This window comes from Vicia villosa, linkage group LG1 (assembly GCF_029867415.1).
Source record: "Vicia villosa cultivar HV-30 ecotype Madison, WI linkage group LG1, Vvil1.0, whole genome shotgun sequence".
Taxonomy (NCBI): domain Eukaryota; kingdom Viridiplantae; phylum Streptophyta; class Magnoliopsida; order Fabales; family Fabaceae; genus Vicia; species Vicia villosa.
The window spans coordinates 16,696,697-16,768,785 of NC_081180.1; the positions used below are offsets into that span (position 1 = coordinate 16,696,697).

Genomic DNA, 72,089 nt, shown 5'->3' on the forward strand with positions numbered 1-72,089 from the left:
AAAGTTCTAACCCGAACTTTTGTGAGTAACTTGAGATAGGAGGTGGTAAGACCAATAGTCGCATGTCAGGAGCAATCCTTAACATGAGCGTCATATGGTGGAACCCCAATCAGTGGAGGCCTCATGGAAGGTAGTAGAGGTTGTTACGAATCATCGTAAGGACGCTATTACTTTCAATAGTGAGTGTCCGTAGAAGCTGAATGACCTAGAACCCTTTTAACCCATCTAAGCCTTTTTAGGATGTAGTGCAGAAACAAGATCAAGTACCAATTTGAGCTTGTTGTCATGCGATACTACGCTCAGACGAGGTCTTTTTAGGCATATTATTGGCGCCTATGAGCAATTGTGCGTGCCGGTAGTATCCAATAGAAGATTGAAAACTCTGGGAACCTTTGTAGAACCCGTTCGGCAGGTACAAAATTCCCTAGTTCATACCTTTGTGGGTGGTTCTTAACTTTGACTCCATGCTCGTGACGTCGAACCTTTGAACCCTGTTTGTGCGACCATGTTTGATCTTGATTGTGATTGATGCATAAACCATGCATCCATGCATTCATTTGATTTCCAAGGAACTCATAGGTCTTTCTTTGTAAACATCATAAGTTTCATCAAACTCAATGGATCTTGGGTGTCGATAGGGTGAAAACCTTAATCCACCAAAATGGATGATTGATCTTGATGATAACTTGATCAAAGTTTTGATCCAATATAGGATTTACCTCCTTCATGTTTTGATGTTTACAAAGTAATAACTTGAATTCTTTGAAAATCAAATAAATAAAAAACAAAAAAACAACAATTGCATCATTTGCATACATACATCCAGGTTGTCCAGAAAACTTATCCTTGTCTGTCTCCATCTTCAGAGTGGTTTGCTTATCTGTCAAGCTGATTCCTCGACACATTGAACTAGAAGCATGTATCTGAAAAGTATGGAAGAACTTCAACAAGACCAAGAGTTGGTAAGATCAAAGATGCTATCTTTCAGGGATATGGGTCCTAATGTTGTCACTAATCTTTTGCCAGATCAAAGTGGCTGAAGACAAGTGAAAGCCAGATGGTCTCCTAAAGCCAAGTGTTTCAGACAGGATAGCTCATCTTTGTTGCTGATTAGTCACTAGGCCTTGATTCTGTGCTGTTTGTATTTCCTTTATTGTGCTGTTTACTTTTAGACTTTATTTGTTTCTGAATGGTGATTTTAATGAAATGAGCATCGCATATTTTGAATTCATTCACATATACTATGTATGTGCTTTCTTTTACAAAACTTTTTCTTCCATTTGCTTTCTCTATCAAACTTGTGTTTTATGCAAAGATTGGAGGGAGGATGATGACAACGAAATACCCAAGTTGTTGAACTGTATGCTTTCGAATAAAACTTCGCTGATGATGTACAGGCATTGTTTCAATTCCCAAACACTGGAGAAATAAGGAAGTTAATCCCTTGTCAACCCCTCTGAGCTTTCGAAGTAGGATTTTCTTTCTGTACGAAAAAACCCGCATTTTAAACCTGGGGCAGGGTAGTTCTCAGTTAATTTGGCTGTGTATTCTATTTTAAGAGAATCATTCAATACACCTTTCAACAAGTGTTTCAATCGCAAGCTTTGCTCCGCATACATCAAAGAACTGTTGGAGATGTCAATCAAAAGCCAATGATGGTTCATCAATCATTAAGCAAGGCAGTCATTATCTTTAAATGTATACAAAGAAAAGCCTGCTAAGTCAAAACCAAAAATGATGACTTAGGCAAAAATAAAGGCATCCCGCTGACTGTAAGTTCAAAATAAACAGTTCAGGCAAAAGTTAGGGATATATAAAAAGAAAAGATGAAAAAAGAGAAGTCAATAAATTCCCAAACAACAAAATGTTGTGACTACCAAAAGGAAGAAGTGACTGCCATCTCAAAAGTTCTCTTTGCTTGTGAACTATCATCATTATCAAAGGTGCAATTCCAGAAGTCTCTTGGAACCTGAATGCATAAGTTGAATTAACTGAGTTTTAGGACTGGAGATCATCACGAAGATGGGGTGGGTTACAAAATTTTGAGCCTTATATCCTTTGTTTCTTAAACCGTGAACCAGGCCACATTACAACCTTTAAAAGACCTAATTGAAGCAAGGTTTGTTTGAAAGCATACTACAACAAGGTTGCGTAAGCTGGCTCCCATGAGATTTTCCAATAATTTGCTTTGATATCATATCTTTGCTTTATCTTTCACTTTGAATGTCTTAACCCTTATGTTTTGACCAGTGATTCCATTTGCTTTACATCAATAACATCTTTCCAAAAATGATTTTGATTTCAAAAATGTTCTTTGAGCATTGCATTAAAATTACCATTCTTGAATGAACATTTTATTTGCAAGTAAGCACTCACCTTTCAGGAAGTTCAAACAGTCGAGAAACTTGACCAGTGATCCTATCAGGGGCACGTTACTTCAAGATCTTGTTGTTCAGATGTTCATTCAAGATTTGTTGATCAGAATATCATTTCAATACTTGTACTGGGGCAAGCCATCCCAACATGCATTTCAAGAACTGAAGCCATGATCAGTTAACTTGCAACAATTAGTGAATAAGGGGCAATCTTCTTCAGTAATCCCCAAGCAACTTTATCAGTCCTTCTCAAAGGATCATCGTTTTGATACAGTTACCGGTGTAATAGAAGTGTGTTTAAGCATCTTCTTCCCAAGCAGAGTGGGCAGAGTTCCCGTGTTGAGGAATCGAGTTCCTTTCGTGCCTCACAAAAGAGTCTCCCTCAGTTGTAACAAACAATTGCATTGCATTGATCATATATCATGCATAGAAAAATTCAACATCATGCATTGAAACAAATTTCATACTCATTTGCATTTTCCAAGGTCCTGTTGCTATCAACATCTTCACCTTGAGATCAAAGTCCAACTTACTTGGCACCTATCCAAAACAGATACTTGTTTGTCTTGTCCGTCTAGTGTTGTTCCTAGATGTATCTTTTCTTCTTTTAGTGTCATTCCTGAAAGATTTACACCATGCTTTATCTTGGCTCCCTTCAATCATGTCTTATCTTGATTGTCTTTGATCATGCTTTGTCCTGATCACTTACACCATGTTTTATCTTGATTGTCTCTAATCATGCTTTATCCTGATCACTTTCGACCATGTTTTATCTTGATTATCTAATCATGTTTTACCTTGATGGACCTGTGATGATTATCCAATCATGTTTTACCTTGATTGTCCGTTGATGATTATCCAATCATGTTTTACCTTGATTATCCTTTGACGATATCCAATCATGTTTTACCTTGGTTGTCATTTGATGTTGTCCAATCATGTTTTACCTTGATATTCATTTTGATGTAGCCACATTCATGTAGGCCTCAGATATTCTCTTCTCGAAGTGCAATCATGTTTTATCTTGAAAGCTTCTGTTGACTGTCTCTTTCTCCTGTGGAATCCAAGTTTTATCCCTGGATGACACATACTTTTTCCCCCAGTGGAATCCTTTCTTATCTCCCCAGTGGTGTTATACTCCTCTCTATTCCATAATCATACTTGATGCATCCATTAGCATCACATTATACCTTAGGTTCAAAAATTGTGTGTTTTATATTTAAGTCTCTTCAATTACGTCCCTCACATCTCCGGAAAGAAGAAACTTAAATAGGGGCATCTGTCATACCCCAATTTTTGACCCTAAGATCATACATCATTTGCATTCAAGAGCACCATTGTGAAGCTTTATCTTTGATACTGTGATTATCTCTGACGGGAATTATCGAGCATTTATAGTTTTTTATTTGTTTATACTAACCAAAAATCAAAAAATATATGTTTTGTCTCTTTTGTTTATATTTTACAGGTGAAAGATCGGGCAAAAATCAAAACAGTGCAAGAAAACAGTTTTTTGAAAATTTGAAGATGGAAATCGATTTACCCCTGTGGGAAATCGATTTCCTGTGCGCAAAATTCAAAAAAAATAAGGAGGGAAGCTTGACATCATTTTGGCACCTTTTTATTTAATCATTTTATCAATTTTCCACCTCATCAAAATTAACTCATTCATTAAACCCTCTTTAACCTCATTTTACCATTTTTACCATTTAATTGCCACTTTAATCACCAATTAAACACAAGTTAATCACCAAACACAAAAAGACCAATTTGCCACTACTCTTGCTCCAATTCTATAAATAGAGCCCTCTACTCTCTCATTTCTCAAGCTTTTGATAGCCAAAAAAGTTCTTGCAAATTCATTTCTCAAGCTTGGAGAGCCAAAAAATTGCTTGCAAATTCATTTCTCACCCTTTCCAAAACCCTCACCCAAAGTTCATTTTCATAAGATTAGTGAGATTCACCTTGAATCTTGCTAATTTTGAACTAAGCCTCCTACATTTCTCTCTTTTCTTTGATTGTTCATCTCCATATTTGAAGGATCTACACTTTGTGCTTGTTCTTGAAGCTACTTCACCACTTTAATTCAAGAATTGGTAAATTTCTCAATTCTAAGATGTAGATCTTTGTTGCTTGTGTTCAATGCATCTTTGATGCTATATTGGTGCTATTTGATGGTGATTTGATGGAAAATTCGTGCTCCTATGGATATGTGATCATAAGGTGTTTGTATGTTTGCTTAAGTCAAGTTTTATGCCTCCTAATGCTGTTTTTTGAATGCTGCGTGCAGGAAATCGATTTCCACCTTATTTTTTTTCAAAATTTGAACTCTGCACTCAGGAAATCGATTTCCTACAGAGGTAAATCGATTTCCTGCTGGCAGAATGTGTTTTTTTGCCTTTTTTATGCTTGTTTTGGCTTCCTACTTCCTACATTTCATTAATATCATTGGATCTAGGATGTTGATAGGTTTGAAATGACCTAATCCATAATATTAGATGAATGATATTAATGATAGTGTGAGTTGATTATCTTTTGTGAATCTTATTCTTCTTCCTCCATTTCATTAATATCATTGGATCTAGGATGTTGATAGGTTTGAAAGAACCAAATCCATAATATTAGATGAATGATATTAATGATAGTGTGAGTTGATTATCTTTATGCATTTTATCTTCTCCTTCTCCTTTTTTTCTTTTGATCGATGAAAGTCTTAATACTTTGAGAATTCTTATGGATTCTTAGTAAAGACTAGATCGTTACCTATTTTCTTTTCGTGCGGTATTGCTTTCGGAAGGCGATCTACATATCGTTCTTCTCGCATGCATTAGCACATAAAGTTTTGACCGGCCTCGTTGTAGGGTGATTTCTACATAAATCACTTGGCGATCTGCTTAACATAGCGCAATATTTCGTGTCCCGAATAAAAAGATCAAACATGGAAGAGAATTGTATGCGGTTGATTTAAGACTTGTGGAGGTTTTTATCGTGTAGTCGCTATGATTCTATCAAGCTTCTGATAAACCCCATTGAATTTAAATCCGAGTACATCATTCACTCACCATAGATCTTCCTACTAACTTTGATAACATACTTGACAAGTTTCAAGATGGTTATCTTTAACACTTAACAACTAACTTTAATTTCCGCACCTTTACTATACCGCTCTTTATATTACCGCTCTTTATATTACCGCTCTTTATATTTTTCGCTTTATCGCTTTACTTTATCATTTCATCATATTTACCTTCCGTCATTTTCTCTTTGTCCACTTGGACCATACTTTACTTTTTCGCTAAAACACTAATAAATAACCAAAATCTAAAAAATACATAAGGTTCTCTTTGGACTATCGGTTACTATCCCTAGCACTTTGGAGATTCAGACTTATGGACCTAGTACCTCTGGACTCATTCTATTACTATCCTGTGATTGTTCTGTCTGTCTGGCATTGTTCTGTTGTATGTTTATGTGTGCAGGTATTTCCTTGAAAGCCCTTGATGGTTAATTCCAAGGCATTGATATAAGGATTTTACCCGAAAACAGCCGTTACTCTGCCCAATTTTCGTCAGAATCTTAATGTGCTTAATGCAAAGTGGTTCTAAGACAATAAGTTCATCTGGATCCCCAAGTGTAATGTGTTGGTATTGATAAATCCAAAGGATGGGAAAACTACCTTGGCTCTTAATGTCAAGTGTTGGCTTCTTATTCGGTTAGACCGTTTCTTTCCTTAGCTTTTATTTTATGTACTAGGTTAGCCTCTTCATCTCCTCCCATTCTTAAATTTTCAAAATCTTCTCCCTTTTTCCAAAATATTCTTATGTTTGCAATCTTTTCAAAACCTTTTTCTTAAAAATATCTTTCGCCCTTAGTGGCTGTTCTTCAAAAGTTTAGACACCGTTAATTGTCGAAACGAGTGGTTATACCCCACGATTTTGAAATTGATTGATAATAACGAGATCTTTTCCGCGTGAGAGAGCTAGTGGCATACTCGTTGATTTTATCCGAGTTGGCGCCCTTCTTTCATTTGCGATGCGAAGAACTTGTTTGTTCTCATGCTCAAGATCAATGGCTGAGTATTTCTCTCTAACGACAACAAAGTGTTTATTCGTTTTAAAACGTTTTTCCCAAAAGCGGAACTACATTAGCTCTGACTTCTCCATTGCACCGAGGAGGTATGTAGGCCCAAAGCTTAACGCTTTGCCGAGCTTATTTTAAAAATAAAACAAACCCTTTTTAGCACACACAACACAGATTTTCAAAAAGGTTCCCGTGGAGTACCACGGATATGAGGGGTGCTTAAAACCTTCCCCTCATATAATCAACACCCGTACCTGAGACCTCTTTCTTGTTTTAAAAACAAAACTTTGGGTTTTTCGTTCTTTTCCCTTTTCCTTTGAAAAAATAAAGCGCGGTGGCGATTTCAAAACGGAATATTGATTCGAGTCAATCCCATGGCTTCGATGTCAGATTTTCCCCGCTACACTCATATATATATATATATATATATATATATATATATATATTAATACATACATATTTTAAATGATGTGTCAATGAAAATAAATAAGAAGGGACAAGTCTTAGTGGGTCAAATTTGGGGTATGACAACAGGTGATAACTTTAAGATGGGTGTCATGTTATTTTGCACAATCAATTGCTTTCCTGCATACAATAATTTGTCTGGGTACAACGTTAAGGGACATAAATCGTGTCCTATATGTGAATTTGATACATGCCACCACCAATTACAAAATGGAAAAAATATTGTTTATCTTGTGCATCAAAAAAATTTAAGAGGTAATCATACATACTGTAGATTGTGGAAAGCTTTTAATGGAGAGTGGGAGTTTGATATCGCTCCAAAGTACTTAATCGGGAATGAAGTTTATAAAAGATAATAGCACATTAATAGAAACAAAAAAGGCCCGTAGAAAAAATATTTGGAAAAAGAGGTTGATGTTCTTTGATCTTTAATACTGGTCTAGTATTGATGTAAGACAGTGTCTTAATGTGATGCATGTGGAGAAAAATGTATGTGATAGTTTGATTGGAACATTTCTCAACATTAAATGAAAGACAAAAGATACTAAGAAATCCCGTGAAGATATGGTTGTGATGGGTATACGACAAGAGTTAGCCCCAAAAGAAATAAGAAATATAACATATTTCCCCTCAGCATGTCACACTCTATCTAAAATAAAAAAAAGTTTTTGCAATTATTTACAGGATATCAAAGTTCCCCAAGGATACTCATCAAATGTGAAGAAACTTGTGTCAGAGAAGTGTCACAAATTAGTTAGTTTAAATTCTAATGATAGTCGTGACTTAATGCAACAACTTCTACCAATGACTATCTGTGGCATTTTACCAAGAAATATAAGAGTAACTATAACCAGATTGTGCTTATTATTCAATGTTATATGTATTAAAGTCATTGATCTTGTATATTTAGATGACTTGGGTCATGAGGTTGCAATTATCTTCTGTCAATTACAGATGTTTTTCCCTCCATCATTCTTTGACATTATAGTTCACTTAGTTGTTTATCTAGTAATGGATATTAGAATTTGTGGTTCACTTTATTTAGGATGGATTTATCCAGCAGCGTGATACATGATTTTTAAAGGGTACATAAAGAATCATCACCGTTAGAAAGCTTCGATCATTGAACAGTACATCATAGAAGAAATTATTGAGTTTTTTACAAACTATTTGTCAGAAGCGAACTCTATAAAAATTTCTATTTCTCGTCATGATGGTAGAGTTACTCAAGGTTTAAATGTTAAGATTTTTGGTCGAAATGTTGTTCTTCAAGCACATTTGTATATATTGAATAACATTCATGAAGTTCAACCTTACTTGATCACTAACAAAAGTCTTATAAAGGAAAACTTCTCCAGGATGAATGAAAGATGGTTGTTGATAGAGCATAACAAAACTTTCATAAATTGGTTTAACGATAATGCTTCTAAAGAGACTAGTGCATGAAAGATAATTAAACGGTTGTCACGTATGCCTAAGTTTAATGTAATTACTTGCAGTGCATACAACATTACTAAATTTTTATTCTATACAATATCAAAGGATGATCGTAGTACTGTGCAAAATAGTGGGGTTATGATTGAAGTTAGATTCATGTACTTTTCTAGTTCCAAAGATAACAATCATGTACTAGCATCTAAAGCATACTTTGGGATTATTGAGGAGATTTTAGAGATTGAATATTTTGCTTTTAAAGTGCCTTTATTTAAGTACAAATGGATTGATAATAACACTCGTGTAGGAACTGATGAATTAGGATTCACATGGGTTGATCTTCGAAAGACAACTAATAAGAACGAACCATTCATCATGGCAACCCAAACAAAAAGAATTTTATGTCACTGATCCTTCAAACACTAGATGGTCAATTGTTCTTCACGAAAAATATCTTCCGGATAATACTGATAAAAATCAAGATTTTAATTATGAGACTCGTTGTTTCGCAACACATGTACATCGTTCATCTTAAGAAAATTATTCCGATGATGTTCATGCTATTCGTCGTGATCATAAAGAAGGGATATGGGAAACTCGTAAGTAAATGTTTTATATCACTTAGTAATTTATAATTATGCATTTTACTCTTTTTTATTCCTTTTACTAAAGATTTAAAGTTGCTGTTGATTATCCTAATTGGTTTCTAATGTTGTTCAAATTATAGGTGTTTAACGACCAGTGACCAATCTTAGCATAGAACTTTTGGACAACCTACAAAACTTTCCATTTTGGTTGTTGCTTTTGTTGTTTAATCATTTATTTATGTTTTATTGTAAAATTATAAGATGTGTGTCATTTTGACTTTGCGTTTGGTGTAAACAATGAATATTTTTGGTATAATATTTTTGTTTGAGAAATTGGAAAAAAGTACAATGCTTTTGTTTCATAAATTTACAAAATGTATAATATTTCTATTTTAAAGATCTATAAATTATAGTTCTATATTCTGTGATATGGTTCTGTAATACATGTACAAACAGAAGTATTAAAAAAAATAATGTTATCCCCTCAATTTTTACTAATAACTGAGGTAACAACAATGAGTTATTACCTCGGTTTTACACAACACCAAGAGTTAATATTGAACACACCATTCAATTATGAAAATAATAAAAATGTAGATGTTGGAGTTCAAGCCCATGTGCAGATAACTTTACCCCTCGATTTTTTTAATAATCGAGGGGTAAAGTGAAAGTTTTTCATGACATCCTTTGTTACCTCGCTTCTGTAGTCGGGGATTAATACATTTTGCGTCTGAAGTTAAATGTATTTTTGTAGTAGTGCGTGAACATCAAGTATACAAGCTTATGAAGGCCTTTTACGGCCTTAAGAAGGCTCCTAGAGCCTAATACAACAAATCGGAATCTTATCTTGCACCAAATGATTTTTTGAAATGTCCATATGAACACATATTATTTATAAAGAAGAAAGAGAAATTTGACATTTTAATTGTGTGTGTTTATGTAGATGATCTTATATATGCTAGTAATGATAAGTCGATGTTTCAAGAGTTCAAAACTATGATGGTGAAAGAATTTGCAATGACTGGCCTAGGCAATATGAAATGTTTTTCGGGCATTGAATTTTTGCAAGGTTGCAATGGTATCTTCTGTAACAATCCAAATCTACCCCGCAATTAACAGGAAAATCAGAGTGCAAAACCTTAAAATAATCTGAACGAAATGATTCGAGGTGTCACATTTAAACAACTAATATCACATTCACATATCATGCTCATTAACATGGATACATAACATGCATATAGGAGGGTAATATCTCATGCATTAATCATCAATTATCCGGGAAGTACTCACATCGCAGCGGAAATCAAATATTAACAAGAAATCTAAGTCATAAACATCAAGGCCAACATGGCACAATATATCCAACAAATCTCAACATAACATAATGACGAAATCCAACAAGGAATAAACAACAAGAAACAAGACATAAGCAAGTAATCCGACATCCCCCCAAGTGCTACGTATCAGAGCATCGACACACCGACTCGAGCTATAAGGCACAAGACTACTCCTCGTCATTACCTGCACGTTACCAACGGTGGGTAACATTCAAACAGAAGGAGTGAGATATCATTCATTATAAAGAAACGTATGATAATATTCAAAGCGGAGAATAAATCGTACATTGGTCACCACTTTTCGACGTATATCACTTACTACAATTCACATCATTCAACGTCTTACCAACAACAATAATGTCAATCTCAATTAAGGCACACATAGTCAATTATCACATATGATCAACGAACGCAACCATCACCTCAACACAGGTTAACATTCATGTTATGCACACACAAATATCCAATTATGACTCATCATACGACTTCACTTATGCAACTCGAACAATGCAAATGCATGTGGTACCATTGGAGTAAATTCCGTCTCAAACAGTTGCCATTGGGTCATCTCAAACAATTGCCACAAGGGTTGTCTCAAACATTTACCACAAGGGCCGTCTCAAACAATACAATGAATGTGACTCAATGATGCACATTCACAATCACGCTTAAAAGACATAATCGACTCGAACAACATATTCCACTTAAACAACATGATCAACTTAAACGACATAGTCAATTCCGAACATCCAACGTCAACAACAATTCAATTCAAGAATGAGAGTCCAAAAGAAATTCTAAGTATATTCCTAACATATACCAAGGAAAGACAGCAATTAAAGCTTCACGAAGGTTCAAACGACATATAGAAAAAAGTTACGGTTCAAAAGATACATCATTTCAAAGTTTGAACAAGTTTTGTAACACAGGGTCCGCTTAGCGGCCTACTAGCGCGCTTATGCCCCTAAAGTTCCATCGCCCCTCTTCACGCGACGCGTGGCATAAACTTTTGCGAAACAGGTTCCGCTTAGCGAACTTTCATAACCCCGCTTAAAGCGAAGGGGTCCAGAGGCGAATCACTAAACAAGGTCCGCTTAGCGGACTAGCTCTGCTTAGCGGAGGCGCGATTGTGCAGAAAAACAAATAGCAGTAACAGACCTGCACAACCTCACTTCCAACTCTCAAAATCACCACTAAACAACAATTGAACAGGTATAAACACGAAATCTATCATTATTCATCAGCAAACATCAATTACAACACATTTCCAAATCAAGATTCATGCATTTGGTCACAAACCCTAAGTTCTAAACACAAATTCCATGGATACAATCATACAATCAAATCCCACCGATAATATTATCATACATCCCTTTAGCATAAAAGAGTCCCACCCTTACCTTAGGTTTTGGATTGAAGCCAACTCTATCTTCAACCTTGAGATTCTCCTCTTCTCTCCTCTCTTTTCTTCTATTCCTAATTTTGTGAAAATGAACTTCTAACCTCTAATCCTCTAAAACCCTTGTTTTGGTTAAACATTACTACCTTTTTAATTACTAATGGGCCTTAAATAACACCCTACACTTACTAATGTTAACTCAAGCGCAATAACTAAAAGCTTCTCTAACTTATATTATTTATTACTAAAACCCAACAATTAGCACACACACACACACACACACACACACACACACACACACACACACACACATCTCATAAGCATACAATTAACACATAATTAATTAAATAAAACACATAACACAATATGGCATAATTAAATAAAACACACAAACTAAAAATGGGCGTTACATCTTCATTGGGCAAAAAATATATATTAAGGATATGTTAAACACATTTAACATATCTGATTGTATTCCTGTGAAGAGTCTTATAGTTCCAGACAACAAGTTACTAAAAGAAGATAAGAGAGTGAAGGTTGATATGACTCTATTTAAGCAACTTGTGAGAAGTCTTATGTACCTTACAACTACAAGACCAGATATTGCATATTCTATCAGTTTGATAAGTCGCTTTATGGAAGAGCCAAAAGAGAGTTACTTCTTGGCAACAAAGCGTATTTTAAGATAACTACAAGGCACCTAAAATTTGGGAATCGTCTATGAGGCTGGAGGAAACAAAGAATTAATTTCTTATACTGGCAGTGATTACGCAGGAGACCTTGATGATAGGATAAGCACTTTAGGTTATGCTTTCTTGTTGGGAGGTGGTGTGATTTCTTAGGTGTCAAAGAAACAGTCGGTTGTTGGCTTATCTACAACAGAAGTAGAGTCTATTGCAGTCACGTTATGTGCATGTCAATGTGTTTGGTTGAGAAGAGTGTTAGAACATCTAAGTCATTGTCTAAAAGTAGCTACAATGGTGTTTTGTGATAATGTCTCAACAATTAAATTATTCAAAAATCTAATTTTACATGGAAGAAATAAACATATTGATGTTCAAATTCTTTTTTGAGAAATTTATGTAATGATGGTGTTATTGAGTTGAATTATTGCATAACAAGAGATCATTTGGCAAACATCATGATAAAACCACTTAAAATTGAAGAATTTTATCATTTGTTAAGTGCTCTAGAAACGCTTGATGAGTTTGAGATAAACTGTTGCAAGGAAATGCAATTTAAGTGAGAAATTGTTGAATAAATCAATTGAGTTTAGAATTATTTATATTGTTTTCTTTTTTAATTAATTGTTGTTGCTTTCAATTCTTATTCTCTAGCACGCATTTATGTTAGTGTGGAGTCAATTTTCTATTTTTTTTCCAGGTAGTCAGTTGTTTTGTTAAGTCTATAAACTTAGTCCTTTTAATTTTGGGTCATGCTAACGAGTGCCCCAGGGGCACTCTTTAAGCATTCTAAATAAAGAAAATATTCTTTCAAAAGTTCACCATTTCAATTTTCGATGCATTAGTTACGTATATTTCCAAGAAAAACTTACTTTTTAAAGCTATTAAAGAGTGCCCCTGGGGCACTCGTTAGCATTTCCCTTTAATTTTTAATAAGGATCGCATAACATAACCGTTCGTCTGTGTTAACACTCCCCGGCCGAAACAAAACTATCATTAATCTGATTCTTCAAATAGGCATCTAACATCACTAATTTAGAATTCTTTCAAAAATCCAAAGAAAATTATATGTTGTGCCAAATACCAAAATGCCGTTATTGCTCTACTATTGTGCCACATGGATGGTTTCTCCATCCAACTTCTCTTTCTTTCTTACATTTTCTTGTTTGTTTCAAATTCACAAATAAATATATTTAATAAAATAAATTTATTTCACTTTATCAATGCATATACCTACTTTTACTATACATTGTCAACTTATTCATCGATACATGTATAATATATTATTAAAATATTTTATTTCAATTTTCTCTTTCTTCATAAATTTCAAATTCAAATTATATTCCTCTACTCTTAACGAATTAATATATCTTCCTATCTTTTATTCTTATTTTTAAATATTATTTTCTTTTTTATATTAATAAGATTTTTCTTTAATTTTTCTCATACTTTTTTCATTCAAATTTTTTTAGCTTCTATTTTTCACATATTTTATAACAAAATTATATTTTTTTTTTATTAAAAAATCTTATTGATATAAGTGTTTTTACCGGTACCAGACATTTTTTTATACATTCAATTTTTTTCCGGGTACCGAAATTTTTTCTATACATTCAATTATTATTTCTTCACGGGTACCAGATATTTTTCAATATATCTTCCTCTACTCCTAATGAATTAATATATCTTCCTATCTTTTATTCTTATTTTCAAATATTATTTTCTTTTTTACATTAATAAGATTTCTCTTTAATTTTTCTCATACTTTTTTCATTCATAACTTTTTTAGCTTCTATTTTTTATTACATTTTTTTTAGCTTCTATTTTTTATTACATTTTTTTTAGCTTCTATTATTCACATATTTTATAACAAAATTATATTTTGTATTAAGAAATCTTATTGATCTAAGTGTTTTTACGGGTACCAGACATTTTTTTATACATTCAATTTTTTTTACGGGTACAAAAATTTTTTTATACATTCAATTACTATTTTTTCACGGGTACAAGACATTTTTCAATATATCTTCCTCTACTCCTAATGAATTAATTTATATTTCTATCTTTTATTCTTATTTTCAAATATTATTTTCTTTTTTATATTAATAAGATTTCTCTTTAATTTTTCTCCTATTTTTTTCATTCATAATTTTTTTAGCTTCTATTTTTTATTACATTTTTTTAGCTTCTATTATTCACATATTTTATAACAAAATTATATTTTGTATTAAAAAAATCTTATTGATCTAAATGTTTTTACGGGTACCAGACATTTTTCTATACATTTAATTATTTTTTTTACGGGTATCGGACATTTTTCTATACATTCAATTATTATTTTTTCACAGGTACCAGACATTTTTCTATACATTCAATTACTATTTTTTTATGGGTACCAGACATTTTTCTATATATACATTCAATTATTATTATTTTTAACGGGTACCAGACATTTTTCTATTAAAAAATATACATCTAAAACAAATGCGCGTCCCGTACCAGAACCCGTGCGAACGCACGGGTTTGTTCCTAGTTAGCGAAAAAAAAACCGAATCAACAAACACTCGAGTCCCAATGTCTACATCAATGGCTTGATCAACCAACCACATAGTAAGAAATATCAACATCAAAAGAAAAAAGCGATGACTCCTCCGGCCGTATTGGGTATCATGAAGAGAGAAAGTGAAAATAAGAGCAGATGCGACTAGGATTTTGGGTTCAAATTGCGATGGTACATCGTGTGAGAATATGAATTCAATTGATGATAAACGGGAAGAAAATGAGAATATGGATGGAGAAGACAAATTTGATGGATGGTGAATTGAAGAAAATGATAATATGGAATTTGAGAAGGTTGAGGAGAAAAAAAACATTTTTTGTTTTTAATGTATTGAAAGTTCTCTAGAAGAAATCTTTGTTTTCTGAGTCCATTTTCACACTTGGTTCAAATGGATAGGGTCTGTTTGGTTCAACGGAAGGGAGGGAAGGGATTTTAATAAAGGGGAGGGGAGGTGAAGTGATGTATTTTAATTAAATGTATGTTTGGTTCAAAAGAGGGGGAGGGGAAGGAGACATTTTAATCAAATATATGTTTGGTTCACAAGGGGGAGGGGAGGGGTTTTAAAACTACTTTACATTTTTATCCTTAAAATATTATAACACTCTTACTAAATAAAATAAAAACAAAATAATATTCACCAAAAAAAATTTTATCAACTCATGAACAACATAGATAATCACAAATAAAATATTTAATATTTCAAATACTCAAAAATATATTAAAATGTAAATAAAATATTGATAAATGCCATAAAATCATTATGTTATCAATCTTCAAATGAATCATTTTCTCATCTTGATGATCCATCTAATCTCATAAAATATTTATAAAATTCACATGAAAAAAAAAGTTGAGTCATAGTAATTAAATAATAGAATTGTCGTTAAAAAATATGAAAATTTTAATAAAATAATAAATTAACATATAATATTTACTAAGGACAATTTATTTACTAAGGACAATTTATGATTATAATAAAAAAATGAGGATAATTTTGTCAATATAACAAAAATAGATTTTAACATAACTCCTCTCCCTCCCCTCCCCTCCAAATCCCTCCAATTCGGAGGGAACAAAAAACTCCTCTCATAGCGATTCAGATTACCTCCCCTCCCCTCCCCTCATAAAAAATTGAACCAAACACAATTGGTTTAAAATATTCCCTCCCCTCCAAAACCCCCCAACCAAACAGACCCTTAACATTGGTTCAAATTCAATAATGTGAAATTTCAAATCAACAGTAAGATCCTTCATAATTGAAACAATATCACATGCTTGAGAAAAATGGCTTATCTGAATAGAATCAATGTATGATATGAATAAGTATTAAAATATGGTATGTTAGTTTTTGTTACATCAAGTTCTGTCTCCCAAGGAGGTTTTCCATTGACTTGTTAGATGTAGCTGGAGTAAACCATGGATAACTTAGAGACAGTAGGCTTTTAGCCGCATTCACATGGTCAAAATGTTATAAATCGTTCGATCATGATCGAACCGTTCAAATAAATAGATTTATTTTTTAATTTATAGTTTTTAAATTAAAACTGTCCAATCTTAATAGGATAGCTACCGACACATGAATGTGTGACTGCAGTTGATTTTGACTGCAGTAAAACGCCATCCATGTTTTAACCAAATAAACAGGACACATAGGTTTAATTCTTTCAGACAAATTTTAGTTGGTTATAACTTATAACGGCATGTTTCTAAATTGGTCCTAACTAACTGACATATATGTTGCCATTTACTTAACTGGTCCAAAGTACTTAACTTCTTAACTGCACTGACTGCACTGATGCAATTAACTGGGTCAATGCAGCAGCATACTGAACAGCTGTGTGTTGAAAACTGTAACTGTCTGAGAGCCCATATTCCGCAAATATTGGTTCTGCTCGCACGAATTGACCGGGCAATGATTTTTTTAACAGCACTTGTCGCCATATTTCAATGAACTCTTCAAGAATTGGCTTCGCGTTTTCAATTGAAGAAATAGGCAGATACTCAACCTGCAGAGAAAATAAAACCAAACTTAAAAACAAGTATCTAAGGAAGCACGGTTACTCTCAGTTTAACATCTATGAAGATGTCATGCATAATAAGAGCATTGAATATTTTAAATTCAGAGTGAAAGTATAACCAACAAAAGCAAAACTAAATAAGCTTGCTCCATCTTCTCCTACAAATAGTGAATATCAAGTTGAGTTGAGGTTCCAACCTGAAATTGATAGTGAATATCAAGAGTATCTAAGTATAAAGCAGCTCAACAGGCATTGTCCTCATCAGCTATTGTTGCTCACACGGGTAATTCTACTGTTTGTTTCTCTCACTCAACGTCTATTGGACTATGGATTTTAGATTCTACTGCATCTGATCACTTAGCTTAGTTGGTAATCCATCTCTCTTTTCTAAATTATCTCCTCCTAAAACACCTCACACCATTACTCTTGCTAACAAGTCTAAGGCGCATGCATCTGGTGTTGGTCACACTTCACCTCTTCCATCTTTATCCTTAAACTCAGTATTATTTGTACCTATTAGTCCCTTCAATTTAATTTCAATCAGGTCATCTTACTCGTAGTTTGAACTGCTTTATAATCTCATGGCATCATACAACAATCTAGTTGTCCACATAAACCGCAACAAAATGGTGTGGCTAAACGTAGTATTGTCAAATTGTTGATACCACCTGGACACCGTTGATAAATGTTAAGGCATCTTTAAAAGTTGGGGTGACGTTGTTCTTACGACATGTTATTTAATTAATGGCATGTCATCTTCTATTACGGGTAATAAAATTCCCAATTTGTTTTGTTTCCACGGGAACCCCCTTTATATTGACCCCCCTCGGGTATTTGGTTCCACCTGTTTTGTACATGATCTTATAAGTTGTCTGCATGGGCGGTCAAATGTGTTTTTCTTGAGTATTCTCAAGTTCAAAAGGGATATCGGTGTTATTGTCCTAAGTCCTAACACACATTGTATCATTGTGTCTGCAGATGTCACATTCTTTGAGGATACTATGTTCTTCGTGCCAACAGGTAGTTCAGATTTAATACCACCTCCGGCATTCGCAATTCATCTCTTGATGTTCCTCAGGTTTTAGAACAAGTGTCTTCCTCACAGGTTGATCACAGGTATGGTGTTATTTATGAGCCTCATAGAGCTTCAGAGGTTCTCCTTCCACCTAATCCTCGTGAATCAACTCCTACACTACTCTCTTCTCCTACTACAGTCCCACCTATCATTTGGCTGACTAAGCCACTGCACTTCGTAATAGGCTGACTAAGCCACTGCACTTCGTAATAGGCTGACTAAGCCACTGCACTTCGTAAAGGTAAACGATCCACTATCAATCCATATCATATTTATAATTTTGTAAGTTACCATAGGTTACCTTCCTGTCATCCTGTCATTCTGTCGTTGTTTCTGCCTTCTGCCTTGTCTTCTATTACCATTCATATCCAGGAGGCATTATCTCATCCAGGATAGAGATAGGCAATGATCGATGAAATGACAGCTTTGGAATTCAATAGTATATGGACTCTTGTTCCTCGTCCTACTGGAAAGTCTTACTAGAAAATCTACAGTGGGTTGTCGATAGGTTTTCACTGTCAAAGTTGGGCCCGAGGAGCATATGGATAGATTGAAGGCCCGATTGGTGGCAAAAGAATATACTCAGATTTATGGCTTGAATTATGGTGATGATTTTTCTCCAATTGCTAAAATGGCATCAGTTCGTTTGTTCTTGTCTATGGCTGCCATTTGCTGTTGGCCTCTATACCTACTCGATAACAAGAATGTCTTTCTACATGGTGATTTAGAATAAGAGATTTATATGAAACAACCCACCTTTATTCAACAATTTAGTATGATTTGGTATGAAGCAAATCACTTGGTTTTCTTTAAATCCTCGTTTTTGAATGAGATGATTTACCCTGTAGTGTATGTAAATGATATTGTCATTACAGGTGATGATGAAGAGGGCATTAAACAACCAAAGCAACAGTTGTTTACACATTTTTAAACCAAAGATTTTGGTCGGCTGCGGTACTTTCTTGGAATTGAATTTGCTCAATCAAAAACAAGTGTTGTTATTTCTCAGAGAAAATATGTTCTTCTGTAAAAGAAATGAGCCCCTATTTTACTTGAGAATCAAAGAATCATTCATGAGTGTGAGTTTTAATGGAAACAAAGCATTACTGTATTATACCCTTCTATCCATCAGATTTAGAGTTAAGGTTTTTAGAAATAATTAATAATAATAATAATAATAATAATGGCATTGGGTACGCCAAGATATTAAGGCTCTGTTTGGTAAAACTAGTTGATAGCTGGTAGCTGATGACTTATAGCTGATAGCTGATGACTGATAGTTGATAAATTAACTTGAGTGTTTGGTAAATTAGTTGTTACATGTTGGACTTCTTCTAAGGGAAGTTATAGGCAGCTATGAAGAAGTTATTATGGTAATTATCTTATGGGTCATGCTAACATGTGCCCTAAGGGCACAGGTTAAGGATACTATAATTAGAAAAAGTTAAATGTAATTAAATATAATAACGTCAAATTTAAAGTTTCGATACATTGAATGCACGCGTTCCAATAAAATATTTCTATAAATATTTCATTAACTTGTGCCCTTGGGGCACATGTTAGCTTTTCCTTAGGAATAAATAGGGAAAGGATAGGAGAAACAGATGATGATGGCATAGTTATTGAATGGTTTTGTGTGGGAAAGACCAAGCTCTCTAATTCTTGGAGGGAGAGACCAAGACTCTCAAATCTCTAGGGTTAGGTTATGTGTGTATTATGCATTATTTTTATTGTTTGTAATTAAAAGTCAATTTCTACCATTAATTTGTATGTTGCTACCAGTTTCTATCAGACATCTGAGGGGAGTAACTTGAGAATGAAATAGTCTAAGGAAGAAACTATGGTGGGTTTACCTTATAAGTAATGATTTCAAATATCAATATACTTAAAGTCTAAAGGTATATTATTCAAGAGAAACATAAAATACTCTTGACGATGTATACGCCTATTGAGATCAGACTATTGTGATCAAAAGAGGGCTAAAGATAAAAATCAGAGTTATTAATCCTAGAAAACGAAGCAGAGTGGCCCACCCTAAAACTGGGATAGCGGATAACAGGATAACCGCTATTTGACTAATTTTTGGACTAATTATATGAATAATAACTATAAAACGTAAAACTAAATTAACAAAATACTCATAAGAGACTTGATCAAATTTCAAAGCACAAAGCTTAATCAAAAACACTTGATCAAATTTCAAAGCACAAAGCTTAATCAAAAACACTTGATCAAATTCAACATCTCTTAATCAAAAACATTTATGAACAATAACTATTAACTTGTTATTACTCTTAATCAATTTCAACAACTCTTAATCAAAAACATCTACGAATAATAACTTTAAATGTTGTTACCTCCATTAAAATGCCCCTTAGATTTTCAGTTTGATTAGGAATAACTTTAATCAATCTCAACTGAAAATCACCCAGTTTATACTGCAAACCCTGCACCATCATCACAAGTCACAACAACAATCAAGTTACGTATATAGTAAAATTGGAACAAAATAACTGCAAAATTGGAAGAAGAAAAAATAAACCTCAAAATTAAGGACAACTTTAGATTTGTAAGATTGGAGTTTCTCCATGATAGTTAAGATTGAAGAATCGGCCTCAACAACAAGCTTATGGCCGCGAATAATGAAGTAATATTTATCAGGCTGTTCCATGAGCGAAATTCCGAGAAAATCGCGAGGGAATTCGGCACTCATTGATTGGTCTCGTACATTAGGTCTGTAAAAAGTGAGGGTGGATTTCCATCTTCCTTCTTTGACGCCGCTGAAAGTGTCGACGCATTGGGAGATTTCGTTCAGTATGTGGCTGTTTGTTACCGATCCTTGGCTTGGTTGCCAGTGAAGAATCCTGAAACACCGTTTTCATTTTAGTTTAAGCAGAAAATGAGAGAGAATAAATGGGATTGGGATCAGTGATCATACCATCTGACGGGCATGTTGAGGTTCTGGTTAGAGCCGGTGACGGTGCTGGAATCCAATTTCGACCCACCTTGAAGGCAGTTGTTTTACAATGGCTGATTTAACAAACAAGAGTTACTTATGGAAAAATCTACGTGGCACTCGACACCTGTAAATGGCAACACCCCCACTTATTTTCCTTTTAATAATGTCAAAAGTATTCCTTTTATGGTCTATAATTTAATGTTTTATTATGAATGAGATTTTGCTTAAATTTATTTTCTTTTATCAGCTAATTGTATCAGATCTTACTCCCTAATAGGTAGGGGTATAAATGGATTCAATTTACACTGGTTTTTGATTAAAAAAATTGTCTAAATCGATTCAGTCTGGATTACTTTTTAATTAAAAAAATTAATAACAAACTTGTGCATTCTTACGGGTTCTAGTTTGGTAGGCGCATTAGTTTATCTAATATATTTATTTTAAATAAAAACAAAATTTGAATCAAATTTTTTTTATCATAAATACCATTTTTCGTATATAAAAATATTTAAATCAATAATAATTTTTTTCTGTATAAAAATATTATTTATGTTTAGGTATCATTTAGAAAAATATCTAGATCAATAGTAAATTTTCGTATATAAAAATATTTAAATTAATAATATTTTCGTATACAAAATTTTGTGGATCACAAATATCATTTTTCATATATAAATATATATAGATCATTAATAGATTTTCCCCATATATACAAATATTATTTATGTTTAAGTATCGTTTATAATAATATCTTAATCAATTATAAATTTTCGTATATAAAAATATTTAGATCAATAATAGTTTTTTTCCCGTATACTTTTTTTGAATAAAAGTTTTTTGGATCATAAATACCATTTTTCATATATAAAAATATTTAGATCATTCATAGATTTTTTTTCATATATTAATATTATTTATGTTTAGATATCGTTTACATAAAAATATTTAGATCAATAATAGTTTTTTTCCCGTATACCTTTTTAGAATAAAATTTTTTTAGATCATAAATATCATTTTTTTTCGTATATAAAAATATTTAGATCAATAGTAGATTTTTTTTTCCGATATACAAATATTATTTTTGTTAAATTACAATCGAATAAGTAATACAATTTTTTCTCTTATATATATATATATATATATATATATATATATATATATATATATATATATATATATATATATATATATATATATATATTTCTCCTATTTACATTGATAGCATATATTTGTGAAATGACATCAATAATAAATAATTTTTCTAATATTTAATTGTACAAACATTATTTTAATTGTATAAATTTCATTAATGACATATATTAATATAATAATATTCTGAATCATATAAATTAAAGTTAATGATAAGTGACACACATTTTTGTATTTTATTCAATAACACACCTTTTTAAGTATATTTTTAAATTCATTTTAATTGAAATATTTTTTAAAACTAAAATTATTATTATTTTCTTAAAAAATATTTTATCTTAAAATAAAAATTATTTCAAATTATATTTCTTCGTTATTAATATTCAATTACTAAAGTTAATTTTTATAATTAAATACTATTTTAAATGTACATTAACAATCATTTAAAATGGTCATAAATTTTTTTTATTAAAAAGATAATGTATTGGAATATTTTAATTAATAATTTATTAGAAATAATAATAATAATAATAATAAAGTAATAAAAAGTGAAAAGTGAGTTGGAAAGTGAAAAAGTAGAAAGTGAAAAGTGACTTAGAAAGTGAAAAGTGACTTAGAAAGTGAAAGTGAGTTGGAAAAACCAACAAAAGACATTGTTTGCCACCAAATTATTATTTTAGACTAAGATAACAAAAGAGTATTTTTGTGATTTCCAGAACATCAACTTTTTTTATATTATAGATAGATTTCTAAATTGATAATATCTTTATTGTTTTGTTTTGATTCAGTTTGTTTTGGTTTGATTGATCGGTTTCAATCACTCTTTTTTTTTTCAAATATTTTAATAATTTGTGTATCTCCGCTATCATATTTTTCAATGTATTTTATGCTATTATCTTAAAGAGAAATGCTAACGAGTGTCCCCATGGCACTAGTTAAGAGATTAAAAAGATAAATTGGACATTCTTTAAGAAATTAAAAAAAAGATTAAAAAATAAGTTTTTTTTTTTAAATATGGGTATTCAATGCATTGAAAAACAGAAATAATTAATTTTTCTAAAATGTATAATGATTTAATAGCGATATATTTTTAAAAAAAATGTAGAATCATGCATTTTTATATAATAATATAAATGACATTATAAAAATATGTAGTGTGGGTATGGGGCGGGTTGGGTAGTAAGGTACTCGTGCCCGCACCCATACCCGCATATTTTAATGGGTAATTACCCGTGCCCGTGCCCATACCAATTTTTATGGGTACTTACCCTACCCGATATGGGGTTTTTTGTGGGTACCCACTGGGGATGGGCCAAATTGCCATCCCTAGATAGCCTTATTCGCATAGTTAGTGATTCTAAGAGTGATGTTTCTTTCGTTGCACAAACAATGGTATCTATTGATTCACAATCCCTCCCCTTTCTCATGATTACATCGGCCACAAAGTTGTGTCGTTGACCGATGATTCTGATAGGAAAAAAAGTATCTTGAATTTTTCTTGATGAGAAAGCTTATTCCGTAGATTCTTTCGCTGTCGTCTTATTAGATAATGACGTTGATGAGGGTCACATTGAGGTTCATATGCCCCCCGCTTGTTTTATCTAATGTAGTAATACTAGTTGCTAAGTTGATGAGAGAATGTGTTGGGGATTTCGTCTAAGTTTACCAGCGAACCCGTTGACGTTGAAATTAAGACCCACCTGGAGTATCGAGGTAGGCTGGACGTAGCTTCTTGGGTGAAGCTCGGAGAGCATTTTAAAGTTGATGAGTTGTCTCGGAGTATCATAATGTTGGTGGAGTTGTCTGATGCAAGCAAGTAGGGTTAGGTGGGTGCATAAGTTGGGGGGACCCCGTTTATTCTAAATTCCGAAATGACCATTGATGATGTCAGGATCAGGGTCAAAGACCCTTTGGATTGGTCGATTTTTCCCATGGGTTTGGAAAAAAGAATATGTATCTTGTAATTTGTATGAGGTGACTTTTACACCTTGTGTCATGTGGAGTGGGTTTGCATTGATTTGGGCCTCACTAATTTGCCCTTTGGTTGGCCCAGAACAATTTCAATGATCGTACCATCTGACGGGCATCTTGAGGTTCTGGTTCGAGCCGGTAACGGTGCTGGAATCCAATTTCTCCCCACCTTATCTACCCTACCACCTTGAAGGCATTCGTTTAACTATGGCTGATTTAACAAAAAAGAGTCGCTTAAGAAAAATCTATGTGGCACCTGACACATGTAAATGGCAGCACCCCACTTATTTTAATAATGTTAAAAATATTCCTTTCATTATCTATAATTTAATATTTTATTGTGAATGAGTTCTTGCTTAAATTTATTTTCTTTTATAAGTTAATTGCATTAGATCTCTACTCCTAATAGGTGGGAGTATAATCGATTCAGTTTCGACTAATTTTTTATTTAGAAAAATTTTAATTGATAATATCTTTATCTTTCCAGTTTGGTTGATTGGTTTCAATCACTCTTTTTTTTAGATATTATATTAATTTGTATGCTTTATGCTATTATAATTTTTAATGTATTTTATGCTATTATTTTTTTAAAGGAAAATGCTAACGAGTCAGGTTGAGAGATTAAAAAGGCAAGTTGGATATTTTTTAAGAGATTAAAAAAATAAGTTTTTTAAAAATATATGTGTATTCAATGCATTGAAAACAGAAATAATTAATTTTTCTAAAGAATATTGTGTGTATTCAATTCATTTAACATAAAATATTTTTTTATTTGGAATTTTTAATCAGTGCCTCGGGGGCACCGATTTGCATGGCCCTTTTTTAAATAATACATTTTTGCTATGTTCTGAAATAGAATAGGATGTAGTCGGTTAGTTCAAAGTCCTGAACCAGTGGTGTTAATCTCCAATATGGTGGCGCAGAGGTGGATCTACAAAGTTAACACTCCAACACTCAAGTCAGTTCAAGATTCAAAATGAATATGGTGAAAGTGGAAATCAGAAAGTGTATCTTGTATTTCATATGAGATGACTTTTATACCTTAGGTCAAGTGGAGTGAATTTACATTGATTTGGGCCTCGGCGATTTGAGCCTTTGGTCGGTGCAGAATAGTTACCCCAAAGGCTTGTCAAGGTCCTTAACATTTGTGGTTGGCCTCCAAGGAAGTTGTCTGATTCGAACCAAAAACAAAATGTACGAATTCAATTCAAAAAGTGGTGGGGAACAAGCTCATTAAATGCATTTCCATCATTTAAACGTTTCACTACTTCTTTTTGACCCGTGGGTCAAAATGACTAGTAAGGGCAAGGCGCCCCTTAGAGTGCACTTGAGTTTGTTTACGTTTTCAAGGGAAAAAGTTTGGTCGTTGATTTTGTAATTTCTTTTTACAACTGATTTGGTTCGTTTAATTATTTTCGCCTATATACATGAGTGGTTAAGCAACGAGGAAAGTTTTCACAATCCTTGACATTCAATTTCATTCATAAGTGTTTCTTATTAACAAGTGTTTTCTTCTCTTCCTTCCTAAAAGCACCTATCACAGCAGTTGTAGCTCTTAACTCAAAGCATCTATCTTTCTTTATTTATTTGCTTCCTCAACCTCGCCTATCTAGGTACCCTTCTCAACTCACATATTTATCTTCAGCATTTTTTATTCTTTGGTCAAATGAGTGATAGTCATATTCGCATAGTTAGTGATTCATAGTTTACTGGTATGTTAGTTTAAGTTACAAAGTTTATTAGACTCTGAAAAATGATATAGTTTATTGGTATGTTAGTTTATGTTACAAAGTTTATTGGGTGAAATCTATGTACACCATACCACTTTATGTGAAATCCATTTCTAAACTAAATCGATTTGAGTTTCTCTCCCACATAGCTATGTAGTTAAAGGAAACTATGGATAATTTGGAGAGAAAAATATAATAATAAACTTAGGATCTATTTATTTTGTAAATAAACACATTTCCAATAAGATTTGACATTTGTGTATTAGATGTGTATATAGGAGTGTGCATAGTAGATTATTTTTAGAAACTAAAGCATAACTATTTTCAAATCATTTAAATAATTTTGACTTATACCATAATCACATTTTAATCAAAATTGGATATATAACCGATTATAAATTTAGTTATGTTATATAACTATTTTTTTTAAATCCAATTTGAAAATATTTTTTATTTTGAAAATTAAAAGAGTTATAATTGAATTAAAATATTTGGATTAACTTTAAATTTTGAATAATAACCGAATTATAACCGAGTCTAAAAATAATTTAACCGATTAATAACCATTTAATTATATTTGGATTACATGGATGGATAACCAACCATTAATAACTAAACTGTTTAATAACTATTTAATTATAGGGAATTTCTCATTGCACCCATATAGGGTGGAAAACACTCCTGAAAACCCCAAAATACCCTTCGGATATGCATTTCCGAAGGCATCATTTTCTCATTTTCAAATATTTCGGATATGCATATCCGAAAACACCCATATTTAAACTACAAATAAATATTTCGGATATGCATGTCCGAAAATGCCATGAAGTAGTTTCGGATATGCATATTAGAAATATTCTCTGATTCTTCATTTTTAAAAACAACAACATTACATTGTTACAATAGGATCATTGTAGTTTCTAAAATTAATACCTTCTATTATCCGACAAATATTTAATGAAAATAAAAAAGACGTAGATTATAGTAAAAAAATGATATCATAATATATAAAAAGTTGTTCGGATAAGTTCAAAATGCCAAAATAACACCGTAAAAAAGTCATAAACAATACATAAATAGGCTAATACTACAGAGTATGCCTAATACGAACTCCCTGTGACCTCCTCTGCCTCTTATACGCCGCCACATCGAACGCCTCACTAACCATCCTTTGTACTATGGCAACCGCCTCAGAACCGCCCTGCTCAATGATCCCTCTCTCCAATGCCTCCTGCATAATCGAGTGTATCCGCTGGCATATCGGCAGGAGATCAGTGGCATGGTGATCCTCAGCCTGCTGGTTCTCCAATAGCTCCCCGTGCGCTGGCCTAGGTGGACATCCTAGAGCATCAGGTGTCATAATAGGATGTGACACCTGATAAAACCATGTCACGTACCCATCTATGCAGTGCCAGCTCTGGGTGATCCGCATACGCCGATACTCCTCAGGTACTAGATGATGCGTCCAATCCTCAAATATAGCAATGAGATCTTGACGGGTAACATTTTCTGGAGCAGCCTCAAATTGAGATCTCGATATCATCAACACACACCCAAACTGTCTCATGTACCGCTCCGGCAGATATCTGACCATGGTGTTGACCCCACATGCCAACCATCCGGAATATAACGCGATGCGTTCGAATGGGACATCACCGTAATCACTGGAGGACATCCACTAGATGTCATCGTGAGCAGTATGATCGAGATATACACGATAATGCCCAACTTTCTAATTCCCCCTTTGGAGGAATTATCATGCAGCCCTGGGGATGACGTCAGTGTAAAAGGGATCAGAATCGTAGTCGTGGATGCGATGGAAGTAAGAGATGATCCAACTCTGAAACACAAATACGATAATATGTTAAAAAGAAATGTGATATAATCAAATGTGATATAATTAAAAAGAAATGTACTGTGAGGAGTGTGCAAGAGTTAGTCAATTGTCTGGTCCTCCAGTTCGATGCTTCATTCAGCTTCTGGTATAGGTATACCAGAATGGCGGCCTCCTAGTTCCACTCGTGAACTGTAGTCAGATCAATAAAGTACCGGAAATAAGTCATGTCCATGTAGGTTGCACTTTTGTGCACAAAGAGGGTGGTGCCTACCAATAACATGAACCAACACCGCAAAGCGCAACCACGGTGATACTCAATAAAAAGCCCATCACCCTCCTCCTCAGACTCCGCTGCCACCACCAAGTGGTTCTCATAAAGCTCTTTCAGGCTGGAGAACCGGATATGTGCCCCATTAGTTGCTCGACACTCATAATCTGCCATATTTAGGTCCATACCCAAGTAATACACCATCCACTATATGGCCTCAACCCTCTGTATCCGAGAATGGTCCAATAACCTCCCTCTGATCGGCAGGTGGAGCAGACAGGCAACATCGTAGCGGGTGATCGTCAACTCCCCAACAGGAACGTGGAAAGACGAGGTCTCCTTGTACCACCTTTCAGTAAATGCCCCCTGCATGCCGTGACTTATAGTACTATATCCGGTCATGCATAACCCGCCAAGTCCAGAACCACCTACAACATCATTAAACCACTGAGCCTGCAGTTTAAACAAATCAAATATTTTCCGCGAATGGTTCACGAATTTTATGGTAGGTCGTTTTTGTCGCTACAAAAAAACAACAATGTTAGTTAAACTGTATAAATTCATTTGAACAATTTGAAATTAAAACGATTAAATTAGATAGTGCAAAAAAAAACAACCTCGTTGTCCCAAATACGTCGAGCAACATGGTTATGGTAGTAAATCAAGAGGGGTGTGTCAGAAGGCCCTCCCGGGAAGCTGCCCGCCTCTGCGTCCTGAGCATCGTTGTGCTCAGGGTGAACCTTAGGTACCTCCTCCTCCTCGCAACCTCCTACTCCTCCTCCCGACTAACCTCACGAGAGGAAGACGCCCGAGACAGCCGACTCCTCGGTGCAGATGATGATCCTTCAGGCGGCTAATCCATTTGGACTCGGACTCGACCCTGTCCCTGTCCCATAGTCACTCCTTGTTGCACGATACTCTCGCGCCGAGCCGATACTGTCTGTGTTTGCCTCCCCTTTCTAAGTCGTGCGGTCGGTACCTGATTATCTATCATTTTCCTGAAAAAATGTCACTCATAAGAGTATGAAGAAAACAAAATTGAAACTTAAAAAAAAATAACTCAGACCAAATTTCGGAAGTGCATATTCGAAACTGGTCAGAGGTGATTTCAAAAATGCACTTCTGAAATTACATGCGAACAACCATTTTTGGCTGAGTTCCATTTCTTGCCCTAACTCAACCAAAATCTCATTTTTCTAAATCTAAAATATATCATTGAACTACAACATCATTCAACCTATAGTAATATCTTAATTTCTAATAACAAAAACAACATTTTGAATCTATAGTTGGAGATTGTTGAAACTTACAGTTTATTGAAGCTTTTAGTGTAAAGATAATGGAGCTTTGAGACTTGAATGGAAGTTGAGTTGAAGTTATAGGCTATGATATGCGTCAAATGGAACACTTGAAAATGGGTTTGAAGTTGATTTTTGTGTATTATAAAAACTGAAGGGGTGGATGTTTGCGTTTGCTGATAAACTCCAAAATATTTCGGAGATGCATCTCCAAAAACACCCCTTATAATTAAAAATAGGTGTCTTCGGATATGCATCTCCAAAATATAGGGGTAATTTGGAGTTTCAACCGCGGATCTGAGAATATATATATGGATGCAATGAAAAATTTCTTAATTATATCCAGATATTTAAAATGGATTTGAATTTTGTTATAAATTTGGGCCTCTAAACTGCATATTTTATACAGCCCCTGTGTGTATGGTTCCAACTTCCAAGCTGTTAGAACTCATTTAACTTATTTTGTATTCTGAAAGTTTAATTGTTTGGGAATTACTCTTAAACACCATAAATGACATTTAAACACTTAAAATTGATATTCAAAAGTATCCTTTTGTAATTTTAAGATGTATTTCTGAAATTCAAAAAAAGTGTATAAGATTAAAAAATAATCAAGATCTCCTCTGAATTGTACGACTCAGAAATAAATAACAACACTTCAGGAGACATGCAACAACAAAACCACTGAGTCTGATTTACACTCTTGGTGTTGGCGTTAAGCAGAAGAACTTTATTGCATTTTGATGAGAGGAAAAGCTTCAATGGTCCTAACTAACTAATTAACTCCTTAACTGCCCTCCTGACTGAACTGATGCAATTAATTGGGCCAATGCAGCAGCATACTGAACAGCTGTGTGTTGAAAACTGTAAGTGTCTGAGAGCCCATATTCCGCAAATACTGGTTCTGCTCGCATGAATTGACCGGGTAATGATTTTTTCGACAGCACTTGTCGCCATATGTCAATGAACTCTTCAAGAATTGGCTTGGCTATTTCAATTGAAGAAATAGGAAGATACTCAATCTGCAGACAAAAATTAACAAAACTTAAAAAAATGCATTATAGCAGTATAGCCCCTATTGCGAAGGCTAAACAATAGTAAACAAACTAAACAAAATTACAAGTGAGAAGAGTAGTTGTGTTACAGTAGATCCCTAAACTGCTATTTGAATCTGCTATAGTGCGCAATCACGGCACTATTGACAACACACCTAAGCAGATCAATTGAAGGCTTTCTCATCTTTAAGCAAAGAAGCCATTGCATAAAAGACTTAATCAAAAAGATTCTTTTGGATTGCTAAATAAAAGACTAGACAAAATAAGAGAGCGACAAAATCATTATTGTCATTTAAAAACATTCCCAAAAGAAGAAGAAAAAATATTGATCAATTAGATGGTGGATGTGATTAAACAGAAAACAGCTATAATTACACTATTATAAGATAATAAAATTGAAGTATATGATACCTAAGAGGAAAATGCTTCAATTAAACTTCCACCAATCAGCCTAAAGTGCAAGTTACAATTACTAAGAGCTTCCTATGAATTCTGCTAAATGTTTTAATACTGTTTAGAACGCTAGAACCCAGCCAGTGCTGCCGATCAGGGAATTCTTTCTCATTGTCAAGTTCTATGACGTCGCTGGAGTCAAGTCGATGGCAAGGCAAAGGACTGCATCATAATTTTGATAGCTTTGTGACAGATGGAAGATTGTCAAGATCGAGATCTTGCATAAGATCGGGAAGGGATGGTAAAATCGTAAAACATTAGATTGTAAGCAAGATCAGAAGATCCTACCCAATTATCTTTCTAAGATCAAGAAGGGGTAGCAAGATCGTAAAACATAAGATTGTAACCAAAATTGGAAGATCCTACTCAATTATTTTTCTAAGATCGAGAAGGGTAGCAAAAACGTAAAACATAAGATTGTAACAAAAATCACAAGATTCTACTAAAACGGAAAAAAAAATAATACTATATATTTGAAGTAATTTTCCATAATATTTTGGTAGGCAAGTGTATTTGTGGAAAAATGACTTTTTTTCATATTCTTTAGACATGTATGATATAATTCTAGTACTTTATTACCATTTACCACAGTAAGCATTTGTTAGACATTAGGGACATCCTTGGCCCAAACGAGTTTGACTTAAGCTCATTATTTAAAACAAACCCTACATCTGAAATGTTTATTCTCAAAACCCCAAATCTGAAACTTCATTTCAAAAGGCATACATTCACCGCCGTCAGACAGCCGATTGTAATGATGGTGGCCTGAAAATGGCCGATTGTGATCGAAACTGATCAAGATCACACATAATCAACAATCTTGATTTTGCAGCGATCTTACTTGATTTTGCTTCAATAAACTATTCTACTTTAGATCTATATTGTTGGGGGCAAGTGAGAACGCACGATCGTAAGATTTTAAGATCTAGATTGAGATCTTGACAATCTTGTGAAAGACATCCTTGATGGAGCAATTTCCAAAATTTAGAAGGAAAAATACTTGAAAAAGGTTTTTGCTTTTTATAATTTTAAACTAGTGCATCAAACAGCAACAGCAGCAGCCGTTGTCGATGGCGGATGGCAGTTCATGGCGGAAAAACCCTCCATAACGGCTGCTTTGCAGCACTGTTATAGCGGATTATGGCGGAAAAACCCGCAATATCGGCCGATATTTACCATAGCGACGAGCCCAGAAACCGCCATGTATATCCGCCACGGCGCCGCTATTTGATAACACTGACAGTAGAAAGGGAGAGACAGAGGTTTCAGGGTTTTTCATCTCCAATTAATTCAATGACCTTGTGTTCTATCCTGTTCTGTCCAAAAGGGAATGTTATTCAAATGAAAGCAATAAATCGTAGCCTCAAAAAAGTTGAAGAAAGAATTATCAACAAAACACCAAATAAAGCTCATTGTTTCGTGATGTCAAAGGGGGTATCTGGATGATGCATATTCTATGGAAGAAAATAAGTTGGGTATAGCTTTTAAGTAAAGATTTGAAACAACATTGTTGTACTTAACATATATATGACTAGTGGAATCAAAAGGGAACTGAAAATAAAAGAATCCCTCTAAATACATGGACTCCTGGTGTAGTCAATTGCGGAATCACACACTTTGGGGCTGGTCAATCTGGCTTATATAAAGGAAAGCAAACTATCTCTCAATATCCAGCCATGAAGCATTGACACAAACATGAACACCGGACATATCACCGACACTCATACGTCGACATTGGTAATAATCTTAAAAAACCAGTAAATTGAATGTTATCACATATGTTGGTGTCTAACACAGACATGACACGTGTCAGACACCAGACACACATTTATAAAAGGTGTCAATTCTACATAGAATTCCAGATGATGCCTAAAAGGAGCTAGGTAGGATACATAGTTTAGCATCAAAAATTGATTTTCGGGCGTTCGTATCCAAACATAAGTCATTTTATCTTAAACTTATATTTATCCAAAATCAATTTTTGCCAATGTAAGAACCAAACACACACTAACCAACGGAACAAAAAATCAAACGTGGTTACCTCCATTAAAATGCCTCTGAGATTTTCAGCTTGATTAGGAACAACCTTAATCAGTCTCAACTGAAAGTCACCCAGTTTATACTGCAAACCCTGCACCATCATCCCAACAACAATTAACCAAAAAACACAAATTCAAAACTAGAGCCAAACACAAAGAAATACCCAAAAGACTAAACCTCAAAATTAAGAGCAACTTTAGATTTATAAGACTGAAGTTTCTCCATGATAGTCAGAATTGAAGACTCAGCCTCAACAACAAGCTTATGACTGCGAATAATGAAGTAATATTTATCAGGCTGTTCCATGAGCGAAATTCCGAGAAAATCGCGAGGGAATTCAGCACTCATTGACTGGTCTCGTACATTGGCTCTGTAGAAAGTGAGAGTAGATTTCCATCTTCCTTCTTTGACGCCGCTGAAAGTGTCGACGCACTGTGAGATTTCGTTCAGTATGTGGCTGTTTACTACCGATCCTTGGGTTGGTTGCCAGTGAAGAATCCTGAAACACCATTTTCATTTTAGAAAAGTATTAGAGAGAGAGTATAAATGGGATTGGGTTGAGTGATCGTACCATCGGACGGGCATGTTGAGGTTCTGGTTCCGAGCCGGTGCCGGAAGGGACGACTGCTAGTAATCGCGATTTACTAGAAATTGTTTTACTGTGACCGATTTCTAATGCTGTTTACTTGTTTATATGTGTTTTAGAAACTGAGTTGAATAGGTTATGGGCCCAAACCCGTTTTAGGTTTAAATCTTTGTGGCATTTACTTAATATTTCATAATTTGAATGTGTAAAATATGTCTAGGTATAGTGGTCAAATCGTGATTAACGCTGAATTTGATATGGGTACAGTGGTGAAAAATGGAATGGATTTTTTTGGTCATGTTGTGTGTTAAATTTGTTGATTATTGTGTTGTCGTCAATGATGGTGATATGGGACCCATAATACATGAAAGAAGCTTGCGACACAGGGATCCATAACATTTATGGAGTCAACATTTGTCGGTGATGCATCCATTATATCTCACATGTTATTTACTAATGATTGTATTTTATTTTTCAGGACTAATAGTCATGAAGTCACGAGCATGGAAAATATTTTTGAAACATATAAGGCAGCTTTTGGACAAACGATCAAATATCAAAAGTATGAAAATTTCTACAGTCCTAATACTACCCAATAGGATAGAGAATTTATTGGTTGTGTTCTTAGTGTTCAAACATTCCTCGATACAAGAAAGTACTTAGGACTATCATCCACGGTCGACAGGAGTAAGAAGGTAAAATTTAGCTTAATCGAGAAAAGAGTTTGGAAAAAGATAAACTCTTGGACTAGAAAACGTTTCTCATAGGTAGGCCGAGACGTTCACATCAAATTTTTGCTTCAGCCAATTTGAATTTCATGGGTATTTTTATGTTACCTTCCTCCCTAATTGATGATATGAGAAAATATGGATTCTTTCTGGTGGGGTAAGTTAGGATCTCATACAGAGAGACTATATTAGTTGTCATGAGACAAACTTTTTATGCCTATGAACAAAAGAAGCATGAGCTTTACAAATTTTATTTATTCAATCTTTCTCTTCTCAGTAAACTAGGATGGTGTATATTCACATTGCAGAACAATCTTATCTAATTTATTCAAAACATGTTATTATCCAAAATACCAACTTTTTTACTTTGAGGTTGTGGAATAACACTAATTTTGTGTGGTGTTGTATTTATAGTGCAATATTTATTTTAGATGGTTTAAACATATCTATTTTTAATGAAAAGTGGTTTGATAGATTTATTCTTTTTCCATCACTCCACCAACTTAATGCTGAGAATCACTTTTTTGCGGCTAATATTTTATTACTGTATAATGAGAGTATAATGAGAGGTGAAACTCTTAGATAATTAACACAATCTTTGATTTGGTTAGTATAGACAAAATTCAAAAATCACCAAAGGTTATGTTGAGTGTGTGGATACTGCATCCTTACCCGACATCGGCTTCAAGACAAAGGTATTACTTGTCTAAATAATTGTAATGTATGTGATAATGATATCAAAGTTTATTTGCATATCTTTCTAAATTGTTCTAATAGTCGAAACATTTGGCGCCAAATCCCCCGTCTATTTTATTATTTGTGATGAGGAAATAGCGGAGTCGACGCTCCTATGACTTTTTTCAACATCATTCAAATTTTGTCTCATGAGAATTGTTCTCTTTTTTCTGTTGTTATTTTGAGTATTTAGATGCAAAGAAACAACAAGATCTAGAACACTGTTATTGTGAAACAGATGACAGTTCTTAACAAATTCATTGAGCTATTCAAGGTTTAGCAACCTGCTTAGGAATTAAAAACAACACCTCATTAATTTCATCAAGCTATTTCTTGTAACAAGTGGAGTATGCCATCAATAGACAAATTTAAAATGTAATATGGATACTTCCTTTCGTCTATGAACAACAAAGTGGAAATTAGTTTTGTATAAGAGATGGGCATGGTGTTTTTTGTTAACTAAACTATAGCGGTTATATCATATTTGTGATGTACTGGTGAGCTGAGCTTCTGGTTTACTTTAGGCTCTAAATTAGGTACATGACCTTAATATGGGACCTATGTGTTTTGAATTAAATGTTAATATAGTTGTAGATAGTTTTTATTACTCTAAAAGGGATTACACATAATTCGGAGATATTTGTCGCGGGCGAAAAATCGTTTTTGTGTCCCTCTTTTTTGTGGATGAGACACCTGATGCCTTCTTTGGGCTCGAGTGCTCAAAAAAAATGATTTTTCTTTGTTTCGACCAAACTTTTTATTATTTCCAAAGGAGGAAAAGGAAAAAAGCTGCAATAACCTAAAAAGTGGGGGAGAGATCTTTGGGTAAGAGGGTTGGTTATACGAAGGGAAGGTATTAGCACCCAACGTATCTATAGTACTCTATAGGTTTCTTTGTTATGTTTTATTCCATTCTTGTTGTGGTGGAGGTTCTTGTGAAATAGGTGGGACCTAAGGTGTTTGTTTGATTATGCTCGCAAAGATCATCGCGATCCTCTGCATACATATCCCCTAAAGGGAATCAGAGCATCTGTAGCTCGGGGTCTACGGGTGCTAATGTTTGAATGGTTTTTTTGTTTTGTTTTGCTCGCCAAGGATCGACCTTGTGCCTACGTATTCTCAAAGGGATGTTGAGAAAGTCAGAGCAATCGTAGTTCCCACTTATGCTAGTGGAAGCAAAGAAAAATAGACAAATGTCGTCTAAATGCTAGATGTATCTAATCTATATCATCACATACATCTGTTTGATTTTTGTTTGTTTAACCAGCCTTGTGGCAAAAACTTTCAATGAAGTCAGCCTTGTGACAAAAAGTTTTGATTAATCAGCCAGCCTTGTGGCAAAAGTTTCAATGAAGTCAGCCTTGTGACAAAAACTTTGATTAATCATCCAGTACGGTGGTAAAACAATTTGATTGATTAGCCAGCCTTGTGGCAAAAGAAGATTGATTGATTAGCCAGACTTGTGGCAAAAAAGTTTGATTGATTGATTGTTTGTGATGATATATAAGAGATACTCCTAGCATAGAGATGAAAAATGTCTAATCTCCTAGGGTATTTGTTTTGGATATTGGGGATGCTTATAAGAAGCCCGTGGGTCCTTGTACGAAGCCCAAGAGGAGGCTATCCGAGGGTCCTTGCATTGTAAGCCCAAGAGGAGGCTATGGGAGGGACAATCCGGGGTCCTTGCATTGTAAGCCCAAGAGGAGGCTATGGGAGGGTCACTCGTTTGTACAAAGCCCAAGGGGAGGCATGGTATAGTTGGTTTGAGCTCTTAGAGCGATTTCACCGGGAAACCATACTCTATGTCCTAACCTAAACTAGGGGAGATTCTTTGCACGAAGCCCAATAGGAGGCTATGGGGAACCTAGTGTTGTACTAAGTTGAACAAGCATATATAACACAATCACAAGTATGAACAAGTATGAACAAGTACATGAACAAATATGGACAGTTATACATATATGATAAAGTGTGTGTATATAATGGAGTTTATGAAGGAAATATACCTGTAAGCATGATCCATTTGTATACACAGGGCTCGGGACTCACACTCGGGGAGAAGTCCGTTTGAATTTATTCAACAGCTATGTAAACAGGTATTTACAAAGGGGCTCGGGACTTATACCTACATGGAGGCCCATGGTATTTTTTGGGAAGATTTAAAGAAAACCTTCATTTTTGGTTTGTTATTCAAAGTTCAAAAACGCATTGATTGAGATATGTACAAAAGGCGTACAATGAAATACCTAATTTCATGTACTTGAGTGGGTATGTACGAAAGGGCTCGGGACTTATACCTACGTGGAGGCCCATGGTATATTGAAAAGCTTTGAAGTTTGGAGTTTTGTTGTTTTGGAAATGATTTGAAAATTGTTTTTAAAAAGGTTTATTTTGAAGAAGTTTTATTGTTTTTGAAAACAGTTTGAAAAGTATTGTTTTTTTGAAAAAAAGTTTTCTGTACAAAGAAAAACTGTGAAAAGAAAGAGGAAAGGGACTTATACTCTCTAATATTCGAGAGGCCCATGTTTTATTTTCATAAAACATGGTGGATGGTTTAAAAAAAGAGTTGAAAGATTTGTTTGTTAAAAAAACTGTTGGGAAGTTTATTTGGAAAAAAGTTTTCTGTTAAAACAAAAACTGTACAAAGAAAGACGAAAGGGACTTATACTCTCTAATATTCGAGAGGCCCCACTTCGTTTTGATAATCAATTGATCAATTAAAAAGATTTAATCAAAAGCTTCCTTTGAGAATCAAAAAGAAATGGTTTATCGTTTTTGAAAAGAATCGCGATCGCTTGTTTTAAAACGATTTGAATTTGACACAAGTCAACTTAATTAAGTTAAAACAAGTTTTAATGCTTAATTAAGACCTAAATGATTAGGGTTTGATCACAAAAAAATATTTACAAGTGTTTAGGTTAAAAAATCAAATGAAAAAACAATATTTAAAGTATTAAAAATACTTAAAAATAAGTCATTTTAAACCTAAATAAAAACATATTAAATAAATATTTTTTGATGATTTTTTTTGATATTGTCAAAATAGGTATATTAAATAAGAAGTGTGTAAAAAATGAAGAAAAAATAATGAATTTTGATTGGTTAAATTAATTGATGAAGTTTGTTAAAAAATGAAAGAAAACAAGTGGTAAAAAATTGGTTTTGTCTCCACTAGGGTTTGAACCCACGCCCTCTCTCTCACATGCCAAAACCTGGACCAACTGAGCCACGCTTGTGGCTTGTTAAACATACGCGTTCAATAAAATATATTTTGAAATTGATATTTGAAATTTCTGAACAAAAAAACGCGCCAAGAACACAACCCTAACTGAATTTTGAAATTCTTCAAATCTGTGTTGTTTTGATTGATCAAAGGGTCTATCTCACTCGGTTTTGGACGAGGAACATGATGATGATCTTAGAATTCATTTATTTTTGCTCTAAGGTTATCAATTTTCACTTGAACATGAAGAACCCTAAAACTGAATTTGATCGTGAAATGATGTATGTGCAAGTTATGATGCAATTGATTGAGGGTTAATGATCCTCATGTGTGCAGAAATGAGATGGTATGTTCATATTTCATTTATGATGCGTGGAGAGTAGAGTTTGAAGTTTAAGTGCACTTACCTCAAAAACGGCCAAACTGAGAATGGGATTTTGATCTGGAGGTGTTACAAATGCTTTGTATCGATCTGGATAGCTTCAATGATGATTATGGAAGGTGTCTGGATGTCTGGAACAAGCTGGATTCATTTGAGCATGGCCATGGCACCTGAACTGCAGTTGCTTCAAGTATGAATCGAATTTGAAGATGGAGGTGTTTCAGGTCATGGATGATGATTGGTATAACTCATATATGATATATGGAATGTGTTTGAAGCATTAGTTTGGACAGAAATGAGCTTGTGTGGATTTTGGCATGATAAGGCTCATTTGATGTTCATATGGAGGTTGAAAAGTGAATCTGAGTTTTGGGGTGATTTGGGGTGTGTGAGTGGTTCAAACACATCCCATATGATGTTTATGAGTTGTTAGAACCATCACTTTGGCCAGAAATTCAAAGGTTTGGAGGTTGGGATTTCTACCTCACTTTGAAACTTGAAACTTGCAACTTAAGAAAGAAGGGAGAAAACCTATAATTGTGAGGTTTTGGTGTGAATTTGAATGAAGTTTGGACCTCTATTTATAGGCCAAGGATTCTGAACTCCAAGCTTTGCAAGTTGATCAAAGAATGGTGATTTGGCACTTAAGAGATAGAATGGAATCTTACCATTAAATGCATATGGTTAAAGTTACTAAACCATGGTTAAAATTGGCTATGCTTCTTATCTCTTTCCCATCTGTCTCAAATCAGAAAATATCTACCAATTATTACTTCTATGCATCATTACTTGGATCATTTGGCAAATTGGTTCATAACTTAGTGAAAATGGCATGTAATTTCAAGTGAAAAGTTCGCTAATGGCAAAATTCAAAACCATAGCTACACTCCATATTTTTTCATGCTCTTGGACATTTTGGAAAGCTCATGTTACATACTTCAAAACCCTAGTTGAAAGTTTCTTCAAGACCTTTAAGGAAATGGGTGAAAAAGATCCATGAACTTTGAAGAAAATGAGATTTTAAGTGAAGTTTTCAAAAAGTACCAACTTTGAAGCACCATATCTCTTAAATGGTTGATCTTATGGAAAAAATTTATATGTGTCAAAGTTGTTTATTGGATCAAAATCTACAACTTTCATGTTGGAAGTTTTTTTCAGTTTGTAGGTGAAATTTTGAGAAATTCCCTTTCAAAGTTTGGAAAAAACCATGAAAAAACACTTAGAAATTTTTCTAAGTATGGAAAGTCAAACTTTGACTTTTTGATTCTTGATTGATTTTCTTGATTTTTCTTGATCAAATGACTTCTCATATCATATATTGATGATTTAAAACTTCAAAAGTCATGGTTGACCAAAATTCCCCAAAAGTCAATGGTGATCTTGTACAGTTGACTTTTTCAGACGAATCGTGTTTCTGGAGATTTCAAATGAAACAGGCTATCCTCATCAAATGAGTGGTATGAATGGATTATATTGAGGTATTAGAGGATATTGAGCCATGGTTTGAGTTGTGGCACCATGTCCTGATTAAAAAGTCAGTTGTTCAGTGAATTAGGTCAAAAAACCCTAATTGTCGACCTGATGAAATTGATGACTGTAGGTCTTGAATTGAGATGCAATTTCCATGGGATATTGTCATAGGGATTATTTGAGGATGATTGAAACCTTTGATTGACTTCCTGAGGATTTTTAGGGTTTCCCAAATGTGATCCCTGATTTCAGTCCCTGATAGTTCAAAACCCTGATCTGAGGATTTGTCTGATCAATCTTTGTGTAGGAGATATTATGAGCCAATGGATTAGGTCAAAATGATGCACTTGAGGTCTTGATATCATTTCCCAAGCCATTAGGTCAAATTCTGAGCAAAAGTCAGGAGTATGCTATCTTCAGGCAAAACCCTAATTCAGTCGATTCAAAGCTGTTGAGCTTGTTGAAATGAATCTCTGAGGACCAAATGTTGATTGTTGATGAAGATTGTTCTTTTGAGATGAAGGGAGAACAAAACCCTAATTGATTGTTACTTGTACTGATGAGTGATTTCCTGATTAAATCCTGCTGAGCACAAGTAGCAAACACAAGCTATGCAATTTGTTAGAGATGCAAATGATGCATATGCAAATGATATGAGGTGGTATCTTAGGTCAAAAATTGGGGTATGACAATATTAATAGTCATTGTTGAGACTTTTTTCAACATATTATAACAACTCAGGTGTAGAGTTTATTAGGAGATTAGCAAATAAGGTTTCCTATAATATATAGTTAAAGCGACCATATCTCTAGTTAGTTTCAAAATTTTGATAGAAATTTGTATTGTATTAAGCACATTCTTATTAATGAAATGTTATAACTTTTCCCCTTAAGAAGTACCATAAATAAAATAAAAACATCATATATCATTGGTTAATTCTAATACAACAATATGATTTTTACTTTCTCTAGTCTCATATGTCCGCAACAACAAAAAATCAATGGTCTTAAATATAAGAAAAAGTCTTTTATAGTTATTACATTTAATATTATTATTTCAAATCTACCCTAATTTTTTTTTTTCATATTTCAATGTTTTCAAAGGAAAAGTAAGGGTAAAATTGTAAAAAAATATGTGATTTAATGAAATTATACTATTTTCTTAAAGTTTTTTTTTTTGTATTTTTGCTTACATATTAGATCCGATAGAGTACTATATGACATGAATTTAAAAAAACCCAAATTAAATACATAAATTAAACATATAAAAGATCATATGATGGTGTAATTTTTTCATCAGCTCCAACCCTAAACATCGTGATTTCTTTAAATATATTTAGGCATGTCAAACTAGCCTCAACAACATGCATGTATCTAACCAACACATTGTCTAATTCGATTGACCCCTTATAACGAGTAATGGTATTGAGCGAATTTAAAGAATATGGTTGCTATGAACTAAGAATATAATGAATCATTAAGAGAAATCAATAGGAAACAATCCCTGTACAAATTCAATGAATTGAATAATGCAAGGAAAAATATATTTTGTACAAGCGTACGGTGAGAGGAAGAAAATGATTGTGTAAGCACCTCTAACTCCCTAACTAACTTTGTTAACAGAAAGTAGATTAACCATGAAACTAAGAATCATGTAATAACATCCCACAAGTTAGGGATTGATAAATGTTCATAAATATAAGTTTGGAAATGAAATATATGAAAGTTTGAACCAATGGATTTTATCAAAGGACTTGTTATCTATTTTGTTCAGGAGAGTGGAAATTGCTATATGAGTTCAAGCAGGGGCGGATCCAGACATTACATATTGGTGTCGCTAAACATCAAAGAAATTATGAATTAAACTATATTAAAAATAAGAAATACATTTATAATGAAAATTGTTTCAAAAATTAAGAACTGGACCAGCCAGTCGAACCGGGAATTAGAAGGATCATCTGTGTAATTTAATTGTTAGATCAAATAAGCTATTAAACTAGTGAGAGCTGACCAAAACTGGTCAATATCGGTAAAAATTAGAGAATTGGCGATTTTTTAAAAATAGACGGATTAAATGTTTGTTTTTTTCTCAAAAAATCGATGCCATTTAGATTATTTTTTAGAAAAATAAAATTAAAATACAAGTAGATTTTGTTCAAAACTTATTTAGAGCAACTTTCCCTCTTTATAATTAAACTTATTAGACACTGCACTTATTTTTGTTATTTAGTTTATGTTGCAATTAGACTTTGATCAAAATTTATTTTGATTTGTATTTTGTAATATTTTGTTGTGTGTAATAATTATGTTTAGAATTTAAATTTAAATAATGAACTTGTAAAATTATGATACTTTGAAATTTTAAAATTTGGTAAGTGTCGTGGTTTTTTTAGAGATCAGGTTATATAATTCGACTGGTTTAATTTTGTTATAGAGACTATTTTATTTAATTAAATTATATGATTTATTCAACTAAATTATTCAATTTAGGCCAATTTAGTTACATGGTTCGACCAATAACCTAATAATTCGACCAATAAAACAATGACTCGCCCTCATCTATTTGATAATTGATTCTATTTTTAAAAGATTAAGAGAGAAAAATCAAAAGTTTATATATAAGAAGAAAAAAATTAAAAATTTAGTGTGGCTAAAGCCACAGTGTGCCTTAGGCTGGGTCCGCCCAGGAGTTCAAGTGAAAACTTCTTTCACACTATGTGACAATCAATCTCCCAGTTTTTTTTTATGAAAGATAAGTTATAATGTAAAGGGAAATTTTATTATCGTAGTATTCGCTGACACATCACTCAAAACTCAATTATTTAAATGGGAACTCCTTCCAATTGTATCTTTTGCAACTCTCGAGACATTTGAGCAAAAAATCTTTATTCTAACCGAACATATGATATGTGTTCAACTCCTACTAGGACTAGTGATTCTATAGTTATTTCAGATTTTGTCAAGTCAAATATGTTTTGCATATTTGAAATACCCCGAGCCATCATAATGGACGATTACACTCATTTTTGTAACCTCACCATTAAATATTTGCTCCATAATTTCGGGGCTATGCATAATGTCTTTATACTGTATCAACCAAAAATTAATGGGCAAGTCGAGATCTCGAATAAGGAAAATAAGCTTATTTTTTAAAAAAATGGTGTAGTCGAATAAGAAGGATTGGAGTTACTGTCATACCCCAAATTTGTCCTACCCTTATTTATCTGGTTTATAATCTCTGAGCATACATCCATCTAGGTCATGTCATTGCATACATACATATCATTGGTACCAATCAAAGACTGGCAAGAAAGAGCTTTTATGGCAAAGAATTCCTGATTAAATATGAGGATCCGAGGTCTGGCCTCGTGGCACTATCCTCCTGAGGGCACTCTTGAATTAGTGGTTTTCTCACCTTCACGTCAAGGCATTGGTTGGGAAGTACAAGCTTGATGTTCAATTAATTATCCTGAATTAGGGTCTTTGACCAAAGTCAACCAGTTGACTTTCGGGTCAATATATAATCAGGAATGGATTTTATGAGTGAGAAGCTTTCACATTGACCATGTGGACACATTCGTTTGACTGAATTTGACTGGAAAAGCTTTAATCAGGAATTTCATCAATAATCAGGAAAAACAGAAAAGTTGACTTTTTGGTCAAAGTCAAGGTCAACTGTCAAATATTGACTTTCGGTGAAAGTCAATCAAGAAAAGTCAAAGGAATAATAAAATCAGGAAGAATTGGTCAAAGTTTCCATTTTGGGAAATATGGCTAAAAATGGAAATTTTCATACTTAGAAATTATTTTGGCATTTTAAGGCATGATGATCAGTCCACTTCAGCATCAGTTTACACGTGTCAACAGCCATTTTCTCAGAAAAGTCACAACATGAAAAATGCTTTAATCATAGCTCTCTACAACTTTATAGTTTGGAACATTTTCATTTGAAGCGTGGTTTGAGAGATATAAGAGTTCAAAGATTGAAGAAATCCATTTATGCAAGTCATGAAGCTGGGCACAATTCTGGTCACACGTGACACATTTCATCAAGCACGTGGCGTGCCAACTTTGAAGTCGATTCTAGGGCAATTCAGGAACTCTACAAATGCAAACTTGGTAAGCTTCCATTCTTTGCCATGTCCTCTATGTAATAAAACAAGAATTGAGTCAATTGGTTGAATACTGAATCAATTACAAGTCTTCAAAGTCAGGCCCTCGCAAAGCTCACATCACGCGTCCAGCCAGGCCAGGGCTCCAAGTCACGCGCGTCATTTGATCAAACACATGGTGAGCTGAATCCAAGTTCAATTTTCTCCCTATATGGGCCTCTAGTTTGAACAATATTGGTGTCAAAGTACTCCTTGCTATGCCCTCTATCTAATGGACTCAAGATCATTGACTTTGAACGTGTGACGAGCAAACTACAAAGACTCAAAGTCACCTCCTGGCCAAGTTGCGTATCTGCCACAAATGTGAAGCCAAGCCAGGTCACCGCGCGCAACTCTTAGGCAGTTGTGTACTCAATCTTCAGGCCCAGTTTTAAGTGATATACATGGCTCATCTCAAGACAACCCCAACATGGATCTTCCTCTATGCTATGCCCTCTTCAAACTGATACCAAGACTGAATCGTTTGGGGGTTTGCATCCAGAGTTATTGATTCACAAATTTAGTGCCATGAAGTTTTAATGAACAACATGTGAGATGTCTTGCAGCACTTTCATTTCTCTAAACACCAGGCATACCACTGTACACGTAAAAAGGCCCATGAAGACCATGCCATAATTGCTCATACTTGTTCACTAAGTATGGAGAAGACATTATTACACTACACTCATCCTCACCATAACCTACTAAGTACACTCACTATATAAATAAAAACCTCTTCACAAATTAACACACACACTCATTCTTTCCAGATTCACACTTTCACTCCCTTATGCTCTCCCTCGTCTCTCTCTCTCAACACCCTCACTACCCCATAACAAACTCCGGCAACCACCATAACCACCGTAACAACCGCCTTCACTCTCATCTTCAATCCACCACCATCCACCTTCACTCTCCAAATTCAAACTCCGTAGCCGAAACTCTAACCAACCGTTAACCTCCATCATCATAATTCGTTTTCCACCTTCAGCAAGGGAACCTTGAACTCTCACTGCAGCTACTTCTCATTCGCTCTTCATCTTCCCCTCCAAGTTTCGTAATCATCATCAGTAGCACTCAGCCATAACCACAATCAAAGAGAGCAAAATGAAACGGTTCGCATCGACTGGAATCATCGCTATTCATATCAAGAACAACGGAGCATAGGAGAGCTTTCTGGAAACGTTAAATTCGATCAGGTGTGGCTCCTGAATCTCTCTAAACTCTCAGCTTCCATGCTAGGTCCGTATAGTGCTTGCTAGATGCATTTTGTTTGCAAATCTCTGAACGTCGTATCTTACATGGATTAATAGCTTCTTGAGTATGTAAGTTGTGTGAATAGCGTAAAGATTAGTACTGTGTGATTCTTGCGTTTTCATGGAGTTTTCTTGAAGTTAGGGTTCATGGATTGATTCGGTTAGGTTGCTAGAATGAGAATTAGAGGAAATGAACGTTAGATCTGGATTCAGCACGAAATTCTGAGCGAAGTGGTGTTAGAGTTCCGTTTTTCTGGGTACTTTGGTCCGGCACCGGTGGTGGTGCAACCGGAGAAGGCGACCGGAGCTTCTCTCCGGCGTCTGCATGTTGTTTAATGAGTTTCCCCATTCCTGACGTGGCAATGTACCATTGGCTCCTTTTCCCATTTTCTTGCTTGTTTTGTTTTACTCAAATGATTAGTGTGTGAGATGTGTGGTTATGATTGGCCCGAGCTTTTCTTTTTGTCTTATCTGACTAAAGAGCAAATGAACCAATTGATATATGTTCTATCTATGTCACATTTTATGTAAACCACAATAATAATATGCATGCTGATTAATAAAAGGAAAATAAAACGAAGTGGAATGATAAAGTGCAACAATGTGTGATTCTGGTTGGGCCATGTAAATGATTGCTGGGCCTTAGCGCCATCTTTAATTTCTACACCCTCTGCAGTAGGCCCAAGCGCTAATAAGAGAGATTGCAGTTCATTACTTTTACTAACGCACCCCTCCTGCTAGGCAGATTTAAGTTTTTGTTTTAATTTTGTTCCACCTCTAATTTTTGACTCATAAATCTGTTTTCACTCAAATAAAAAATAAATAAAAATAGGTTTTAAGTAGAATATTGTGTGTACATAATTGTAATTTTTTAAGGATTTTTAGAGTTGTTTTCCTATTTTTATAAAATCTTTTTCTTAGATATGTTCATATTTTCGCATGTTTAGTGTGTTTTACAAAATAATTTGGTTGAGTGCCTTAGAAGTAGAATTGAAATCCCATTTTTTGTGTGATATCAGTAGGTTCCTATATCTTCATGTGTATAAAAAATAAAAGTGCAATTCCATGTCTTGATTAGATTTTCATTAGGTTTCTTTTACCCGATTGATGTGTTCTTCTAAGTGGTTAACCATGTGAATTTGATCTATAATTCGATTTGCATTCATGCAATGATGTTGGTTACTTTTTGTACATATAATTAGGAATGTCTAGAGGTCCTAAAACCTGGAATTGAAAATTTTAGATCATGTTTTCCTATTTTACTCGATTTTTCTTTCTCACATGTAAATAACTTGTTTTTGATTGACGATCGCACCGTAACTTGTACAAATGACCCGTAATTTTGTGTGAAACCCCTTGGAATGATTTTGTGATTGTTTAGGCATCTAGTAAAGGCTATTTTCTACTGACTTGTACCATTTGATTGCATGTTTCTAACTTCATTCACAATTCGAAACCGTTTAGCTAGTATTAACCTAGTGTTGTCTAGTTTTGGGTAGAGTTTTGTATTGCTTCATGCTAATTGACTAATATGGATTAACATAGGATATTGGAACTAAATGAATGAGTTTTCTACTGACTTCAAGCCTAGTTCATGTATTCACTTGTTTTTGTTTTGATTAATTGATGTTTGTCCGCTAATCGGTAAGTAAAGACGCATGCGATACTTTGGTAACTTCTTGTGGATATTTTTGTATGATACCGTGATGCTTTTGTATTTGATTTGGGACATTCAATCCCTTGTTTTGCTACTGACTTGGGGCTTCTTTCCCCTTTCCATGCTTAGCCTCTCATTCCTTGCTTTGATGTTGCTTACTCCTTACTATTGCTTGCCATGTTCCCTTAGACTCTTCCTTCTTTGTTAAGAGGAATTGAGATAGGATAGTTATCCTCGACCTTAGGGCCATTTGTAGATTAGAATAACATAGATTAGAATGTTAGATCTAGTTCCCTATTGCATTCTTTTTCTTTTTCAACTCTTTAAAACATTAATAAAAGGAAGATGCGAATCACATTAAGCAAGTGATAGAGAAATGAGTGGGATTCATTCCCTAATCTATTTCTCAATCGCTTAGTGGCATAGAAACGAGTGGGATTCATTCCCTAATCTGTTTCTCGGTCGCTACTTAATGGGAGAGAAACGAGTGGGATTCATTCTCTAATCTGTTTCTCAAACATTAATTAATGGGAGAGAAATGAGTGAGATTCATTCTCTAATCTGTTTCTCAAACATTACATAATGGGATGGAAGTGAGTGGGATTCATTCCCTAATCTGCTTCTCGATCATTATACATTTTTATGTGATTCGACTCGCAAACAAATTCCCCTTAAAAAATACACAACCAAAAACACTTAAAACACCTAACAATGGTTCAGACTAAAGCAAAGTAGAGAAAGTGGTGAGTGGCCCGGTATTGGGAACTGTTCACCACTCATCTATCCTAAAAGACACAAACCAATCATTTCTTTTTCTTTTGCCTCGTTGGCACCTAAGGGCAATGTCATTTCCACTCGTACGCATCGTAGGTCGATCCCTTATGCAAGAGTGCGAACGTTGACTCCGCCCAACTAAAAAACACAAAAACAAACAGAAAATCTTTAGCCGAGCTACGGTAACTGTGATTCCTGAAAGGGATACGTAGGCAGCGGGGTAGGGCCCGTGCGAGTACAATTCTTTATTTTCCCTACATTCTGCATTCATTTCGCATTTAGACATAGACATAGTACACACCCTTTAGATAGAAACAAACATAGGTGGATACCATCGAGTACGATGGGCGCGAGAGGTGCTAATACCTTCCCCTTGCGTAACCGACTCCCGTACCTTGATTCTCTGGTCGCAAGAACCTGTTCCTTCCTTTGTTAGGTTTTATGATATTCCTTTTCCTTATGGGATAAATATATTGGTGGCGACTCTGTTCATTTCTCGCGAGCGTGCGACAGTTACCAATTAGAAAAAGTGCTTTGGCCTTATAAAACAACATACAAAACACTTATAGAGATGTATCTCTATCGAGTTATGTTTGGTAAGGCACGCCACCTCCTAATGGAAATAGAGCAGTGTATTTATTCGGTGGTCAAAAGTTGTAACCTTGAAATGGAGAAAGCAGAAAGTAGGTTTGGAGAAAAAGCTCTATATGCAACAATTCGAAGAGCTTAGACTAGAAGCCCATGAGAAATCCATAGTCTATAGGGATAAAACTAAGCACTTTCATAATAAGAAGATTTCTCTAAGGAGTCTTCCATTAGACAAAAAGCTTTATTATTAAATTCCCATTTGAAAAATTATTGCACGAAAAGTTCGATCCAAGTGGATGAACCTTTTTGTTGTTACTAACACTTTTCCTCATGGTTCATTAGAAGTAAAAAGTGAATTCATTGGTAAAATTTTAAAAGTCAATGGAAAACGCCTCAAACTTTTCCAAGAGAGTTTTGTACTTTAAGATGAAGTAATAAAAGAACTCTCCATTAGAAAAGTCTCCTCAAACTGTAGTTTGAATAAGAAGTTCTTTTTTTTCTTTCTTTCTATACTCTTATTTCATGCTTATTGCTTTCATTGAGGAAAATGTGTGATTCAAATATGGGGGTATCATTTAGATTTTTGAAATAAATTTCCTTTTTGTTTTAACCATAAAATAATCAAATAAATTGCATTGCATGTTTTTTCATTGAGTTTCAAGTTTGCAATTATCATGAGTGATTTTATTATTCTACGACTAAGGTTTGTGGCATGATTTAGATGATTTTCTTTACATTCTTAGAGTGATATGTTGGACTTGATATTGAATTGTGCATGATTTGTTGTATATCATTGTCTTTGGTGAGAATTTGAGTCTTATAATGAATGAAATACTAATTGTCTTTCTCTTTTTTGTTTTGTTTTGCGATTTCACTCATGTTTGTTAGTTATTCTAGAACATGACGTGCACTTATTAAAACTTTCCATTTGCATGCACACTTTGATATGCCTAAGGAGTTTTATTTTTTTTTGTTTTATTTAACTATTAGCTAAATAAGCCTACCTTAAATTTTTTATCCCTTGTTTTAAGTCCTTTGAGCCTAATTATCTAAATCTTTGTTTAATAGCTCATTACAAACGTGAAGTGCAAAATAACGTTATAACCCTATTTAACGGGATATAGGAGTTTTCTTTTACAACTTGTGTGGAAAAATAAAGCAAGAAAGAAAAGTAATGTTACAACAATATCATTCTTTTTTACTTTCTTCACATAAAGAAGAAAAAAGAAAAGAAAAAGAAAAATACAAAAAAGTTATTGGAAAGTCAATAAGCTCTTCTTGAGTTCAACTACTCTAAGTTTTTAACCAACTCTTTTTTATCCTATTAATTTTTTAGTCAACACCCTTAGGATTTTTCCCACCCTAACTTTGACCACCTTACAACTTTAATAAACTTCTTTTGATCTTTTTGCATGTTTATTTCAAGTGTAGATGTTAGAGACCTGTCAAGTTTTGGTAAATAGCCTAAACACTTATGATGCATTCTTTGGTTAATTTTTCATGTGAAAATCTTATTACTTATGATAAATTCTTTTATCTCTTATGAGGATCTTTTACTTATAATGCATTTTTTGGTTGATTTATCCACTTCTTTGCTTTGGTTATAATAAGAAATTGTTCATGATTGTCATATTTTTTAAGTTATGGATAAGAGTTTTGCTTGAAACTTAGCATTTTTAAAACCTTTTGAATTTAAGTTTTGCTAGGAGTGCAAAAGCTTAATTGTGAAAATTTTGGTTAGGGCATTTTGGTATATATTTTTGGGATTTGTACTTCCAAATTTTATATGTTTTTTAGTCTAAGATTATTTTTAGTACATTTTTATATTTGGGTCATAATTGAGTTTTAATATATTTTTTTATTTAGAATTATTTGAATTTTGATATGAGTTTATTGTGTAGGACATAACTAAGCTACAAATGCGTACAAGTCTATGTTGAAAAGCTAAGATACAAAGCTACAAAACTTATCTTGACGCCAAAGCCTACTTTTGAACTCTATTGAGTTGAAATTGTATTTTACATGATAGATCTCATGCCTTAATAAATAATTAAATAAAATTATGGTTTTGGTCAGTTACTTGTTTTTGATCTAGTGCTCTTAAAGCCCAAGTTTTGTACTATTTTTTTCCTTTTAGTAACAGAAATGAGCGATGTTGACATTAGAAATCGTTTTTCATCAATAGAACACAAAATCATATTGTTTCAAACTTCATGACAAGTTAAACTCTAGAGACTAATTCACTATTTTGGAATTTCATCAAGATATTGAGGTTATTATATTGTTAATTTCTAATCAGTTACTTTATTTCTTTTTCATGAATTATATTGTCATTTTAATTTCTTAATTTGAAGGAATAATGTATAACCTAATAAGCATATGTCAATTAAGTGATAATGGTTATTCTTTTTTAAATCAAAGTCATATAAGGTTATTAGTAAGAAATGGCTTTGTCATTTTTAGTGATAGAATGAAAAACAACATTTATAAAATCAAGTTGTTTGACCTTCAAAAATAAGAGGTGAGATTTCTTAGATCAATGAACAAATATAATTAGTTATGATACAAACAATTATGGCACACTAGATTGAGACCGTTTAGCTAGTATTAACCTAGTGTTGTCTAGTTTTGGGTAGAGTTTTGTATTGCTTCATGCTAATTGACTAATATGGATTAACATAGGATATTGGAACTAAATGAATTAGTTTGCTACTTACTTCAAGCCTAGTTCATGTATTCACTTGTTTTTGTTTTGATTAATTGATGTTTGTCCGCTAATCGGTAAGTAAAGACGCATGCGATACTTTGGTAACTTCTTGTGGATATTTTTGTATGATACCGTGATGCTTTTGTATTTGATTTGGGACATTCAATCCCTTGTTTTGCTACTGACTTGGGGCTTCTTTCCCCTTTCCATGCTTAGCCTCTTATTCCTTGCTTTGATGTTGCTTACTCCTTACTATTGCTTGCCATGTTCCCTTAGACTCTTCCGTCTTTGTTAAGAGGAATTGAGATAGGATAGTTATCCTCGACCTTAGGGCCATTTGTAGATTAGAATAACATAGATTATAATGTTAGATCTAGTTCCCTATTGCATTCTTTTTCTTTTTCAACTCTTTAAAACATTAATAAAAGGAAGATGCGAATCACATTAAGCAAGTGATAGAGAAATGAGTGTGATTCATTCCCTAATCTATTTCTCAATCGCTTAGTGGCATAGAAACGAGTGGGATTCATTCCCTAATCTATTTCTCGGTCGCTACTTAATGGGAGAGAAACGAGTGGGATTCATTCCCTAATCTGTTTCTCAAACATTAATTAATGGGAGAGAAATGAGTGAGATTCATTCTCTAATCTGTTTCTCAAACATTACATAATGGGATGGAAGTGAGTGGGATTCATTCCCTAATCTGCTTCTCGATCATTATACATTTTTATGTGATTCGACTCGCAAACAAATTCCCCTTAAAAAATACACAACCAAAAACACTTAAAACACCTAACAATGGTTCAGACTAAAGCAAAGTAGAGAAAGTGGTGAGTGGCCCGGTATTGGGAACTGTTCACCACTCATCTATCCTAAAAGACACAAACCAATCATTTCTTTTTCTTTTGCCTCGTTGGCACCTAAGGGCAATGTCATTTCCACTCGTACGCATCGTAGGTCGATCCCTTATGCAAGAGTGCGAACGTTGACTCCGCCCAACTAAAAAACACAAAAACAAACAGAAAATCTTTAGCCGAGCTACGGTAACTCTGATTCCTGAAAGGGATACGTAGGCAGCGGGGTAGGGCCCGTGCGAGTACAATTCTTTATTTTCCCTACATTCTGCATTCATTTCGCATTTAGACATAGACATAGTACACACCCTTTAGATAGAAACAAACATAGGTGGATACCATCGAGTACGATGGGCGCGAGGGGTGCTAATACCTTCCCCTTGCGTAACTGACTCCCGTACCTTGATTCTCTGGTCGCAAGACCCTGTTCCTTCCTTTGTTAGGTTTTCTGATATTCCTTTTCCTTATGGGATAAATATATTGGTGGCGACTCTGTTCATTTCTCGCGAGCGTGCGACAGCTGGCAACTCTGCTGGGGATGTTGCTAGACCTGTTGCTGGTCCATCCTTAGTGAGTCGATCCTAGCCTATCCATTTGTTTGTTTATTTACTGGGTGTGCTATGTTTTGTCTATACGTGCATTTATTTATTTTATGTATTTATTTTATGTTTCGCATGTCCTGTTTACTTTCCCGCTTGCATATCATGTTTACTTTCCGCATACATCTGGACTGGATTGGGATCCCATTCGGGACCATATATTTTCACTGTTTGCAGGTTGGGTGGGATGTTCTATGAGGTAAAAGGCCCAATACCCAGGCCAGAGTGACACATAGGATACCTAGGACAGAGTGGATAGTCATGACGCCAACAGAATGTCAGGTTCTGTTGATTGCGATCATGAGACCCACGACCAGTCGAGGTTCAAATGAGATACCGTTGTTGGCATGTATTTGTGACAATGATGGTGTTTCAGGAGAACTGATAACGCTGGAAGCCATTGACCTACCTTGACCTAGACTACACCTAGGGTGGGATATACATGACAGGTACCGTTGGTGACCGTTCTGTTCTGTTGGTGACTTGTGTTCTTATGGTTTCATTGTGCCTATGCCGGACCTTTGATCCTGCAACGTCCGATCTCATCCAGAGGCCACACACACTTCTCCTATGTGGGGAAACTTCCATTGCATCATTTACATCATGGCATGTTTACCTTTCAAAAAAAAAAAAAAAGAAAAGAAAAGAAAAGATATGTAAAAAAGGAAAAGAAAAGAAAAAGAAAGAAAAAAGTATTATTATTTCTCATGTGCATGCCATTTTTTTCAGGGTATCCAAGGTTATTATCTTCTTCACTTGAAATGGCTAACAACGTGACCGCTACCAAAGAGGTTACTAGGCGTACCTTCACCTGCAGTTTCTTCTGTGAGGATATAACGCCTCTGATTCGTTTGAGCACTTCAGTTACTGGGCATAACTTGGATGAGTTCAGGAAGACATATGGCCATATCTTACACATGTTAACTTCTCGGGTTGATGAATGGGCTCTATACACACTTCTTCAGTTCTACGATCCTGAGTTACGATGTTTCACCTTTCTTGATTACCAATTGGCACCAACCCTTGAAGAATATGCTGACATCCTCAAGATTAAGGTTCAACATAGGATCCCTTTTGTATGTGTACCTGAGAAACCGAAAATGGACCGAATTCCTGGTGCTCTTTATTTGAGCATGAAAGATGTTACAGATAACTGGAAGCCTAATGGTGGAACCCACGGATTCTATGTTAAATTTCTGATGAGGAAAGCTGATGCCCTTGTTATTGGAAAAAAATGGAAAGAATTCAATGCTCTCTTAGCTGTTATGATCTATGGTTTGGTGTTGTTCCCGAATATCCCGAATTTCGTCGACCTCACTGCCATTTGCCTCTTTATGGATCAAAACCCCGTGCCTACTCTCTTGGCGGATACTTATTATGCTGTTCATTCCAGGTATGGGACGAAGGGAGCAGTTGGAGGCTGTTTACCGTTGTTATACGAGTGGTTCACTTCACACTTGCCTAAAAGTGGACCGTTTGTCACAACAAGGGACTCACAGAAATGGCCTCAAAGGATCATGGGGCTTACGGCGAATGACATCGTTTGGTATCACCTTGGGAAAAGGATAGAGGAAGTTATTACTAGATGTGGTAGTTTTGACAACGTTCCCCTCATAGGAACGAAGGGAGTTATCAATTACAATCCGAGGCTAGCGCTGCGCCAGTTGGGTTTTGCGCTAAAGGACAAGCCGTTAGACAAGGAAATATTTGAATCCGTTGGCTTTAAGAAAGGGGCTGATCCAGAGGGTCTAGAAAAAGTGAGGAGCGCCTGGAATAGTATTCATACAGATGACCGAACTTCCTTAGGAGGGAAGAATGCCGTTGCTAAACAAGCCTACACTGATTGGGTGAAAGATAGAGTCAAGGAGCGCCTGTTGCCTTTCCCGAAGGTTAAACCATTGTATGAACAATCACCTGAAGTTTTAACTGCCACCGTGCCAGCTGAAGACTATACCCAAGTACATGTGGAAAACATCCGGTTGCGTGAGAAGGGGCAAGATGCTAAGATAGAGTACTTCTTGGTGAATCAGAAAAGGGCTGAATTAGCACATGAGGTTAAAATGTTGAAAGGAGGATCTTCCAGAGTTCAAAAGAGGACTAGAACTGAAAGGGGTGAAAAAGCTACCACTATCGTTGTCGAGGATAACGAGAAGATCATAAAAAGGGCCATAAAAGAGGCAGAAGAGAAACTCAAGCAAGAGTACAGAGAAGACTTGAAAGCCCACAAGCTCCAGTTAGAAAAAGAGACTAAATATCAGCTGAGGACTATGAAAAAGAAACTGGAAGATGAGACTACTCAGAGAATAGCAGTCGAGACACAGCTGAAAGGAAGTCACCTCCGCTCCGCTCGACTAACAGAAGAGAATGTCAAGCTCAGAAATCAAATGGCAAGTATGGAGAATGCACCTGAGAAGGATTATCTCCCAGAATGTAAAGGATGTGACGAACTTAGGGAGTGCTGCAAGAAGTTGGATGGGCATTTGTTTCGCAAAGATGAGGTGATTCAAAGCCTTCTTAAAGGAAAAGATCGAGAAGCAACCAAGAAACTGTTTGATGAAACTAAGAAGTGGAGTGACGAGCACTTCAGACAAGGAGGACCTCTGTTTTATGTTCAGATGGATTGATGTTTGAGTTTTTATGTCTCGACCACCACCAGACTTGTTGGATGGGGTCTTTTATTTCCCTTGTTGAACTATCTTGTTGATGTATGGCTTGCCCAAGTTTAAATTTCTGTTATGAATGAAAAAGAACTAGTCTCTCTTGATACTTATCTTTTGTCACGTTGTTAGCTATTCTGGATCAATATTAAATCTTGGATACTCTGAAAATGGCACATCACGTCATACGCACACATGCACTCATGCATTCATATTATCACATTGCATTTTCAGGTTATTGTACAAGAAACTAATTGGGGTCCCTTTCAGCATCAGATTTCTGCTTCAACGACAAAGCTGACTTCCTTTCATCCTTACCGCACCAGGAACAACGAGAAGAGAATCATGGACCAATTTGAACAGAATCAAGCTGCCCTCCGTAGGGATATGGATGTTATGGGGGAAAGAATGACTCAACTTATGGAGACTCTCCATGTCGTTGTCCAAGGACAAGAAGAGCTCAGAAAGAGCGTCGCTGGGATGGTCAAGGATACTCCTACCAACTCTGCTGATGGGGGAGTAAAGACTAAAGAGATTCTTGTTGAAGGGATACCAAAAGTAGTGGATGACCATCATGAGGTTATTGATCTCGAACATGATCTTACTGCTGAGTTGACTGAAACTGCTAAGATGTACCAAGCTCTTGAAGAACGCCTTAAGGTCGTTGAGGTTGCTAAAACTTCGAGTTTCAACACTGCTGCTCTATGCCTGGTACCTGGGATTGTGATTCCCCCGAAGTTCAAGGTGCCAGACTTTGATAAGTACAAGGGAGTCACCTGCCCAGAGACTCACCTTCGTTCCTACTGCCGTAAGATGGCCGCTCATGCTGAGAATGAACCATTACTAATCCATTTCTTTCAGGATAGTCTCACTGGAGCCCCGTTGGAGTGGTATATGAAACTCGAGAGGTCTAATGTCAGTACTTAGGGAGAACTTGTTGATGCCTTCTTAAAACAATACCACTACAATACTGCTATGGCTCCTAGCCGCGCACAGCTGCAAAATATGTCACATAAATCTGAAGAGTCCTTTAAGGAATACGCCCAGAGGTGGCGTGAACTTGCTGCTCGTGTCCAACCTCCTCTCTTGGACCGTGAGTTGATTGATCTGTTTATGGGAACTCTGAAGGGGCCGTATCTTCAGCACATGGTTAGTAATACTTCTCCTTCCTTTTCGGATATGGTCATCATTGGTGAGAGGGTCGAGAACTGTGTCAAAGCTGGTACCATTCAAGGTGTTACTAGTCCTAGCAACTCAGGTGGTAATGGTAAGAAGCCGTATTCTGGGTTTGTGAAGAAGAAGGAAGGTGAGACTAGCACCGCTTCTGTTGACCAAGGACGAACTCCTGCATATTCTGTTGTTCCACCCCCTTATTATCCGATGCCTTATGCTGTTCCTGGTCCATATGTCCCTCAGGCATATGGTGCTGCTCTTCCACAACCATGGATGGCACCCCAACAGCCTTTCGTACCACAACAACAAGCTGCTGCTCCTCAGAATCGCCAACAGAATCCTAGGCCTCAAGGTCAGAGAGGTCCGCAAAGGCAAAGATACCCTGACAGGCGTATAGATCCGATTCCAATGCCGTATGCTCAACTTCTTCCCCAATTGCTTGCTGGTCAATTAGTGCAACTCCGCGAAATGGGTCCTCCACCTAGCCCTCTTCCTCCTGGATATGATGCTAATGCTCGATGTGAATTTCATTCAGGTGCTCCAGGCCATACGATCGAAAGGTGTAGAGCATTGAAGTACAAAGTTCAGGATCTCCTTGATGACAAGCTTATCTCGTTCGCTCCTACTGGTCCTAATGTGCAGAATAATCCTATGCCTCCTCATGCTGGTGCGACCAATGCTATTGAGTTATGTGATGATCAGATCCTGGTGAATGATGTTAGTGAGGTTAAGATGCCGCTAACAACTATCAGAGAACATCTTTTGCAACAAAAGGTTTTGTGTGAGCTACATGACTACTGTTTGCAATGTTCTTCTAATCCGGAAGAATGTGCTAAATTGAAAGAAGAAATTCAAAAGCTGATGGATAAAGGCGTTCTTAGAGTGGAAAGGGTTGTTTCTGACGAAGATGTGGCTACTTTAGAGATACCTTACTATCCTGCTGAAGTGTCAAAGAATCAAAACACCCCTTTGGTCATTCGTGCTCCGAGTACTCCCTTGGTCATTCAGGCTCCGAAAACTCCGTTGGTTATTCAGGTTCCAGATGCCCCTCTGACCTCTTCGACCTCATCTCTCGTTCCCTCTCATGTGAGTAATTCCAAGGCTGTTCCTTGGAGTTATAATGCTGTGTATATTCGAGGGAAGAAGTATGACTGTCCTCCAGTGGGTAATTCGAGCATCACAAACATTGCTGGCACTGGTGGCATTACCCGTAGTGGTCGAATCTTTACTGCCCCTCCTCCATTTCCTAAGGAGACCAATAAGGATGTCAGTGCACAAACGAAGGGGAAGCAAGTTGTTGTTGATCCTCCTGAGACCCGTACTGCACAGGACGCTGAGCAACTTCTGAGAATCATTAAGAAAAGTGACTATAAGGTGACTGATCAACTTGACCAAACTCAAGCTAAGATTTCTATCTTGTCCCTCTTGGTGCACTCAGAAGCTCACCGTGATGCTCTAATGAAAGTTCTGGCTTCCGCTCATGTAACTCAAGACATTACCGTACCTCAGTTCGAAGGGGTTGTGACCAACATTGCTGCTGGTAATTGTTTGGGTTTTTCTGATGATGAACTTCCACCCGAGGGTAGAGCGCACAACAAAGCGTTGCATATCTCCATCAAGTGTCTGGATGCTGTGCTGTCCCGAGTTCTGATTGATACGGGTTCTTCTCTTAATGTGATGCCCAAGGCCACTTTGTTTAAGCTGAGTATGGATGGGGTTATGATGAGACCATGCACTATGAGCGTCAGAGCGTGTGATGGTTCTAGAAGGTCCGTAGAAGGGGAAATTGATCTGCCTGTCTTGATTGGTCCTCACATGTTCTACATTGCCTTCTACGTTATGGATATACGACCTTCATATACTTGCCTCTTGGGTCGTCCTTGGATCCACGCTGCTGGGGCTATGACGTCTACCCTCCATCAGTGTTTGAAATTTGTTGTGAATGACAAGATTGTTGTGATCACTGGTGAAGAGGATTTGATAGTCAATAATCTGGCATCATACCGTTATGTTGAAGTGGAGGGAGAGATACAAGAGACACCTTTTCAAGCCTTAGAGATTGTGTCGGTTGATAAACTCCCCGTGGTTGAGAATAAGAGGGAACTCGGAGCACCCCTCTCGTCTTTAAATGATGCTAAGGCCTTCTTAGAAGCTGGTACTCCCCATAGTGCCTGGGGCAAGCTGATTGATGTTCATGAGAAGCGAGACAAGTATGGCCTTGGGTATCAACCATCTTCTTCTACTCAGCTCAGCATAATTCCTGGAAAGAAGGTGATTCCCCCCATTTCTCAAGTGTTCGTCAGTGCAAGCACCAGTTTTGGAAGTCAGGTTCTCGCCGTGGATGATGATGATGAAGAAGATCTCTCCAGATTCATTTGCCATGCTGCGCCTGGACAGGAACTCAACAATTGGACTATCTTGGACATCCCCAGAGTCACTTTTATGGAGATGTAATTTTCTTGTTTCGATAAGTCATATGCTTCGCCCTAAGCATTTTGACCACTTGTATAAAGAAGGGCCCCCATGTTGTTTCAATTTGTTTAATATTGAATGAAAATCATATCTTCGCATGCAATTACTGTTCCATTTCTTTCATTTTTGTTTTTAATTTAAAAACTTTTTCAAAAATGGCAAAGCTTTCCTTTTTTCCTTTTTATGTGTTGCATTCTAAGGCATAAATCATCCATCGTGCAGATCTGGCTCGAATTCCATCAAAAATGATAATGTTACAGTTCCACGTCCTGATATCCTTGAGAATCCAATTGACCAAGCTGATGAGGATAGTGGGGAAGATTGTGAAGTCCCCGAGGAATTGGCAAGACTTTTGAGACAAGAGGAGAAATCTATTCAGCCACATCAAGAAGCCATAGAAATCATCAACCTCGGTACAGAAGAAGCAAAAAGAGAGGTCAAGATAGGTGCCGCTTTGCAAAGTGATGTAAAGAGAAGGTTGATTGAGTGGCTTCGAGAGTATGTTGATATCTTCGCCTGGTCATATGAAGACATGTCTGGTTTAGACACGGATATAGTTATGCACAGGCTACCTCTCAAACCAGAATGTCCGCCTGTAAAGCAAAAACCACGAAGAACTCGACCTGATATGGCTTTGAAAATCAAGGAAGAAGTTGAAAAACAGTTGAAGGTTGGTTTCTTATCTGTGTGTGAGTATCCTCCTTGGATTGCAAACATAGTACCTGTTCCTAAGAAGGACGGAAAGGTACGCATGTGTGTCGACTACCGAGATTTGAATAGGGCAAGTCCGAAGGATGATTTCCCTCTGCCTCATATTGATGTGCTAGTCGACAACACTGCTCAGTATTCGGTGTTCTCCTTCTTGGATGGTTTTTCTGGCTATAATCAAATAAAGATGGCTCCTGAAGATATGACCAAGACTACTTTTACCACTCCGTGGGGTACGTATTGTTATAAGGTGATGCCTTTTGGTCTTAAGAATGCTGGTGCAACATATCAACGAGCTATGGTGACTCTCTTCCATGACATGATCCATAAAGAGATTGAGGTGTACGTCGATGATATGATTGCAAAATCCCAAACTGAGGAGGAACATTTGGTATATCTTGAGAAATTGTTTGCTCGTTTGCGAAAATTCAAGTTGAGGCTTAATCCAAACAAGTGCACTTTTGGAGTGCGATCAGGAAAGTGACTTGGATTCATTGTGAGTCAACGAGGGATTGAGGTCGACCCTGATAAAGTAAGAGCAATACAGAATATGCCAGCACCGAAGAATGAAAAAGAAGTTCGAGGGTTCCTTGGGAGATTGAATTATATAGCCAGGTTCATTTCTCATCTCACTGACACTTGTAAACCCATCTTTAAGTTGTTGCGCAAGAATCAAGATATCCGTTGGGATGATCATTGCCAAGAAGCCTTCGAAAAGATCAAACAGTATCTCCAAGAGCCACCAATCCTCATGCCTCCGGTTCCTGGAAGACCGCTTCTTATGTACTTAACTGTGCTTGAAGGATCTATGGGGTGTGTGTTGGGCCAGCATGACGAGTCTGGTCGAAAAGAGTGCGCCATTTATTACCAGAGCAAAAAGTTTACCGATTGTGAATCCCGTTACTCACTACTCGAGAAAACTTGCTGTGCTTTGGTATGGGCTGCTCGCCGACTAAGGCAGTACATGTTGACTCACACCACTCTATTGATCTCCAAAATGGAACCGATAAAGTACATCTTTGAAAAACCGGCCCTTACAGGAAGACTAGCCCGGTGGCAAATGCTTTTATCAGAATATGATATCCAGTATGTCACACAGAAGGCCATCAAAGGAAGTGTCCTTGCAGATCATCTTGCTCATCAGCCATTAGAAGAGTATCAGTCAATGAAGTTTGACTTTCCTGATGAAGATATTATGAAACTGGATGATAATGAAGGACCCGAACCAGGAGAGCGATGGACTCTCACGTTCGATGGTGCATCAAATGCTATGGGCCATGGCATTGGAGCAGTTTTGACTTCCCCTCGTCAAACTCACATCCCTTTCACAGCTAGAATATGCTTTGATTGCACAAACAATGTCGCAGAGTACGAAGCTTGAATAATGGGCCTCGAAGCAGCCATTGATATGAGGATCAAGATCCTTGAGGTTTATGGGGATTCTGCCTTGGTCATACATCAAGTAAGAGGTGATTGGGAAACACGACACCCCAATTTAGTTCCTTATAGGGACTATATCTTGGAGTTGTTGCCCGCTTTCGAGGAAATCACTTTTGATCACATCCCACGAGAGGAGAATCAATTAGCAGATGCTTTGGCTACTTTGGCAGCTATGTTCAGAGTTAGTTCCCCTAAAGAAGTGCCAGACATAAGGATCCTCCGCTACAAAGAGCCCGCACATGCATTCCCTGCTCATTGCCTCACTACTGAAGATGTGTATGATGAAAAGCCATGGTATTACGACATCAAGAGGTATGTTGAGAAGCAAGAGTATCCCGAAGATGCTACGATTGGTGATAAGCGAACGCTTCGAAGGTTAGCATCCAAATTCTTCTTGTCAGGAGACGTCCTGTACAAAAGAAACTATGATTCAGTTTTGCTCAGATGCGTGGATAGACACGAAGCAGAATTGATCATGCGGGAAATTCATGAAGGATCTTTTGGAACCCATTCCAGTGGACACGCTATGGCCAAAAAAATCTTGCGAGCAGGATATTATTGGATGACAATTGAAAGTGATTGTTATGTGTATGTGAAGAAATGTCACAAATGCCAAGTGTATGCTGACAGAATTCATGTTCCTCCAACTCCTCTGAATGTCCTGACATCGCCTTGGCCCTTTGCTATGTGGGGTATAGACATGATTGGACGAATTGAGCCACAAGCTTCAAATGGACACAGATTTATTCTTGTTGCTATCGACTACTTCACCAAATGGGTTGAAGCTGCTTCTTACAAGAACGTAACCAAGCAAGTCGTTACTCGCTTCATCAAGAAAGAAATCATATGCCGATATGGGGTTCCGAACAAGATCATCACTGATAACGGGTCTAATCTTAATAACAAGATGATGGCAGAGTTGTGCGAAGAGTTCAAGATTGAACATCACAATTCATCACCCTATCGGCCAAAGATGAATGGCGCAGTCGAAGCTGCTAACAAGAATATAAAGAAGATCGTCCAGAAGATGGTTAGAATGTACAAAGACTGGCATGAAATGTTACCGTTTGCTTTGCATGGCTATAGAACTTCGGTTCGTACTTCAACTGGGGCAACTCCCTTCTCTCTTGTCTACGGTATGGAGGCCGTACTACCTGTCGAAGTGGAAATTCCTTCGTTGAGAGTCTTGATGGATGCCAAACTCGATGAAACAGAATGGTTTCAAACGAGGCTTGATCATCTCAATCTAATTGAGGAGAAGCGCTTATCTGCTATCTGCCATGGCCAGTTGTACCAAAAGAGGATCAAGAAAGCGTATGACAAGAAGATTCGGCCTCGAGAATTCCACACAGGTGACCTAGTCGTAAGGAAGATCTTGCCAATTCACACCGATCCAAGGGGCAAATGGACTCCCAACTATGAGGGACCATACATTGTGAAGAAAGCATTTTCAGGTGGTGCTTTAATCCTGACAAAGATGGATGGGGAAGACGTTCCGCTCCCAGTCAATTCAGACTCAGTCAAAAAATACTACGCATAAAAGACCCGCTAGGTCGACGTACCTAGGCAAAAATAAGGGCATCCCGGCAAACCAAAAGGGTTTGGGCAAAAATTAGGGATAAAACAAAAAGAGTATAACCCGCTAAGTTGAAAACCCGAAAGGGCGACTTAGGCAAAAAGGGGTATCCCGTTGGGTTGAAAACCCGAAAGGGCGATCCAGGCAAAAGTTAGGGATCAAAAGCGAGAGGTTGCAGTCTGAATACCCTTCACAAAAACCACTATACACCCTTGGCAAAGCAGACAGATCGATCCAACCATTACGCTTCTGAAGCAAAGCATTGAGAAGATCGAGGATATGGGAACTGTAGCAATACCAGTTTTAATGGAAATTCGAGCATTTCTCTTTGCCATTTTGCTCTTTGCATTTTATTTTCTTCTTCGCAACTACCTCATTTAGGAGTTGCTTCCTTGTACAGAAGCCTATTCATAGGCATTCCATCAATAAAATGATCTTTTGATAAAAAGCGTTCATTCCTACTTTTCATTTTTCGCATGCGAGGTGTGATTTAATTCGTTATTAAACATTGCATTGAAAGCATGGGGGATAATAATCTTGAATAAAAACGAAACATGATGTTACATAAACATAAAAGTGCTCTAAGGAGCACCATTTGCATCCAAACGTTGTTTTTCTGTGCAGGTTGCAGATTCTAACGGTCGTCCCGACCTATCTCTTATCACAAAGAACGTCATCATTCCACGCATACGAATACAAGTGTGCAGTTCATCAATGCTGGCGAGCATGGGGCACCTGAAGAGGTCCATGTCCCACATGGCTAACAAAGAAGGGTCTCTCGAATTCACCACCTCCAAGCATTCCAGGATGTAAGAGAAGTCAAGCGAATGTCATTCCATCCCCCAGCAAGGCCACGCTCTAACCCTCAACGCAGTTACCAATAATCTTTGGTACTGTAATACACAATGGTGGTTCAAGATCATAAGCAACGGACCCCAGCGATCCTGCTCATCTGCCTCACTAATGCCTTTATTTGGCACCCTGCATATAGTATTCATTGCATATAACATTACATCCTCAAAAGCGTAGCATATCCATTAAAACGAATTATTACGCCACACAGAAAAATTCAAACATGCATACAAAGCATAAGCCAGACAATACAAACCAACGCTCAATCAAGAAAATGACACTTCCCCACATAAAAAAATGTCCTTACAAACTCCGATTAATGTCTACTACTACATACAAATCTCCTCAAGCCATAGTGCTGATACTTGGTATCCTCAACCCCCAAAAAGAAATCTTATCTTCTCTCTCCAATGGATCGGACGCAATGTCTTTCTTCGTCAGAATCGTTGTCTCCGAGGTTATTTCCCGTGTGCTACGAGCATATTAGAGTGCGGATGAGGGTGGGCATTCAACCCATCTCATTTTTCAATCGTTTGAATAGACCATACTTGGTGTGTGGCAATTCAAACGATTGCCACTCTTGAAGAGTTACACCCCGCCTTTGGCCTGAGGGATCAATGTAACTCTTATGCTTCGTCAGCATCAATATCCCCGTAATCACCCGTGGTTACTGTCATCTTATTGCCGAGCCTAGTCGTCCCTAGTCTCTGTGATTCCTTCCCTCGTACGGGAAAATTTTTCAGATCCAACCCCCGTGTTGCGTATCCTTTGCCTTCCGTCCTGGCAAATCATTCCAAGACTAAATCCCAATCCCCAGTAAGTCCACCTACCAAGCTTCTCAAATACTCGTCTGTATCTTCCTTCGATACTCGTCTGTATTGATTCAGACACTCGTCCGTGTTATTCCTCTTAATACTCGTCTGTATCTCCTTTTTGATGCTCGTATGTGTCATTCTTTCGATACTCGTCTGTATCTCCTTTTTGATGCTCGTATGTGTCATTCTTTCGATACTCGTCTGTATCTCCTTTTTTATGCTCGTATGTGTCATTCTTTCGATACTCGTCTGTATCTCCTTTTTGATGCTCGTATGTGTCATTCCTTCGATACTCGTCTGTATCTCCTTTTGATGCTCGTATGTGTCATTCTTTCGATACTCGTCTGTATCTCCTTTTTTTGATGCTCGTATGTGTCATTCTTTCGATACTCGTCTGTATCTCCTTTTTTTGATGCTCGTATGTGTCATTCTTTCGATACTCGTCTGTATCTCCTTTTTTATGCTCGTATGTGTCATTCCTTCGATACTCGTCTGTATCTCCTTTTGATGCTCGTATGTGTCATTCTTTCGATACTCGTCTGTATCTCCTTTTTGATGCTCGTATGTGTCATTCTTTCGATACTCGTCTGTATCTCCTTTTTTTGATGCTCGTATGTGTCATTCTTTCGATACTCGTCTGTATCTCCTTTTTTATGCTCGTATGTGTTATTCCTTCGATACTCGTCTGTATCTCCTTTTTGATGCTCGTATGTGTCATTCTTTCGATACTCGTCTGTATCTCCTTTTTGATGCTCGTATGTGTCATTCTTTCGATACTCGTCTGTATCTCCTTTTTGATGCTCGTATGTGTCATTCTTTCGATACTCGTCTGTATCTCCTGTTTGATGCTCGTATGGGTCATTCCTTCGATACTCGTCTGTATCTCCTTTTTTTGATGCTCGTATGTGTCATTCTTTCGATACTCGTCTGTATCTCCTTTTTGATGCTCGTATGTGTCATTCCTTCGATACTCGTTTGTATCTCCTTTTTGATGCTCGTATGTGTCATTCTTTCGATACTCGTCTGTATCTCCTTTTTGATGCTCGTATGTGTCATTCTTTCGATACTCGTCTGTATCTCCTTTTTGATGCTCGTATGTGTCATTCTTTCGATACTCGTCTGTATCTCCTTTTTGATGTTCGTATGTGTCATTCTTTCGATACTCGTCTGTATCTCCTTTTTGATGCTCGTATGTGTCATTCCTTCGATACTCGTCTGTATCTCCTTTTTGATGCTCGTATGTGTCATTCTTTCGATACTCGTCTGTATCTCCTTTTTGATGCTCGACACATTCTTTCGATGCTCGTCTGTATCTCCTTTTGATGCTCGTATGTGTCGTTCCTTCGATACTCGTCTGTATCTCCTTTTGATGCTCGTATGTGTCGTTCCTTCGATACTCGTCTGTATCTCCTTTTTGATGCTCGTATGTGTCGTTCCTTCGATACTCGTCTGTATCTCCTTTTGATGCTCGTATGTGTCGTTCTTTCGATACTCGTCTGTATCTCCCTTTTGATGCTCGTATGTGTCATTCTGTCTATACTTGTCTGTATCTCCTTTAAAAACACTTGTCTATCTTACCTTCCCACCAGACATACTTCTGCTCCGACCATTTCCATGTAGTAAACATTCCCTTTGAGAACCTTGTATTGGCACTTTGGCTGCGTTACAGGTTATCACCTTTCAAATCCATTATTCACTGTATATTTCTCCATCGGAAAAACAAAAATTCTCTCTCCCCAGCAGATATCAAAACAAAAATAAAGATAACGCTCACACCATCTCCCTTTTAGGACAAATTTCTGGTCTTGATATTTAATCTTCTTCTACCTTGAACGTTCGAAAGGCTAGCGCCAATCTCACCTTCAAGTTTAAGTCGATTAAATAGGGGCAGCTGTCATACCCCAAATTTGTCCTACCGTAATTTATCTGGTTTATAATCTCTGAGCATACATCCATCTACGTCATGTCATTGCATACATACATATCATTGGTACCAATCAAAGACTGGCAAGAAAGAGCTTTTATGGCAAAGAACTCCTGATTAAATATGAGGATCCGAGGTTTGGCCTCGTGGCACTATCCTCCTGAGGGCACTCTTGAATCAGTGGTTTTCTCACCTTCACGTCAAGGCATTGGTTGGGAAGTACAAGCTTGATGTTCAATTAATTATCCTGAATTAGGGTCTTTGACCAAAGTCAACCAGTTGACTTTCGGGTCAACATATAATCAGGAATGGATTTTATGAGTGAGAAGCTTTCACATTGACCATGTGGACACATTCGTTTGACTGAATTTGACTGGAAAAGCTTTAATCAGGAATTTCATCAATAATCAGGAAAAAAAGAAAAGTTGACTTTTTGGTCAAAGTCAAGGTCAACTGTCAAATATTGACTTTCGGTGAAAGTCAATCAAGAAAAGTCAAAGGAATAATAAAATCAGGAAGAATTGGTCAAAGTTTCCATTTTGGGAAATATGGCTAAAAATGGAAATTTTCATACTTAGAAATTATTTTGGCATTTTAAGGCATGATGATCAGTCCACTTCAGCATCAGTTTACACGTGTCAACAGCCATTTTCTCAGAAAAGTCACAACATGAAAAATGCTTTAATCATAGCTCTCTACAACTTTATAGTTTGGAACATTTTCATTTGAAGCGTGGTTTGAGAGATATAAGAGTTCAAAGATTGAAGAAATCCATTTATGCAAGTCATGAAGCTGGGCACAATTCTGGTCACACGTGACACATTTCATCAAGCACGTGGCGTGCCAACTTTGAAGTCGATTCTAGGGCAATTCAGGAACTCTACAAATGCAAACTTGGTAAGCTTCCATTCTTTGCCATGTCCTCTATGTAATAAAACAAGAATTGAGTCAATTGGTTGAATACTGAATCAATTACAAGTCTTCAAAGTCAGGCCCTCGCAAAGCTCACATCACGCGTCCAGCCAGGCCAGGGCTCCAAGTCACGCGCGTCATTTGATCAAACACATGGTGAGCTGAATCCAAGTTCAATTTTCTCCCTATATGGGCCTCTAGTTTGAACAATATTGGTGTCAAAGTACTCCTTGCTATGCCCTCTATCTAATGGACTCAAGATCATTGACTTTGAACGTGTGACGAGCAAACTACAAAGACTCAAAGTCACCTCCTGGCCAAGTTGCGTATCTGCCACAAATGTGAAGCCAAGCCAGGTCACCGCGCGCAGCTCTTAGGCAGTTGTGTACTCAATCTTCAGGCCCAATTTTAAGTGATATACATGGCTCATCTCAAGACAACCCCAACATGGATCTTCCTCTATGCTATGCCCTCTTCAAACTGATACCAAGACTGAATCGTTTGGGGGTTTGCATCCAGAGTTATTGATTCACAAATTTAGTGCCATGAAGTTTTAATGAACAACATGTGAGATGTCTTGCAGCACTTTCATTTCTCTAAACACCAGGCATACCACTGTACACGTAAAAAGGCCCATGAAGACCATGCCATAATTGCTCATACTTGTTCACTAAGTATGGAGAAGACATTATTACACTACACTCATCCTCACCATAACCTACTAAGTACACTCACTATATAAATAAAAACCTCTTCACAAATTAACACACACACTCATTCTTTCCAGATTCACACTTTCACTCCCTTATGCTCTCCCTCGTCTCTCTCTCTCTCAACACCCTCACTACCCTATAACAAACTCCGGCAACCACCATAACCACCGTAACAACCGCCTTCACTCTCATCTTCAATCCACCACCATCCACCTTCACTCTCCAAATTCAAACTCCGTAGCCGAAACTCTAACCAACCGTTAACCTCCATCATCATAATTCGTTTTCCACCTTCAGCAAGGGAACCTTGAACTCTCACTGCAGCTACTTCTCATTCGCTCTTCATCTTCCCCTCCAAGTTTCGTAATCATCATCAGTAGCACTCAGCCATAACCACAATCAAAGAGAGCAAAATGAAACGGTTCGCATCGACTGGAATCATCGCTATTCATATCAAGAACAACGGAGCATAGGAGAGCTTTCTGGAAACGTTAAATTCGATCAGGTGTGGCTCCTGAATCTCTCTAAACTCTCAGCTTCCATGCTAGGTCCGTATAGTGCTTGCTAGATGCATTTTGTTTGCAAATCTCTGAACGTCGTATCTTACATGGATTAATAGCTTCTTGAGTATGTAAGTTGTGTGAATAGCGTAAAGATTAGTACTGTGTGATTCTTGCGTTTTCATGGAGTTTTCTTGAAGTTAGGGTTCATGGATTGATTCGGTTAGGTTACTAGAATGAGAATTAGAGGAAATGAACGTTAGATCTGGATTCAGCACGAAATTATGAGCGAAGTGGTGTTAGAGTTCCGTTTTTCTGGGTACTTTGGTCCGGCACCGGTGGTGGTGCAACCGGAGAAGGCGACCGGAGCTTCTCTCCGGCGTCTGCATGTTGTTTAATGAGTTTCCCCCATTCCTGACGTGGCAATGTACCATTGGCTCCTTTTCCCATTTTCTTGCTTGTTTTGTTTTACTCAAATGATTAGTGTGTGAGATGTGTGGTTATGATTGGCCCGAGCTTTTCTTTTTGTCTTATCTGACTAAAGAGCAAATGAACCAATTGATATATGTTCTATCTATGTCACATTTTATGTAAACCACAATAATAATATGCATGCTGATTAATAAAAGGAAAATAAAACGAAGTGGAATGATAAAGTGCAACAATGTGTGATTCTGGTTGGGCCATGTAAATGATTGCTGGGCCTTAGCGCCATCTTTAATTTCTACACCCTCTGCAGTAGGCCCAAGCGCTAATAAGAGAGATTGCAGTTCATTACTTTTACTAACGCACCCCTCTTGCTAGGCAGATTTAAGTTTTTGTTTTAATTTTGTTCCACCTCTAATTTTTGACTCATAAATCTGTTTTCACTCAAATAAAAAATAAATAAAAATAGGTTTTAAGTAGAATATTGTGTGTACATAATTGTAATTTTTTAAGGATTTTTAGAGTTGTTTTCCTATTTTTATAAAATCTTTTTCTTAGATATGTTCATATTTTCGCATGTTTAGTGTGTTTTACAAAATAATTTGGTTGAGTGCCTTAGAAGTAGAATTGAATTCCCATTTTTTGTGTGATATCAGAAGGTTCCTATATCTTCATGTGTATAAAAAATAAAAGTGCAATTCCATGTCTTGATTAGATTTTCATTAGGTTTCTTTTACCCGATTGATGTGTTCTTCTAAGTGGTTAACCATGTGAATTTGATCTATAATTCGATTTGCATTCATGCAATGATGTTGGTTACTTTTTGTACATATAATTAGGAATGTCTAGAGGTCCTAAAACCTGGAATTGAAAATTTTAGATCATGTTTTCCTATTTTACTCGATTTTTCTTTCTCACATGTAAATAACTTGTTTTTGATTGACGATCGCACCGTAACTTGTACAAATGACCCGTAATTTTGTGTGAAACCCCTTGGCATGATTTTGTGATTGTTTAGGCATCTAGTAAAGGCTATTTTCTACTGACTTGTACCATTTGATTGTGTCGCTACCGCGAAAATTAACAGAGTCGCCACTAACATATTTATCCTGAAAAGGAAGGGAATGCCAGCAAACCACAAAACAAAACAACGGTCTCACGACCAGAGAAGAGGGTAAGGGAGTCGGTTACGCGAGGGGAAGGTATTAGCACCCCTCGCGCCCATCGTACTCGATGGTATCCACGCTAGTGTCTAAATCTATGGGTGTGTAACAAATCTATGCTAATCTGGACTAAAATGAATGCGGAATGTAGGGAAAATAAAGGGTTATGCTCGCACGGGCCATACCCCGCTGCCTACGTATCTGTTTTGCAGAATCAGAGCTACCGTAGCTCGGCTAACTAGTTTCTGTTTGTTTTGTGTTTTTTAGGTGAACGAGTTACATTCACACTCCGCTGCTCGACCTTTGGAGACTTATGCTTGGGAATGGAGCGGAAATAACAAGCTCTTAAGAAAAGAAAATCAAAGAGTGTGGTTTGTGTTTTAAAGAATGCATGAGGAAGACCTAAGCTAAGGGGGAAAGCTTGCTACCTAATGTTATCATACAAAGGGTATCAGTCTAAACTAAACTAATCAACCTACGAGGGAAAAGGGAAGCAAACAATGAGCACACAAACGAGCATCCGCTCGTAAAGCAAACAAACCAACGGTACTGACCGAGTGGTAGAAAAGCGGTCCCGCCATAGCCAAGGGGAGCAACTCAACCCAAGTCAACCAAGCATTAGACCTCGCGAAAATGATTGGGCCATAGACAAGAGGGCGGACCCCTCTCAGCAACCAAGCCGTCACGGATCGTAAAGGAAAACGGTGCGTGCGTACACCGAGCATCAACGTCGAGCAACGCGAGCTATAGGAAAGGCGGGGGTCCGGCTACATGAACCCTTTTCCTGACATACTCGATAACAAGATCTTGTGCAAGTTCGGAAGCGAGCAACGCGTAGCGTGCGCATACCAAACGGACTCGATGAGACTAGGCGGGGGTTGATTACGAACCCTTGACCGCATGCCTTCCATGAGGACTTAACGGAGTGCCATATAGGACTTATTACACCGTGACTCCCTGCCGCGAAGCACAAATATAAACACACCAACAAAAATAGAGCCTCTTTCGAGGGCTTGGCCAGATTCATGTCTAGGTCCTACTTCTCATGTCAAAGGATGATGCGAGAAAGCGGTAAAAGGGACCAGGAGACAATACCGAGCGGATAGCAAATCCGCAATGAGCTAGCAAGCGTAAGCAGAGAAGAAACTTCACGTAATCTAACATCCATCAAAGCCAGGAGTCCAGCATAAGCATCAAAGCGATGCGGTGTGAAAATAAATCACCACCGCTATGTGGTGCGTATCAAACACAACCACACAAGCAACCTGCAAGAAATACAATCCAGACAATACAGGAATATACATCTCAATGAATGAGAGATCAGGTGAATCGCATCGGGAATAGGTTCGTGCCCCACAAATAAAGTGGAACACGAAGCAAGTCGAATCGCACTCTCAAAGTACCTCGCACATCTCAACAACCAAATCAGTAATAACAAGGAGGCATGCACCCGCCATAGAAAATAAGAGAAAATAAATTCTAAGTAAATCCTAAACAAAAGCCTAACAAGATTAAATTGTTTTTTGTGACATTTTATCTAAAAATTAGAACAAAACCATGTAAGTAAACATCTAAATTCTAACAAAGAAACATTACATATTTTTGATTAATTTTTTTATCACGCAAAAATTCAACCAAACTACAATGATTTTTATGTCTTTCATTATGCTAAAAAAAATACAAAACATATTAGTAAAAAGACTAAATCTAACATGTGAAATAGTGTACACAGGGGGTTTGAAGTTGAAAAATAGTGGTGCCGGGAACAATTCTGGGCGCAGAGCTTAGGAAATGGGCCCAGACAGATTTATTCTTGTTCATAGCTTCTGCCTAACCAAAGCAAAATGGCGCACTGGGCTCAAGAGGGAGGTGTGGTCAGCGATTTGGCCCAAAGCTGTTTTTGTACTCAGTTTTCATTGTTATCAACTCAAAAAAAAATGGTGCATCGGGCTTAAAGGGGAATGGAAATAGCAATTCAGTGACAAGGCCCAAGGGATATGATCCTATTCAAATTTACTTCTAGATTATGGATTCAGTATTCTCCTAATCACCAATCAATTCTGCACATTTAATTCCACTTAATGCTGATTAAACACAATCAAATTTTGACGTTAATTAAAATGAACAGCAAGGGATTAGGGTTTACTCAAATGTGACTCATGAACTTCACGTTCACCTCTCTCATATGCACACGCAGACGGCGGCCGGAAAATCATCTCCGACGAGAATATCTCCGTTTCTCCGTCCCCGATTCCGCCTTGTTAATCTCCATCCGC

At 36.3% G+C, this 72,089-nt stretch overlaps 2 protein-coding genes across 2 annotated transcripts; both read right to left on the reverse strand.

Moving 5' to 3' along the window:
• Positions 1-16,209: 16,209 nt before the first annotated feature.
• Positions 16,210-21,102, reverse strand: LOC131629737 (mediator of RNA polymerase II transcription subunit 20a-like). Its single transcript, XM_058900514.1, has 4 exons — positions 20,952-21,102; positions 20,556-20,877; positions 20,371-20,460; positions 16,210-16,926 (listed from the first exon to the last, which is right to left on the reverse strand). Exons 1-4 carry the CDS (start codon positions 20,963-20,965, stop codon positions 16,687-16,689), a joined length of 666 nt encoding a protein of 221 aa, XP_058756497.1. The 5' UTR covers positions 20,966-21,102; the 3' UTR covers positions 16,210-16,686.
• Positions 21,103-29,757: 8,655 nt separating this feature from the next.
• LOC131629743 (mediator of RNA polymerase II transcription subunit 20a-like) lies at positions 29,758-33,495 on the reverse strand. The gene is made up of 4 exons (XM_058900523.1): positions 33,345-33,495; positions 32,951-33,272; positions 32,775-32,864; positions 29,758-30,247 (listed from the first exon to the last, which is right to left on the reverse strand). The coding sequence occupies exons 1-4, from the start codon at positions 33,356-33,358 to the stop codon at positions 30,005-30,007; spliced, it is 669 nt and encodes a 222-aa protein (XP_058756506.1). The 5' UTR covers positions 33,359-33,495; the 3' UTR covers positions 29,758-30,004.
• Positions 33,496-72,089: the final 38,594 nt, after the last annotated feature.

Excerpts from the sequence above, each read along its gene's own strand:
- LOC131629737 (XM_058900514.1), bottom strand. Across the intron at positions 20,461-20,555 it reads AAGTTGTCCTTAATTTTGAG|GGTTTGCAGTATAAACTGGG; the intron begins GTTTATTTTTTC and ends ATGATGGTGCAG. Across the intron at positions 16,927-20,370 it reads TAAGGGGCATTTTAATGGAG|GTTGAGTATCTGCCTATTTC; the intron begins GTAACAACATTT and ends TTTTCTCTGCAG.
- LOC131629743 (XM_058900523.1), bottom strand. Across the intron at positions 32,865-32,950 it reads AAGTTGCTCTTAATTTTGAG|GGTTTGCAGTATAAACTGGG; the intron begins GTTTAGTCTTTT and ends ATGATGGTGCAG. Across the intron at positions 30,248-32,774 it reads TCAGAGGCATTTTAATGGAG|ATTGAGTATCTTCCTATTTC; the intron begins GTAACCACGTTT and ends TTTTGTCTGCAG.